Raw genomic sequence first — 60948 nt, 5'->3', positions numbered from 1 at the left:
TAGAGAATGTGTGGCCATTTTCGAATCTAAATTTTGTTTTGGGGCTTTAAAATATTAATTTGAGTGATAAGGCGGAGAATTTGGGTTTTGTAAATAAATCATTGGGTTGATAATTGAATTAATTGTGGGGACTTGTTTAATTAATTTTAGAATATTTCTAAGGCCGAAATAAATATAAATTCTCGGTGGGAAATTATTACGATAAGTTAATCATGGGATTGAATAAATTTTTAGGAGTTATTTAATTAATTTCGAAATAATTTTGAAGTATGAATAATTTATCCCAAGCCCGGAAAACATATAATTTTTCTTAGCAAAGGGGAAATAGTTGCGATAATTCAATTATGCACTTAAATAAATTTTGGGATTTTTGTTCGATATTATGATGGAAAATACGAGGAGCTAACGAAGGAATTATGAGCGTAAGCGGCCGACCGGCATCGCCCCGCGACGCCTCGGGCGGACGCTAAGGAAATGGAAAGAAAGAGGGAAACGACGTTCTCAAGTCACAGAAATAATTAAGTTTAATAAAGAAGTGCTATTAATTAAATTTTCCAATTTAATTAATATGCAAGTTTCTAAAAATTTCTATCGGTGAACAAATGATAAAAGAAATAAAGTAGGGGCATGCATTCATATAAGTATGTGATTTTCTCGAGTCTTATTAGTACGTTGTTTGTTTTTAAAAAGGCTATCTTCGTGAGTTAAGGGTGGAGTCAGGAAAAATTCAAGTTAGAGAAACTAAACGATCAAGGTGAGCTTTCTTATACTAAAATACAAATCGTATTTTATGAAAACACGAACACATGTTCGTGATTTTAATGATGTTGTCTTGCCACAAATGTTTTGTTATGATGCCTATCTGTTGGCTACGGCCAAGTGAATTATGAATGATGAAATATGTGAATCGATTCGATTTTTAGTCCGGGTAGGGTGGTGTCCCTACTTGGAACCTCTGGCCGTGAACGGCAGAGAAGGTGACCGTGGAAGGTGGCCACCTTCCAGGCACAAGGATACCTCTGACGTGTTGGGCAGGGAAGGTGACCGTATGAGAACACCATCTCAGCGGCACAATGTGATCAGATATGGCTAAAGTACAGGAAAAGGGGTTGCAACCCAATGTGATATTTTTAGTAAGCTCGGGCTTTTTCATTAACACCCCGAGTGTTACTGTGATGATGGCTTGACAATATTTTCAAATGTATATGTGTAATTTTCGGCAATGTGTTCACTGAGTACTTTTTGTACTCAGCCCTGCATATATTTCTAAATGTGCAGGTTGAGCAGCGAAGTGGTGGAGGAAGTGCTATTGAGACAAGACACTTACTTCAGTCAGATTTTGACTCTCGGAGGTTCATGTCTTCATACATAGAACCGCGTTCATTTGCTTCCGTTGTGCATCTTAAAAGACTCAAGTCTATTTTGTTCAAAACTCTGATTTATTTCGAGCTATTCCCATTTGTTTCGGGTTGTGGTTGAGTTGTGTTGATTTTCCCCTTTCTTCCCCGCTTCTTTAATCCTCCCCTAGTCGCGATCAACCGTGTTTTCTATCCTTAGAAAATGCGGTCGTGACAACAACTCCATTTCTTTTACTATTAGTATTCCATTTCTTAAAAGTGGTCTCATGATGTGATTATTAATATTGTAGTATTATTTGGGACCGTTTGTTTTTTATGCTGTTAAATGTTAATTAATGACGTGACACCTCCATGACAAATTGTGAACTCTTATAATATTCGTATTAATAAGAGTAAAAGAAAGATCTATTGTATCCTAATTTACTAGTAAGATATACTTTATTCGTAGTATGAAAATAGACCACTTTTATCTATTTATAAAATTAATTCACATTCACTTATTAAAAAATTTCCATAGTTTAACATATTGATTATGTGGATTTTATTATTCTTAATACTATTTTAATTATATTTTCTTCTTCTTTTTTGACTATTTATCAATTGCAAATAAAAATATGTATATGTACCTTTTCCAAAGTCAAGAACCCTACATAGGTCAAAACAGCTATTTTAGATTCTAGTAGAAGTAACCGAGATTTTTGACCAGATGTAAATCCAGATTTAAGAGTTGAGCCTCTAAAATTATAAATAACGTGCTCTTTTAGACTTTTACTAATTTCATATAATTACTTATTTGCTCCAAAAAACTAAAATAAAAAGGAAATCGATGCTAATGCTAAGCTTGTCATAATACATAGACCGACCCATGAGATCTATATATATATCCATGATTTTGTCAAAAAATTTAATTACGTGCTCTTCTTGTAATTATTGCCTCTTTTTTAGTTTGTTTCGACAATTCTTCCCAACAATAATTATAAAAAAATTATTGTACAGCACAAACCATGTGGTTTAACACGTAGCTAGCTAGCTATTGTCAACAGGTACCAACTCCACCCCATTACTTTGTAAAAAGTGGTTCCAGAAGAAAAATCATTAAGTAATCTTATCCACTCAAACGTGTAATTATCCCATTTTTATTTAGTTCATGAAGCAATCAATAGATAGTTTTTTATAACAAAAAAAATAATATCAGTCCAAATTTGGATGGATATTATTTACTTATTAATTTATTCTATAGGAGTAATAAACACTGTCTCCTTTGTTATCATAATATATAAAGATTTATGTATAAATTTTTTTATTATCTCGTTTTTTTAGTGATTTTATTAATTTTATTACATTTTCATATTAATTGTATCAATTATATTTGAATAATTGTTTCAAAATTTTTTAATTAAAGTAAACTAATAATAACTTCGTTTACAATTTATTCTTAAAATAAACTAAATAGTCATCTCATGTCACCATTCGAAAGGAAATATTGATAACTAAATTGATAAATTTGAAAAAAGATGTTACCCCATTGATAGGTTTCTTATATCAAAATTTGGATGAAATAACAAACACAAAAACTTGGGTTACCGTCGGCGCAACCATTAATTAAAATATTAGTGACTTTAATTATGATATTTAAACGTTAAATATAATGATAGTTTGCTTAGTATCTTGTACCGTCGGCGTATAGAGTATTTTTCTATAATATAATCAGTAAAAATCTGAATGTGATCGATCATGCTCTATTATATATCCGGTTGAGATTCGGGACATTTTTGGTCAATCAAATGAATAGTCTAGGATTTATTTTAATAAATGACTAAAAAAGGAACTATTATTATATTTATATACACCGATACAACTACAAGTTCCGTGATTCAATTTGATGTTTGAGTGCGCTTATTTTAATTATTGGGCCACATTAAATTGGGCTTATCGGGTGACTAGTACACAGGATACTTTGGGCTTATAGTAGATGGGCCGAATCTACAAAATATGTTTCAATTAATTAATTGCGTAAAAGTAGATATAATAAATCATATGCTGAAATAAGTCGTAGCTCAAATGTTAGATGCTAAGTCATTTGATTTATAGGGATTTAATTATGAGTGAACTGATCGTCAAAGTCATCAAATGTTTTGAATGCACAATCACAAAGTTAACAACGCAGAACTAATAAATAGAAGGATCGACATTCCAAAACTACACTCAGTGTTGAAATAACCAAGAATGACTGCTCAATGTTTCTAGTACTAGTAGTATATATGGAGTACTTTAGAGCAACTTTTTTTTTGTTTCACCGATTATAATCGAACAATTACTGATTATATTTTTCCTAAACACTAATTTGATCCGAATATAAACAAAATCAAAACCAAAAAGTTTTGATTCTCGGTTAATCAATAACCAACCTCTATTGATTCGATTATTAATTAAACGATAATCGACTAACTGAATACTGTCTTTAGGTATTGGATTCAAATACCATGAAGAGGTTGAAGTTATTTATATACTCATACATTTTTACAGTGGATTTCATATGTATTGAAAATCTGAACACTTGGATATTGAGTAGGGGTGCAAATCTTGTGGGTTGTATCTCGGGTCAGTCTGATAACGACCCAACCCAATAAAGCCTATAAAAACTTGGCATGTTAAGGAATTTTTCAACCCAAACAAAAACCCAACTTGCTACTTTCAAACCCAAACACGTTCTACACACGGCAAATATAATATAGGTTGGCAAGACACGATAACGACCCGAATATGATATTACACAATAAAAACTTAATATTACATGATCAAAACATGATATTACACAATAAAACCTGATTTTTAAATCTGATATACAAAATATAAACCTGATGTACACGATTTAAATCTGATCTCCACACATCTATTTTTCTTAATCCAAATGTCGAAAAGAAACGCCGTTACTAATAAGCAACCGAGGGAGTATATATGAAACCCACCATTTCCAATTTAAATCATCTTTACCTGCTACGTTTAATCACAAGCTCAAATCCTGTCATTCACAACTCAATTTAACGGTTGCAGAAACGGAAGGTGAATTAATGGTTTATTATCGTCGTCGTCGTCTTCTTCTCAAGGTCATCATTATAAGCGACAGCGGGTCTCTCTCTCGACTTAAACACCAACATGAATAATTTGCACAATATATATTTATTTTTACCAAAATGCTGATGGATGGATTAATTGATTGATGCATTTTCAGGGTTGGTAAAACGAGTTTGATGAATCAGTATCCTTTTGTTGGAAATTAATAATAAAAAAAAACTATGTAAAGTTATGATGAGATATTGTCTGGGTTTGACTAGCTAAAACAGATATGCGAAAGGAGAAACCTTAAACACTATAAAGCTACAATCGGGGCTGATTTCCTGACCAAAGAGGTCCAGTTTGAGGATAATCCCGTTTTCACCTTGCACGTCACCATCTTCATCTTTTTTTTACACTCATGCTTGTTTACTTTCTAGTCATTTCTTATTTTAATGAAATTATATTTAATATATGATGTTCATTATACTAACGTGAAAATTAATTGTAATTAAAATTTTAATTAAATTAACATAGTAACAAAATATAAACATTATTCAAATTAAAATTCACATGATAATATAAGTATAAATATAAACATCCTATTAGATAAAGGACTGCAATAAAATAAAATAAAATAAATACTACTACTCCATAAAACTTTTTAAAAAATGTTGGGTTGGATTTTGAACTCAAAGTATCTACGATTTAGAAAAACACATTTACAACTAGATTATGCATTAAATTGGAATTGAAACCCAAGAAATTTATAGAGAAATCAATAAAACTTTCTTAAATGTAAAACTAATTGTCGCACATCGAACTCACAAGCAATGTTGGAGTTGAAACCTATCCGTAAAAGACTTCCTCAAGTAATGTGAAACTCAGTCCTCTAATGTGAATGATTATAATTCACGTATAAGTTGCTATGAATATATGAATGAGTAGTTGTTTCCAGATCTGGGATACTGCTGGTCAAGAGAGATTTCAAAGCCTTGGCAAGGCTTTCTACCGAGGTGCAGATTGTTGTGTGCTTGTTTATGATGTTAATGTGAAGCAATCATTCGATAACCTCAGCAAATGGAGGAAGCAGTTTCTTGATGAGGTTTTACATCCTCTCTTGCTTTCGGTTTTTCCTCCCAATCCACTAATACTAACGCTTTTCATTTCAATATCCAGGCCAGCCTTAAACACCCTGGAAAATTCCCTTTCATTGTATTAGGAAACAAAATTGATGTGGCCGGCGGCAACCTCAGAGCTGTAACTTTATTTAGCTTATCTTCTTTGTGTTGAAGTCTTGTTGCCTTGCTAAATTTTGTTAAATCTTGCATGCTTATTCAATTTTAGGTATCTGAGAAGGATGCAAAAGCATGGTGTGACTCTAATGGCAGTATTCCTTACTTTGAGACTTCTGCAAGAAATGGAATGAATGTGGATGATGCTTTCAAATGCATAGCCAAAAGTGCTTTCAAATATGATCCTGGTCAGGAAAAATTGTAAGCAACTCTCATTTAGTTTAGTCTATACATCTATCTATTAATCTATATACCTACTTGGCTTTTTTCCACTTCATGAGTTTTGAAGTGAATGCAACATAATCTCCATTTAGCTAGATTTTGACCCTTTAGATTCATTAGTAAACTTATTGCACTTGAAATGAATTGTCCTAACTAACTGTTGTATCTTTATTGCACTTTTGAAGAGAACTTCCCGACGCCATTGATATGACAAGTCGAAAACCCTCATTTTGCCAATGTTAGGTTAGGGCACAACTGATCCAGTTCAAGGCGTTGACGGCGAGGACATCAACTTATAAATAGTGAGAATAGTCGTTTTTGAAGTCAGACTTGGTATTAAGGTTTCTTGAAACTAGAGTTTCTTTTAAATATTTGTGTGATTTTTCTATCTTGTGGTCGATTGTCAACAACCACCATATGTAAGGCTTGTTATACATTGTGTCCACACCTATTAATTCCTTTTTAGCTAAGATTATAAATTCCGTTTAATGTAAGTTTTGGAAGGAAATACTTTATAATCGTGTGCATGTCAAAAATATCATTAAACAAGCAGGACAAACTAAAAATAAAAATGAAAATTTATGCTTTTATTTCACTCTCATATTCATATGGAGTATAATAATTGCCTCATACTAAAATGAAATAAAAGGCAAATACAAATTTCCAATGCTGGCCTAGTAAAAATTGTACTGAAATTGGAAGGTAAAGAGGTTGAAAGTGGTGTTGTTACAAGTATTTGCAAGCGCCGTGGGAAAATAAGATCTGTTTGGTGAGGAGCTTAGAAGTGATAAGTGGGGAACATGAACAATGAGTTGTGTGCAAAGTCTTGACCAACTTGCCAAGATGGCGCCCCTTGGACTGAATACTGAACTCGAGCTTAAACCGAATTCCGGCTTCCTTGTTGGAGTCGGCCAGCACCGTGCCCGCCCCGTACAGAGGAACATCTCTCCCCACCAGCTCCACTCGCATCATCCTTGTGCTCTTTCTTGGCTGGTAGTATTTCTTCAGCTGATAATCAATCTCATCTAAATATAATCTCCAGTATTCCACATATTTGTATTTTTCAGACTTTTTTTAATTTCCTAATTTGTTTCTAACTGAGCGGATGTGTTTGTTTTTAGGATATCTTTGATTATTCAATTAGTTTTATTTGTTTTTTGTCAATAATAATAAATACCTGGCCAGTTGCAACGGTGACATCTAAGAATTTGAGACGAGCAGTGTGGGAAGAAGCGACATCAATTCCAAAAAATGTGGCAGGATTGTAAATCACCAAATTAGCTGAACAGTTGATTGTGATCAGCGTTGTTGGAACACCAGTGTGGTCTGACCCTTCTCCAAAATAAAATTTTGTAATCTTTAAGCTCTGTCACCATTACAACAAACATGGAGTATAAAATCAGTTTGCAAATATATATAATACTACCATAAAAATTTAAAAAAAACATATCAGTTCTAACTCAATATTAGTTTGTTGATTTATGAATTTTAGTTATACTTCCTAACTTAATATCACAAACTAATATGATTTGTGATGTCAACTTATAATATTATTTCTAGCTCATTCACACTGAACCGCCCTTATAGTAGAATGTGAGTGTGAGAGTTTAGTGGATTGTAAGATCCGCTACCTAAAATGTAAAAATAGTAAGTGAGACTTTAAATTGTGAATGTACCAAAATAGCAAATTGGGACATTATTTCGTGGACGTGGACGGGGAAGAAAAGAGGGTTACCTTGATGGTGACTTGAGATTTATAATTCCTGGTAACCCCAAAAAAACTCAACCAAATCACTGAAAAGAATAGGAGAAATGAGAAGCCAAGAATGAGGCAATTGCACTGCCTGGCATAGGCCTTCTCCCCATAGTAATCGTCATGAAAGGCGCCCTCCTCCGACACCACGTTGCAATAGTGCTTGTTCCACCTGCGGCGGCTGGCGGCGGTGGTGGAGGAGGAGGAGGTGAGAGAATGCCTTGGAGCGGTGGGCGAGTCCAGCGTGCTACGGTCGTTGGAAGAGGAGCACTTGTCAATGTCGTCGTGGGAGTCTCGCGAGGGGCTCTGCACGTAGTAGCCCCTTGGAGACGCCGACGACGGCCGGACGCTCGTCATGTCTGATTCGGACGTCGCGTGCATCATCTTTTCTTCCAAATATCAAGATCTACCCACGGGAGAAATGGTCACTTGCTTCTATATATGCATACTTTGTGGTGTATTTATTTATTTATTTATGTACTTAGCGACAAAATTGCATGAAATGGTCACGGTGGATGCTACATCGACGGTGGGTTTATTAATTAGCTTTTTTAATTAATGTGCATAAAATTTTATTATGTTTAGAGCATCCACAATTTATCTATTCGTCATCATCCTTTTTTCCCCTTAATTATCATCACTTTTTTACCTCATTTCTTACGGAGATAACACTTTTGACTTACCACTATCCATGATTCCACCATCTTTTCATTTAACTATTCATAAGTCTTACTATTACATTTTTTTTCATATCTTTTTTCCAAACCATTAATATAAATTAAGCATTATATTTGAATCCTAAAGATGAAAATTATTTTAAAAATTGAATATTACATAATTAAAATTCTAAAATTAAAATTTATCATCAGCAATAAAATACTACATAATTCGAAACGAGTCTTTTGAGCGAGATTCTCCCAATCACAATGGAGGTAGCGCCAAGTTCTTCACGCAGGAGGAGGAGCGACGAGGTTGTCGTAATACTCTTTACAATGTTTCTCCATTAACGCAATCCACCAAGCTATTTCTGAATTGACAACCATACTTGAATTGAAAGTGGAACTAAGAGATAAAATCAGTTTGAAAGAAATTTTATAGGGTCTGAAAAAAATTACTGTGATAAATGAAGTATTTATAAGATGGGGGAAAAACGGTACAACAATAATTATAATTGAGAAAGAAGGATAATTTTATACTATTTTTTTAATTTTCAATTTCTTTAAATAAAATAAATTTTCAACGGTCAACAACATAATTTTTTTTGTCTCTGTATTTTTATTTTTCTTCCTTAAATCAAAATCTGAATAGCTTTTTGATATAGTTTTAATATAAATGTAAATGTATAAAAATATGTTGGAGACATTTCTACTAGTAGTCTAGTAGTACGTTCTAACTTCTAAGTCTGGCAATACTGTTAACCTTTATTGATCCCAAACGAGTCAAATCAAGCTCCCAAACTCTTGAGAGCATCCTTAACGCTAAGGGGCCGGGCTGCACTTGGGTCCCGGCCCGCGTCACCAGCGATGGAGGAGAGGAAGTTCCGGCCCAAGCCGGTCCCAGGGCCGCAGTTGCGGCCTGAGGAAGCGGCGAGGGTCCGGCCTGGCCGACGTTGGAGGTGCTCTTTTTCAAGTCCCGGGCCCCAATTTCAGGTTTCTTTAGCATTTGGATGAGGAAGGAGGGTGAGGGGGAGAGGAAGAAGAGGGCGACGATTTCTGGTTTCTTTTGCATTTGCACCCTCAATTTTCTCTTTTTTTTTTGCATTTTGAAGAAGGATGAAGAGGGGCGAGAGGAAGGGGAAGAAGAGTAATTTTTTTTTGCATTTTTTTATGTTCTAATTTAATATTTTAGCTTATAATTTATTATTTTTGAATTAAAAATGAATTTCTCGTGTTATAATTGTTCAACGTGCGTAAAATAGATGGTAAATTATGAATAGTGCAATTTAATAGTTATGGTCCGGGATGAGGCCCGCAGGGTTAGAGCAGTTGTCGTTTTAGGGAAATAATGACGTGGAGGGGACATGAGGCCTGAATTAGGGATAGTATTAAGGTCATCTCCAACTATTTACACCAAATTCAAACCAATTTTTCCAGTTCTGTCACATCAAACAGTAATTTTACTTCAACCATTTACACCAAACTCAAAACTCAAAAGAATATTCCATATTCACTTAGATTTTCAATCTTTACTACATATTTATTTAAATTACACATTCATCCAACAACATTTTGCTAATAATTTTCCAAATATAATTTAATAATTTGATACAATTATTTATAATAACATATTTATTTATATATATATTAAATATATTATGCATTCACTAAAATATACACTAGCTTCAAATTATAATACATCAAACATACTATAATAACATTCAAACATAAATTAAAATACATTCAAAGACATCATGATTATATAAAACATAGGACAACACAGAAAAAGTAGCTAAAATTCAAGACTGCGTATTTGAGAAATTTTCCCACAAACGATCAACTAATACATCTCGAAGTTCTAGATGTGCATTTTTATTTCTTATTAAAGCATATCGAGTCAAGTAAAATATGCTCAATTAAAAGTGTAAAGATATCCATGTGTTGAAGTATGATAGACCATTCAAATGCATATCAATTAGCCCAATACCCCAATTAACTTGAAGCCCAATTAAAAAGGTAATTTTATGACTAAAAAACAGGCGCCCACTTCCATTGTTTTCTTAGATGCGATTTCTTCCTCAATTTTTGCAACTCCGTTGTTCAAACAACTGATGGCCTTTTCTCCATATACAGATAATCATCTTCAAGAATAAATGAATAGGAAGAGTGTAATTGCAATTTAAAAATAAAAAACAAAAAACAGATTTGCATTTTGCTACAGTCTACTCCATCTTTGGGTAGATACTGTTCTAAAACGCAAAAAAAAGTACAATTTGAGATGAGTTTTGGAGTATGATTGAAGTATGATTGGAGCTAATTTCAACTGCAAAGATGAGTCATATGGAATATGGTTGGAGATGCCCAGGATGGTATGATGCTTTATATAGTTACACCATTAAAGTGGCCCAGTCGTGGGGAGTTTAAGTCAATGAACCTGGTTAGTAAATAATTGAGCAAATAATAATTTTTAATAGAAGAGAAATAAAAAAGGAATGCAAAAACAAATTTATTAAAATGATAATAGCTGCCTTAGCGTTTCTCAAAATAGATAAGAAAAGGCCGCACAATTAGTATTGCTTCTAGGGAACGAGTCAACAAGAAATTGAAACAATCATGCCAACCAGATAGCGAAGCCTCAATTCCAAAAATATGTACATATTAACTCAAATAGCCAATCAATTGGAGAAATTATTGATTAAGATTGGGCTCAGAGAGTTGCATAATCTGCTCACAGAAGAGCCTTGCGACTCTTCTCATACAAGAGGTGTCAGAATAATTAGCAGCAATCATCATCGACAGCCAAATAACAAAACATATCAATACTTAAATTCAGCTCAAAATTAACAGGAATTAACATTGTAATCGAATCAGAAACCTAAAGATTTCAGACATATGCTTGTCAAAATTGAAATTTAATCATCGGCCATAAAGAGGAAAATAGGATAGATTTGAAAAATAAAAGGAGGGCTCAGTTTATGGGTGGTGATATAACAGGATGGTCGGCAAGGCACTGTAACATGCCATTACGACGAACGAGACCTATCACAGTTGGTCGTCATTGCCCAAATTCTACACGATGATTTAATTGAAATTGAAATTGAAATTCACTTGCAAAGCAGGACTCTGTGGTGATGCTATTGATAATGCGTTTTGCTATGCTATTTATAGAGAAACGCTGCGGACTCTACTAGGGTTTACGTATGCTATTTGAAGAATCTGATTTATGGTGCGGCCCTATTAGAAATATGACATTTTTGGGCCTACATTTTTCCCCTGATATAAGAGATAATAAAGTACGAAGAAATAAGAAAAAATAAAATAGAATACTATTATTTTTATAAAAGAATAGAAATGATTTAATTATTTTGAGACTTTTTAAAATAGAAAGTGACTTAATTAACAAAAAGAGAGAAAGAAGAAGAAATATTAATTCTAATTCTTTCTTATTGCACAATGATTGATTTAGAAGTATTTATAGGACTAGGCGGTTTGACTCCTAATTTTATTTGGGAAAGAACTTTCAAGAAAACCTGAAAATTTACTTATAGATATGCTCGACTCGAAAGGAAATAAATTCACATAAAATAATAAACCTGACAAAAATAATTAATTGGAAATTATCTAAGTCCAATCTACATATTTCTTGGGCGGACCTCGTGTCCTTTGTGATCGCCGTAAGGTCATTGCCAGATGTGCAAGCCGATGTGGCGACGATGACTTAGGTGGTGGCGGTGCTCGACGGTTGTTCTCCGGTGAGCCCGTATCAGGTGGATTGTGTAATCACGGGGCTATATTCTTTATTTTCAGATTTTTAGTGTCTTTGTCATACTTGATTTTTCTAACATAGTTGTAGGTCACGTGTTATATCTCTCATAGGTAAAAAAAATAGAATTTGTAATGATATGCAGAACAATAAATAAACTTAGTCTAAAATCATGATTATCTCCACAATATTTAATCACTTTGACTTATGAACATTGTTGATTTGTGTACTACTATATAAATTATGTAAGCTTTCCCGGGCTTCTTGCTCATGCTTGAAAAGTTTATCCATTCATTCTCATCTCTTATTCTCTCTCCGTTTTGAAAATCTCCTGCCAATCACATTATCCATTTCCATCTATTGCACCACCTCCAACAAAAACTTACAAAAAAACAAGAAAAACAAGAGGAGATCGATTGATCACATGTATCATTTCTTTTCCTTGCTCTCTGCCACATGGTATGCAAATGATCGGAACACGGTGCAGAATGCTGGCATTGTTGAGATCAAATAGGAGGGACAAAGATGCAAGCATACAACAGTAAACAAGATAATGGAGAAACGTACTATTGAATCTATGGAAGTTGAGCAAGCTGAAAATGTTTCTGAGAATGCGACCGACAAGAGCCCTTCCTCTTCCTCCTGCAATGGTAATGAGGGAGCAGCAGCTCCTTCACCACCAAAGAAGAAGCAAGTTTCAGGTGTTCCTCATATTCTGTTATAAGAGATAACAAATATGTTGAAGATCCTTGTCTGAATTTGACATTGCTTCCATTTTTTGGCCTAGAAATGGACATGATGAAGGAGAGGTTTTCCAAGCTGCTCCTTGGTGAAGACATGTCCGGCAGCGGAAAGGGTGTTTCCTCTGCGCTCGCCTTGTCCAACGCCCTCACCAATCTCGCCGGTACCATTCATTTAGTATTAAATTTCAAATGCCAGTTATTTTTCTAATTTGATCAATATTTATATTTTTTTTGCAGCTTCTGTATTTGGAGAACAATGCAAGCTAGAGCCAATGTCTGAAGAGAGAAAGGCAAGGTGGAAGAGAGAAGTAGATTGGCTCGTGTCTGTCACAAATTACATCGTCGAATTCGTTGCTTCTGAGCAGAAAGGGAAAGATGGAACCAGCATGGAGGTAATTTTAACACCATATACATGATATACAAGTCTTATAAATTCCATTTAACCAAAATAACTTGTTTTTGTTTATTTGCAAGATAATGGTGACACAGCAAAGGAAAGACCTCCTGATGAACATCCCAGCTCTGCGCAAGCTTGACGCCATGCTCCTTGTAAGAACCTGCTCAAACACAAATCATTGATCCATTTGCAATGCCTGGTTAATAGCATTGCATGATTTGATAGGACACACTTGATAACTTCAAGAATGAGCAAGAATACTGGTATGTCTCAAGAGATGCTGAGGAGTCTGAGAAAGGGGTTCAGAGAGGAGACAAGTGGTGGCTTCCTACAATCAAGGTTCCGCCAAACGGCCTCTCACAAGACTCGTGCATCTTCATGCAGAAGCAGAAGGACGCCGTGGTTCAAGTGCTCAAAGCATCCATGGCCATCAATGCTCAGATTTTATCAGACATGGATGTCCCTGAAACCTACCTGGAAACTCTTCCGAAGGTACCTTGAACTAAACAAACAAGGCATTAGGTTGAAATGATAAATAGTCAAAGTTATGCAAGAAGAGTTCAATACCACATATCTTGACTTATTGTGTGTATGCTCATGTAGAATGGGAAATCATGCCTAGGTGATTCAATCTACAAAAGCATAACTGATGAGGTGTTTGATCCTCAGCAGTTTCTATCAACCCTGGACTTGTCATGTGAAAACAAAGTGGTGGATATCAAGAACAGAATTGAGGCATCAGTTGTGATATGGAAGAGAAAAATGAATAACAAGGATAGCAAGCCTTCATGGGGTTTCACCGTGAGCACGGAGAAGAGATGTATTTTCGAGGAGAGATTAGAGACAATCTTGATCCTATTGAAGCATCAGTTTCCTGGACTTCCTCAATCATCACTTGACATAACCAAAATCCAGTACAACAAAGTAGAGTACAGAGTTCCTTTTTGGGTCTATTTATGGGCCGTTCAAACTTGTCTGTGACTCACTAATATGTTTTTTTGGTGTAGGATGCAGGGCTAGCGATCCTCGAGAGCTATTCGAGAGTGCTGGAGACCTTGGCCAACACGGTTATGTCACGTATAGATGACGTTCTGTATGCTAATACCATGGCTCGGGAATCTGGCACGGGGGCTACGATGTTGCCAAGGAAGAGCAACGTCATGAGCGCAGGAGACGAGCCGGTGGAGAAGATGAGTTGTGGTATAAACACACCAATGTCAAGGACAATGACAATCTCAGATTTCATGGGGTGGGGAGTTGAGCCTGAAAAATGTAGTTTTGATGTTTGAGGATGGAAAGCTTTGTTGCTCTTCTTCATGTCCATGAGATGAAGCAAATGATAACAAGATAATGAGATGTTGATTACTTGAAAAAAATGGTTTTTGTATTCAAGATTGTTATAATTGCAAAAATGTCTCATACTACTTAAAGGGTGAAGTGAAATTAGAATTGTCTTGTTGGATAACTAGGATGGTTATGAACTTTTATGGAGGGTTGTTTCATGGCTACAAATAGATACCTCAATTGGCAAAAAGGGTTTAGTCTAAATTTTCATCACATTATAATGGAATGTAGTAAACAACGGTTTCTTTTCGAGGGCTTCCAACATTGTTTTAATGCAACACTTCTTGGTAGAGCTGTCAAAATCAGCCTAGCCAACCTTTTAACCATCTAAGAAATGATATCAAAGTAGATACTTCTCATTTTCCAAATATAGAGTGAACTGTAAAAATGGTCTTTAAATGTATGATACATATTTATGATATTTATGTATATGATACGACGATGCAATCATGATCAGTTATGTTATTCGCATAATATAAAAATTTCTCCTGATTTCGCAAAATTTTCATTTCATCACCATATCGCATTAAAAATATTCGAAAATAGCCTGCGCTAAATGTGCAATCACCAAATACTTTCATTACTTCTGTAAATCGTTAATTAGACGTGTTAGATAAAATAAATTTTGTAAATATTGACAAACGTGCAGCCGCATTATTGCCAAATTCGAAAACGCTGTGATAAATTAAAACTAAGTAGCATTTGAATCACGATTTACTAAAATTATGAATATTTTTCTGTTTTTGAATATAAGATCTTTTTTCCTTATATTTTCATATAAAAAAATGAACTCACCATTTTATTTTTCTTATTGTCTTTTATTCTTAAACGTTGACTAGATAATTTTTCTATAATACACGTTCCTATCATATTTATCCCCATATTTGCAATTGGGATGGATAAGTGCGGATAAATGAAAAAGAAAAAGGTTGGAAATGCCTAAATCTAGAAAAGTGCGTTGAAGATGTTGATACATTGATTAGTTTCACAAACATTCACGTGCAGATATGATCTTCTCAACACATACAGATATGCTAATCCCTTTACTTTAGTCTAAATAGTTAATTGGGTGAGTAATATTGATCTAGGGAAACCACTACTTAAATACATAACTAGAGAACACGAATTTAGTTCACTATAAGAGCGATTTAGTTCACTATAGGAAGGAGTGAACCAAAATGCATTTACAGTGAACTAAATCATTCACAAAGTAAATACTTCACTATAATGGTGTTTTGATTCACTCCTTCATGCAATGAACTAAATCACTCTTATAGTGAACTAAATTGCCCATATAGTAAACTAGACCATTTTGATATAATGACTAAGATTTGTTCTCTAGTTATACACTTGATATTAGTTATACTTTGATCAATTCCCTAGTAAAATAGAGATCCTTAATTTGAATCATGAAACAAAACCAAATTAAAATACTATGTGTATTTGATTTGGATTTGTAAAAATTTGTTCTTCAAAATCCGAAATTTTTTTTGAAAAATTGATGTATACATTAAAATATACTTATACTACAATTTTAGTTAAGCATCATATTTTAAAAAAAATATTTTATTCAATTAATATTCTTTCTAAAAATTCAGAACTAATGCATATATAATAATTACAAATATTATTTCGAAAATTTGGAACTTTTATAGAATATGGCATTTATATCATACACCAAGGTGGGCATTTTATTAACACCATTCATACATTGATGTCTCCAACTCTTTGTTTTAAGTATACTCTTACTATATTTGGTTCATGAGATTGAATCTTACAACGTAATCCTAAATGTATAATTATGTAATAATAAGTTATAGTGATCTCATCAAATTAAAATAATCTCATAACCAATCCTAGATTGACTTAGACATCTCATAATTATTTTATTTAACAAATTGAACAACCATTTAATGATGTACAATACGGTGTAATTAACAACCCGTTAAAATGGAGTGTGCCGTGTGGCGTGACTGTTTGTTCAACAGTTAACTTTTTTAAAGTACTTAGCAGATTTTCACATATCGAATCATGTAAGGATTTACGTGCATCAAGATTAACGTGGTTTGGCTTGGAGAACGAGGGTTGTGATGGAGTTTGACTCAATCCCTCCATCTCTATCAATCTACAACATTTACAGATCTTTTAATTTTTAACTTATTAAAATGATGCCACTTTTGATTTGACCATAACTATTTTTTAAATATCTAATGAAATGTCATTGTCACTTAAATAATTATCGTTGTTTGGCCCACATTCGATAAAGGGGCCCTTCCTATGACCAGACCACAATTATCTAATTATACTTGACTTGAATATCATTCACTACAGTGACCATAATTCAAGGTTTTGATTAAATTCTACTATTATAATGAATAATTTTACTGGGAACTGGAGTAATAAATTTTAATTGAAAAAGTAAATTCTAATTAAAGTAGAAATATACCCTGATTGCACCCAATTAACCCTTTAATTAAAGTTTTGTACCTACAAATAATTAGGATTTTGATTTAATTTTCATTTTAAACTTCAACTTCCTGGTGTTTTCTCTAGCTCAAATGAAGTTATGCTCACGATTTGGTCTTGGAGCTTTAATTTAAGATTATTGGTGTAACGCTGTTTATGATTTGATTTAGTATTATGAAAAATTACTATTGTTATTTATAACTTAATTTGTGGGTTTTGGTTTAATTTGTGAATGTAATATACATTGTTCGTATTGAAGTTGAATCCGTTTAGCTTTGTATCAAATTAAATAGTTATTTAGATGAATGTGAAACATTTAATTTTTTAGTCTGGATTAATATTTTTAGACTTAATTTTTGTGCCTTTTCTTGTATTTTAATTACCTTTGCTCGAAATAATTGATCCATATGAAACTTTGTTATTCCAATGATGTTGCAGGTAAAGAGATCACACCTCTCACGTGTATTCATATAAGTATCAATGATTAGCTTGTGGTAACTAAAGTTGAATATGTCCTACGTCCATTTTGTTTACTCCCTCCGTTATTAAAAAGTATGCACTATTTTTTTTCGTCCATCCCCAAAGAGTATAAACATTTCAATTTGAAAATATTTTCTCTCATTAAGTGGATCCATTCTCTACTAATAATACTTAAAAAACTTTATATCTCTCTCTCACTTTACCAATAATACATTAAAATCCGTGTCTAATCTAAAGTTCGTACTCTTTAGAGACGGATGGAGTATTATTTTATAGAATGTGCATCATATGAGTACGATTTATGTGTCAACTTTGACGTAATGATATGGGTCTTGGAATACTAATTTTCATGAATTCCAAGCTAGTAGCAGTTTGTGGGTTTTGGTCGTCGCCCCTGATGATTGAAAGTTTGAATTTTAAGATCGTGGCATTATTGTTAGAAAATGCCATGTGATTTTCACAAATTAAAATGTTGAGTGAATTCCCAGATATTAAAGGCAGAGAGAAAAGTGGCAAAGGCGTTGTTGAGTGTGATACAAAACCGGTAATTGTAGAAAAATTGCTCCGTAAATAACCAATGTGGGCGGCGTAGTTCCCTTTCAATTCTGCCCAATCTCCTTGCTGTATATTCTACTCCTACTTTGTATACCGCCATCGCCATTCCAAATATAAATACCAGCTCAGATCCCCTTCATTTTCAGTTTCACTGCTCCATCACTTTACCTCTCTGTGTATTTTGCTATTCCCGAAGAAACACGCGCTAAACATAGGGCAGCCTAGAGTTATCATGGAGGTCGGTGACGACGGCGTTGCGGTCATCACCATCTCCAACCCTCCGGTCAATGCTCTCGCACTCACCAGTAAGCTTCGCTCAACTTCTCTCTCTCACAAATGGACCTGTCGCATTATGTTTTGATCGATCTCTCTCTCCTTTTTTTTCAAGTTTTTGATGGACTGAAGGAGAAGTATGCTGAGGCGATGAGAAGAGACGACGTCAAAGCTGTTGTTCTCACCGGTAAATCGCTATTTTATCTTTGTTTGCTTGATCCATGCTGTTAGATGTCAGAATTTTAGTAGTTTTCAGTTCACTGTTAAAAGTTAAAACCGACGGATGATGGTTTCAGTTTAGTTATTTGTTTGTTTGTTTGTATTTTCTGTATTTTGAGGCTTTGTTAGTCATAGAGGATTCAGCAGAATGGTTAGGCTCGCCAACACATTATAAACTAGTGAAAGTTGATTTTCAGATGCGTATTCTGTGTTGATGATGTGAGGTGCGAATGTTTGTAGATAATTGTGGACTGTCTCATGATACTTTTTTATTGGGTATAAGTAATGATCTAGCTCACCATATCAGAGCCATTTATGTGGCATGGTTAACTTGATGGTTGTGATTATATTGAGCTCTGTCGTGGTGTGGAGGATATTTTGCATCTTGCTTTAACTGATAGCTGATTTTATGAGTCTAATCAACTTCTAGGTGATGCTGGAAAATTCTCTGGCGGCTTTGACATAAATGTGTTTGAGAGGGTGCATAGAACAGGTTTTTATGTACTATGATCTTCTCTTCTTTTATTATGCTATAACCCCGTGCCTCATGCTCGAGAATACATTGGATTTCTAACTGCGCAGGGGATGGTTCCATCTTGCCTGAGACGTCTATTAGTGTTGCGGTCAATGTAATAGAAGGTCCTCCTATAATTTGTCATATCTGAATTTTGAAATTTAATTTTTAGCACTTAATTTGTCTGAGGCTTAATGTTGTTTTCATTAGATGGAAAGAAGCCTACTGTTGCTGCCTTGCAGGGACTTGCACTTGGAGGTGGATTGGAACTAGCTTTGGTTCGTGATCTTCTCTGACTTGCTTTGATGTGTCCTATGTTACATCTGTTTATTATATGCCTTGAAGTTTATTTCCAATCAATCACAGTGGCACACATTTTGCAGGCTGCTCATGCACGTATTGCTGCGCCAAACACACTACTTGGTCTGCCTGAACTTACTCTTGGTGTTATTCCTGGATCAGGAGGTATGAACTCCTGCAATATTGTAGTATATTTATTCACTGTCATATCTCAAAGCAGACAATTTTCAGTTTTCACCATCTGATCTCTATCTTGGTCATGGTACTATTCCAGGTACACAGCGTCTCCCTAGGCTTATTGGGCTTCCTAAAGCACTTGAACTTATGCTGGTAGGTCTCCATACATATATCAAGAACCTTTATCACAGTATGAAATTTTTATTCAAACCATTCCATATATATATAGATATACACACACAAACTAGACTCTTTCTTATTGTCAGTACGTTATTCCACTACATTGGGCGTATAAAATTATTGAATCTGCTGTGTAATTTGACTGTTTATATTTCATTTTTTACAGAGCAGCAAATTACACAACAGATTCTGGACTAATGTACTAACAACAAGTGAACTTATTTGATCCCTCTCATATGTTCAAATGAGAATCCTTAGTTATTGTTACAACAAAGAACCGTTTTCAACCCTTTTTTAATCATGAATGCATCACCTTGTTTGATGACCGCATTACCTAGGAAAAATTGAATGCGTTAATTTTATACTTCAGTGCATTGTTCTCGCGCTCTCATGATACTGCATGTCTTCATGCAATGTGTTTGGAAATTTGCATTGTTTTGATGCTCTTTGGTGGTGCTACTGGCTACAGTTTTCTAAACCAATAACATCAGAAGAAGGAAATGATCTAGGGCTTGTTGATGCTGTTGTTCCGTCTGATGAATTAATAAAAGCATCCCGCCAGTGGGCACTAGACATCATAGAGAGGCGCAAACCATGGATACGCTCTCTTCATAGGATAGACAAACTTGGTTCCGTTCCAGAAGTGGTTGATATAATAAAAACAGCAAGGCAGCAGGCCAAACAGAGTTTTAAAAATGTGCCTCAGCACCAGGCATGTCTTGATGTAATTGAGGAAGGAATCATTCACGGTGGTTATCATGGAATTTTGAAGGTAATTTTACTTTTAACTTGGGCTGTCAAAAGTTATCTTACGCAATTTAGATAATACTTCTTGTTCAGCCATATGTCTTACAAGATATATTAATGGATTTCCGGAAATTCCCCTTGCACTTTAGCATCTTACCAGCATGTGTTTTCTGCAGGAGTCAAGCGTATTTAAAGATCTAATCTTTACAGACGCATCAAAGGGTCTAGTGCATGCATTTTTTTCTCAAAGGGCAACAAGTAAGGTACAGTCACCCAGCAAACAACTTTTGTGATAACTACTTATACTGTATGATTTATCAAGAATGGGAATAGAACATATGTAAATGTTGAGGTTTCTTTAGAAAAATTGTCCACACAAGTGTCTGTATGTGCATTGGAACCATTCAAACTTGAAACATCCTGCAAGATGTAAATTATCTTCTCGTGATCACTTTGGTCTAGTGAAAAAGGTCATGGACATCCTACAAGATACACTTCTTCTCTCTGGCTATGACTTATTGGAGATATAAAAGTAATTCATGATTTGGTATTCATTTTTATTAGCTATTATAAAGCTATGACATATTACAGTTATGAATTTTACTTGAATGAATGAATCGTTATCCCTGCTCCAAGTTAAATGGTGTGGCTACCTCCTTGTTCCAGAACAAAAGTTTTGATTACAGCTTACTATTGTACTTGAATATTGATTCCCAAACAAATTGTTACATTTGCATATAATAGACACCTTTCTTCAGTTGTAGATTTACAGGGTGAATAGCCTCTTACAGAGTCTCAGAAATCTGTTGCTGATAACACCTTTTGAAATTTCGACTAAGATGGAAATATTATTTTTCACTCGTCGGGTTATTGGATTAGAATTGTTCCAATTTGTAAAGAAAGTATTTCAGGGCACATTTTATAAAAAAAATAATGGGTTTGCTGGTATAAGAATCAGAGCATTGTTTCGATAAGAAACAAAGCCCGAGTGAAGTATTGTACACTGTAGCGCCATCATCCGTGTCATACTGTCATGTCTACAAAATTTCTGTCACAGTCCATAAAAATCATTATGGAAGGGCTGCCATGCTGCATCTTATTGTTTCTGAACATTAAAGCTATTACTTAAAATTTCTGCATCTTTTGTCTTATTAGAAAGCTAACTTATAATGATATAGGTTCCAAATGTTTCTGACATTGGACTAAAACCAAGGAAAATATTGAAAGTCGCTATTATTGGTGGAGGGCTAATGGGTTCTGGCATAGCTACAGCACTGATTTTGAGCGATATATATGTCATCCTCAAAGAAATAAACTCTGAGTATCTTCTGAAGGGAATAAAAGCAATTGAAGGTTAGTTATAACTTGCTATCAACAAATATTTGAATTTTCCTGTTTTTTCCATCCAACCAACAGAACAAGTGTTGACAATAGATATCTGTCTGATTACAATTACAGATATGACAGTTTACAGTTCAGTCAGGCTGGATGTTTTTTTTTCTGTTTATTGAATTTCTATGACTTATTTCTGTGCTTATCTTGAAGGGAATGTCCGAGGTCTTGTATCAAGAAAAAAATTACCAAAGGGTAAAGCAGAGAAAGCCCTTTTGATGGTTAAAGGCACTTTGGACTACTCTGATTTCAAGGATGTGGATATGGTTATTGAAGTAAGTTCTTGCAAATTTGCAATTTAACCCCATAATCTAAGCAGTTACTTGTCACATTTTCCTTTCTAGATTACGGATATCAGCACCAGTCTTTGGTTCATATTAAAACTATCCTAATATTTACCTATGACCAGGTCTGGTAGTTCCCTGAAAAGTATTCCATGGTCTACTCACTCTCTTGAAGTGTCTTCTATAGATATTAGATAATAGACTGTGAATCTTGATTTGCATCTAATCTCCATTGTTTAATACCAATAAATTTTAGATCTACTCCATTATACATTAACATATCATGGTTGATTCAACTCTATATTGCAGCATTTCTAGGGCGTGATTAATCAATGGTACAATTTCTATCTAGTTCGCAATTTTTCTGACATGTGTTTTATTTCAGGCCGTTGTTGAAAATATTCCTCTGAAGCAGAAAATTTTTGCTGATATTGAGAAGGCATGCCCACCTCACTGTATTTTGGCTTCAAATACTTCTACCATTGACCTCAATGTAATTGGAGAAAAAACCAAATCACAAGATCGGATAATTGGCGCACATTTTTTCAGGTACACGCTGTCACCTTCTGCTGCTATCATAGATTGCTTCACTTGCTAATTGAGATGCAATTGTTTACAGCCCTGCTCACATGATGCCCCTCTTGGAAGTTGTACGGACAGAGGAGACTTCTGCACAAGTAATTCTTGATTTGATGAATGTTGGGAAGATCATAAAGAAAGTTCCTGTTGTAGTTGGGAACTGCACTGGTTTTGCAGTGAATAGAGCCTTCTTCCCCTACAGTCAGAGTGCACATCTTCTGTTACACTTGGGAGTTGATTTATTTAGAATTGATCAGCTTATCAGCAACTTTGGCCTTCCGTTGGGGCCGTTCCAGTAATTTTCTTTCCTTTCATTACATATTCATCTTCAAGTTTCTTTTTGTAGCTGAGGTTGGCATCTTTTCCAGTTATGAAGATGCCTACATTCGAGATTTACTGATAATATTTATGTTTTATACATATGATTCTTGATAGCAAACTATTGATGAATATGAGTTTGGTACTTCTACAGGCTTCAGGATGTTGCAGGTTATGGAGTAGTTGTTGCAACAACAGAAATATTCCGTACATCATTTCCTGATAGGACCTTTCAATCTCCATTGGTTGGGCTTCTTTTAAAGAATGGGAGAAATGGTAGTTATAAATTATCTTCTTGTTTGTTGTAGAAAGATTTCATTTTTCATCTTCAAATCATACTTACAGATATCAATCACAATTTTGCAGGTAAAAATAACGGAAAAGGATATTATATCTTTGAGAAAGGAAGCAAGCCCAAACCTGATCCTTCTGTGCTCCCGATAATAGAGGAATCTAGAAGAACTATAAATATCATGCCTGGTGGCAAGGTACAGCAAAGATTTTATTAATTCATAACCAAGACATGCATAAAACCTGTTATCCTTGTCTCTAATATTTTTACCTTCGCCACATATTCAATTCTGTTCGACATTAACAATATATTCTGGAATTGTCCATGCAGCCTATATCTGTTACCGATGAAGAAATTATTCAGATGATACTGTTTCCAGTAGTGAATGAAGCATGTCGTGTATTAGATGAAGGGGTGGTTGTCCGAGCATCGGATCTTGATACTGCCTCTATTCTTGGCATGAGTTTCCCATCTTATCGGTCTGTTGTTTATCCCAATCTTCAACTTGCAAATTTAAGATTGCTTACCATTTCCATGCTTCACTATTCAGTTTTCTCATGGGCTTATTGGATCAAGTGACATAGAATGCTAGGTAGTCTAGTTTCCTCTCTCAAATGATGCAAAAAGCTTAGAAGGAAAGAATAAACCTTCACGCGAACTATTGAGAAATCGAGAGTAAAATGTACATTCTAATTAAGTACTCTCAATTACTTTTGGATATAGTCATATGATGTGGCCAATTAATAATCATGTGTTACATATACCCAACATATCTTCCAAGAAAATAACCAGTGCTGTTAGTTATATTAGAAAAGTTCAGACATGATCTTCCAAGAAAATATTATTACGACTCCGTATTAGTTATGTTGGAAAAAGTAATACTGAAATGTCTTGTTTACTGTGGCAGCGGCGGTATTATTTTCTGGGCAGACACTATTGGAGCAGACATCATATACAAAAGTCTCCAGAAGTGGTCTGAACTATATGGTAACTTCTTCAGACCATCACGGTATCTGGAAGAAAGAGCAACCAGAGGAATCCCATTGGTAATTATTATTTTAAGCTTAATATATCATGTTACACGTCTTTCACTATAGTTATATACTCCTAGTTATGTATTTTATGTCGAAAAGAAAATGTACTTCTAATATCATGGTAGTCTATAGGTAGTTAATTTTACTTGCTAAGGAGTATTTAATAGCTGGCATTGGCAGAAGGTTTCTCATCTTAATCGCCATCGTCATAGAACTCGTATAGCTGGCATTAGACGGAGATCAAAGATCAACTCGTATCTAACATTTTATAAGTCTTTTTGCATCAATGTTTTCTATTGTTTGATTCCTGAACGATTTTGAATCTAATGGCAATGCATTGTCACAAGATATAACGAAAACTAACGAATATGATAACATATAGACTTGTTATTCCTTTCCTGATTAGTTTCCTCATTAGCGTGTATGCTTTAATCTGATTTAGTGAGTCCTTTATACATACGGATATGATAACATATTTGGTCTTGCATTTGTCTAAAATGCCTACTTCTCAGTTGTATTCAAACAAGGAGAGATAATCAGCAAACAAATTACTGAATTTCCATGGATATTTTTGTCTGTGCTCAAACTTTTGTGGCCTTAGTCACCTATATATATTTACTATAACTTCGAAGTCAATTTATATCCAGAGTGCACCTGCCGCGACATCTCCTGCAGCAAAGGCGCGCCTGTGATTCTTCTGCTGGATATTTTGGGCGAGGAGGAGAAAATAACTTTATTTTGTGCCAATCATGTAATAACATAAGCTTTCTGTGGCTCCTCAATCAGCCCTTCATTCCAATACCCAAGGAGAAAATAAAGAGCAAAAGGTTATCTGTTTCTGTAGTGGTGTAACAGACAATATCGTGTTGATCCAACATTTACCAACTTATTATGAACATCTAGTACAAGATCGTATAATGTGTAGAGTAAGTGTGGAAATGATTGCAATAAATGATGTTGGCTTAGAGTAATATCTCATTCATCATTTGTGGATTCTCTTGACAAAAAAATGAAGTTGGGTGAATGTTACACCACATGCTATATCTATCATCCACTACACATGTAATGTCTGTGTGAATCTGTACTTTACTTACTGATAGTAGACATATCAAGATCAATATATCTCATTAGCTTACAGCCCTTTGGGCATGTCTAAGCTGTGAAGACAAGTACTTGTTCCTCTGTTCGCTGCAGATTGGGTCGGATGATCACATCCGCTGCATAATGGACCAACGAGCTCTGGATTTCCTTAAAGCTCGAATAAGAGAATGTGCTGAACTGTGCTCCCGTGGGAAGGGCCCCTTCAATTTCTCCAAGTTAGTGAGATCAGACAAAGCATCATCAGGATGGTACCAGGGAAGTTGTTGCAACTGAGGTCTGAGGACTGTGATGAACTTCACCTACCAATCTCAACTGAGATAGCTCCGTTTAGGCTGTTATTGCCAAGTGACAAACCTGGTGGCAGGCTTGAAAGCTGATTGTATTGCAAGCCAGAGACGTCTGCTGGCTTAACAAACACTGGTAACTCCAGTCTTGTCTCAACTAGATCAGAGTTTTGCTTGAATGCTAATATGTACAACTGAGAAGTTGGCCGAGAGCAGGTTGCTTGACATATCCAAGTAGAAAAGGTCTTAAAACTCTTCGATCCAGCCGGAAACACTCCTCTTAGATAATTGAAAGACAAGTCAAGAACATCTATATTAGGTAGGTTTGACTGCGAGACAACACCAGGGAATCCACTGCCCCCTAAAGCAAGAACTAGAAGATTCAGAGAGCCCTCGGGTTCAACCAGCATTTCATCACTAGGGTGCTCGTGAATTGGAATGGTGCCATTTAGCTTTTTTATGTGTAGGTGTAGTTGTTCCAGGATGGAGAGCTTCCCAATATTTCAAGTAATCTTACCTGCCAGCTGGTTACCCCACAGAGTATAGTTTCCGGTAAGGAAATTTCTGCCAATGTCAACAGCTTGTAAATAATAAGCGGGATCTCTCATTGAGACCGGCTCTTAGACTCTGCAAGTTTAGACACTGGCCAAAACCTTGACTAATCGGACCTGCAAAGTCATTGTTAAAGTACCAAGATGTTGTATAGAGGAAGTAGAGTGCAGATGGATGAATAAATCCATCTAGATAAGCTATTCTTGCTTACATGAAAAGTTTTCGAGTTGAATGATGGCTAAAGAAACGAGAGAGAGATAGAAAGCAGTTTTCGGTTATGATATTTGATTTAGGGGAGGAAGCAGTTGAGTGTGAGCAGTTTTCTGTAATCTCAATGGAAACTCAAATCTCCAAATTCCACACGCCAAAAAAATACAGAGGATGGTAACCTCCAGACTAAGAAAACATGAAAAAAATATCAAAGAATAAGATGTTTGAATTGAACAAAAGGAACATGAATTATTTTTATGTTAAATTGATAATGTTTAATGAACGGGAAAAAAGAAAATCTGCATAATATTACAAATGATGCAGCAGCATATCTAATCCTACACACTGCACATCACGATTGTGATTCAGGTTTCGTTTTTACATCTCCGTTTTCAGGATGTGTTACTCTTCGATGGGCTACATTATTGACTGCATCAAGTGCCATAGTTACGGCTGGAGAAGCTCTTTGTATAGAAGCAGCAAATACAGCTGCACCATTGCTTATCAGTTGTTGACTCCTACCAATGCTCTCATTCGAATAGCTGGTGCTAGCCACAAGGTCATTTTCTACACCTGATTGTATCCGTGCCAACGAACAATACTTTGTCTCTGCATGGTAAAATATGGCATTATCAATATCCATCATAATTCACTAGTGTGAACCACATTTCTAGTCCCTTACATGCTCTTAGCATCATTCAACTTCATAGTGCCAATTCTATTTGATTATATCAATAACGTTTAACAGCAGAGTTTGTATTCTACCACCAGGAAGTGTTCTAGTGTATGCCTAATCCTATTTATTCAAATTCTACAACCAAAAGTGTTCAATTAACACCAACCAAATCCACCCAACCACACCCAAGCTCAAAATCATGAAGATATTTCATGTAACAAGTACCTAGATACATTTAGGAATTTTAGTTGACTAACAAAAAACATTCATAAAATAAGAAAAAGCTAGTAGACATTCTTAAACAAAGTAAAGATTTAAACAAAAACAATTGAAACTAACGTGAGGGCTCAAATTTCTAATAAGATAAATAATGCAAAGCAAAGATGATAAGACTTGCCTTTTATTTCTCCTAACGTGATGAGCCTGTTAAGACATTCTCGGAACTTTGTTAAGACAATCCTTTCTTGCTCAGCGTAAGCCTTAGCCATTCCTTGCTCAATAGGCAACTGGGATGGCTCATTACATTCCACTAAACCACTAGAGGAAGCAACGGAAGTGAACATTGTATCTCCTTCATCACACATTAGAGCTAAAGTGCTGGGCGACATCGCCCTTCCTCTTGAAACATCTGCTCCATCTGAACCAGACTCCTCCGCTTTGGTCCTCTCTCTCTGGCTTTCAGATGAAGGAGCTTGAGCTCTCTCAACTGAAATATGCTTTTCGCTTTGAGACTGTTCTTGTGTTGAAGAAACTAATGAGCAGTCTCTGGAATCTTCTGCTTGCTTTTCTGTTTCATGATAATTTTATGTTCACTTAACAAGAGATTTTTGTACGCTTTTACCGAGTGCGAACCCTTTTCAAAATAAAGAAAAATGGATGAAAATTCACATGGTCATCTATACCTGCAAGCATTCTTGCAGCCTCTCCTGAATATACAACAAGCACTGAACAAAGCTCCTTCAAATCTTGGGGCTGAATGATGTCAGCTAACAAAGACCTTCAATAAATGCATGAAAATTAATACTTTGAAGTAAAACTGAAAAAAAGAATGAGCTGAAGGAGTGTAACCTGTAAGTAAACTTTGATGGATTTACGACAGACGGGTTACTGGGGCCAGTACCAGGTATTGAAGGCCATAAGGGGGAAGGTACAGAAGCCTTAACTTGATTCACCTGTCATTAATGAATTCGCTCGGTCAGATGTAAATCATGCAAGGCGAAAACCACAGAATGAACTGTTCTCCAAGAAACCAGAGTAAAGAAAATGTTATTGAATCTGGAAGCAAATAAGTCTCACCACTTCACCTGTATTTAGATTTCCAACTGTTCACCTGGTACTTTTTACTAATTACTGTTCATGTTTTTGGCAAACAATATAAGACTATGTTTATCCATGAACAATGCCAACTTGTCATGGAAAATTTCATATTTTTGCAATTACAAGTTTTGACCAAAATTGGATAACCTACCCAAGCCAACCACTTGACCTTTCATGGACTTTGACGCTTTGCACGTTATCATTGGACATATGAAGAAAAAATATTTTTGATTTAGTTGGATCGTTGATAAAGTATACAGATTCGTAGGGGGTCCCACAAAATTAATCTACTTCTACTTTTGGTAAGTTTTTTCTCTCCCACCCCATTCTCCACTAAAATACTCCAATCACTTTTTCTTTCTTTCTCTCTCAGCCTTTACCAATTTCGCATTAAAACATGTGCAGTCCCCAAAGTCCCTAATTTAATGGTTAGGAGGGAGTAATTTATACTGGGTGGATGGGTTTTCGATAAATATAGTCTAACTTATGCTCAAATCCAGAAATTATTTAATGAGAATGAGACTAAAATTTTGTGCCATCAGTAACATACTAAGATCTCTATTAAGTCCATTAAAAACAGCGCCAGGAATTGCAATACTTGTCAACTTCATCCAGCCTAGCATGTCTTCGTAAACTACTGTAAAATGCGCTAACTCCATCGTGATTTTCTGTACTTCTAATTAAATGCAAAATTTTTTCTAGCATTAACATGTGCAAGTCTCCTCAGGACCCCTGAATCTCAAAACTATGTCAATGAAATGATGGCCTTCGCTTCAGATTTACATTATACGTGCCTACAGAACACTTCATTTATCTGAAGTAATATAGCATGCCAAAATGTTGAAGTGTGCAGTTATAACATAAAGTTCTAACAACTTTTTTGTTAAGATCAAGTAAATCAAAACTCATACAAGATTAGTAGTTTTCGAAGAGAGAAACTTCTTTTCATCCATCCCATCACGAGTAAATCTAACGGATACCAGTCAGCTACTATTGAAAAGATAGAACTATGTCATGTGGTATTCATGAATTCATACTAATGATGTATAATTACTTCCCTGTCAACCTGCTGAACGTTTGCCACTTCTGTACATAAGAACAGAGCAGTACCTGTTGTAACTGTCCAAGCCGTTGTGCAGGATCTTTCACTGTTGGCCCAAATAAGAGGTCTTGACCTTTCCTTTTCTTACTTAATGGAGGAGACCCATAACCAGAAGACCCGATAGCACCCGTGATGGCAGCATTTGCTGCCTGTTGGATATATACAATGTTATTGGCATGATCCCCATGAAAGAGAGCCTGTCGCTCTTCACTTCCTTCATAGTTTTTGCAGTCTATGCATTTACAATTTTCAGAACAAAGAATATTTGCTTGAAAGCACTCACAGTACTTTTTAAGACATCCTGATTTCTTACAGTGACATCCTTTGTTATGCTTTCCTGAAACTAACACTTCACCAGCTTCTTCCTGAATATGCATAGAATAATAGAATCAAATAATGCCATCATAAGTGGCAAACAGCCTAATGCGAACTGAAGAGTTTGGTACAAAGATATAAAAAATAGTTTACAAATATGTCATGTCAAAAAATACAGGTATGTTGTTATATAACTCAACAAATAGGAAAGTAGGTGCAACCTTTACGGGACTATTATGAAGGTCATATGCCATATCATTTGAAGAAGACTATGTGCAACTCAGCCACAAACAAAAGCGCATGGAGAATCACCCAGAAATCAAAGAGCAAGTAACATTCACATAACATATTTTGAGGTTTCCCAAAGCATTTGCAATAATGTAAAATGATAGATAGACTAGTTAGACTGTAACTCCAGTAATCTCAGCAAAAACAATTACACAATTATTAAATATCCAGAAAACCAAAGGCCCCGATTGGAGAAAAGTAGTTTAAACTAGCACATTAAATGCCAACTAGGAGTAACATTTTTTTTTATTTCAGTGAATGAATATAAAAAAGATAGCAGATTAGTTACTACCAAAATTAAATGCTAGAAAACATGTAGTACTGTACATATTATATCTAAAACAAAAGGTCTGGTGAGATGGCATTTCGAGTTCAGAGATTACCCTGCTATCCCGAGCTCCATGTGGACTGCTAGCAATTTTGGGTCTGAAAGCAGTTGGGTTCCTTTCCAATGTTGCCTCAACTGCTTCTCTTCTGGCTGCGTCATTTTCGACATTGTTATGACAATTGACACAGTTGCAACCATCACAATACACTCCAGAAGCAAAGCATTCACAATACCTGACCATAATTGTGAAATATGTGTTATACTCCATGCCAGAGATAACTAAAAAACATTGGACTACCAACCTGGCAATGAATGATTACAAAAAACATGAAGTGCAGTAGCAGCTTACAACTTCAAACAACGTGAATGTTTGCAATTACACAGCTTTTGCTTCTTTGGAGTGCCATCCTTAACTTCAGATACATTCTGTCTTGGACGCGTTCTAGGGGATTCAGGTTTCCTGGAAGCAGGAATGTTAAATCATGAGACACAAAGAAGCAAAAGGAATTCATGTACTAAATGAACACCAGGAATTTCTGTTTTACAGGCTAATGCAGGGACGCCTCCACTCTCGTAAAAGAAGTGAACAAACTAAGATAGGTAAGAATGTGTGACCTAACATTAAATATTTGAGTAAATAAGGGCTTGAGAAAGGAACCGTGCTTTATTTACCTATGAAGCACAAGCACAATGTCGAGGCTATCATGGATAGAGAAAAATATAGGCCAGTAAGTAGACAAAACAAAGTAAAAAGCACATCTTGCATAAATGTTGCAAGAAATCACGCAAATTATAAGAAAATTCAGACACCTTATCAGTAATGCTAACAAAATCATCTTCACCTAATCCTAAAAGGCCAATGAAACATCTAATAATGAGAAGAAAGAAGCTTCCATATCTCCATGTAAAGTCTTAGTTAATTTTGAGACACCAAGAACAAGCACAGAGCATTACTCATATTTCAATCCTAGATAAATGTCACAGCCATTTGACTAGACAAACATAGCTACACTAAAACAGTAACACATACTTAATCTTACCTACAAATATTTATGTAAAAGGGTTTTTGGCTTTAAAAACCAAAAACTTTCACCAAATTCCGGTTTTTCCCACGAACTATGAGATTGGTTTTTAAAACCACGAACTTTCACATCGTATGCCATTTCCCAACCCGACCCGAATAACACATTTCCGGTGCAGAAGTTGTCCAACGTGGACAACCGCAGAAATGACATGGATGCCGGAAAACGACGTCGTTTTACCCTCAATCAAGAATTAAAACACTAAAATGATCAAAATCGATCAAAATCTCCTAAACCCTAAACCCTAAACCAAAATCTGACTGAATTCGAACCGAAGACGTAATGAAGATGAACAAAATCTGACGACTTCGTTTAGGGTTTAGGAGATTTTGATTGATTTTGATCGATTTTGATCATTTAAGTGTTTTAATTCTTGATTGAGGGTAAAACGACGTCGTTTTCCGGCATCCATGTCATTTCTGCGGCTGTCCACGTTGGACAACTTCTGCACCGGGAATGTGTTATTCTGGTCGGGTTGGGAAATGGCGTACGATGTGAAAGTTCGTGATTTTAAAAATCAATCTCATAGTTCGTGGGAAAAACCGGAATTTGGTGAAAGTTTTTGGTTTTTAAAGCCAAGAACCCTATGTAAAATCATGAATGAATTTCTAATATTTAACATTCCAGTCTCCCGAATATAAACAACTTCACAGATTTCCATGTAGAACACTCAGTCAAGTCACCTTCCTCAATCACCAAAGTGTAAGAGGAAATGACGCATTACTACTATTCCATGATGTAGTCTAAACCTTTCGACGAATGCTCAAAAAATGCTCCGAGGAAGATCAAAATTTGATCATGGAATACAAAATTTGCATCCCAAAAACCTAAACTCTACCAGAAATCCGATCTCTTCAGCTCAAAAGGTATAGTTTTTCCCCCAAAATTCCAGCATCACGAAAACGAACAATCATGTACAATTCCAGAATTGCAGAAAGGACTCACAAAAGAGGTCGTATCGAATGTTGAGCCGGCGGCAGAGCTGGCTGCGGAGTTTGTTGCATCGTCATAAACAGCATCTGCGGCGGCTGGTTCTTCGCCAACTGCGGCTGCTGTACAGCGGGCTGCACCGGCTTCGTGATTTCAACACTCGATGAGCCGCTAAAGCCAGTAAAATCCAGCTGCCTCACAAGCTTCCTAGCCGGCAAATCCGCTGGCGCCGGAGAAGAAGCTTCTGATTGAGGAGGCAGCTGCTTAATTGGAGGTAAATCGTCTCCCTCTCTCTGCTCCATTAAGAAATTCGAATTGAAATTCACAGAAACCAAAGCTAGACAGCAATCCACCGAACAAAACTTCTCCGGGAAAAATGAAAATCAGGCACAAGAAACCAATTCCACTGATTTTCGCTCCAGAGAATCAGCCATATCCAACTAATTCCGCGCTGGAAGCACCAGAATGAAGAAGACTAAATGCATAAAATTCAAAATTCAAAACTCCGAATAATTTATGCACGAACTCAGATTCAAACGAAAGAAGAAATTCAGAATCGGGGCCGTTATACAGCTTCAATAAGAATAAATAGTAATCAATCTTTACACGTACAGAGATGCATCAACGCCTATCTGCTGAATGCATAAATCGGGAAAAAATGGTGGAATTTTCCGAAAGAGAGAGTGCCTCTCCTCCCTCTCTAGCTTTGCTTTTGAAATTCAATTTTCTAAATATTTATTTCATTTTAACCCCCACTATTATACCCGAACACCATTTCGACCCCTATACTTTATCTATTTGTTGGTTTTTGAGTAACTTTTAATGACACACCATTCTACAATTTTTTAGGAGTTATATTAATCTTTGATAAATTCGTTACTTTGTAGTTTTTGATTAGTAGATTTTCGCGTTTATTGTTGAGTTTTATAGTTTGAAATAGATTTTTGCGTCAATTATAGTATAAAAAAAATTACTCCATTATTTGCCAAATTTTCAAAGATCTATTTGTATTAATGTTACGCGGACTATGTTTGGGCTTTAATTGAGTTATTTATACAGAGACATTGGGCCTATATCATGGATTAGAAGTTTTTCGAAATGGATTAAGATGTTTGATACTGCTATTGGGTAATTAGCAATAGGATTGGACTGCTTATCTTGTTTAATCCAATGTATCATGACCATAAAGTTATAAACAATACCATCCTCCATCCATGAAAAATATACATTGATAAACTTTCCACTTTAGAATGAGATTTTTTTTTAGAGAACCTAAAATAAAAAATTGAGACTATTTTTCATAGACCGAAGTAGTGTTTCACAACTAAAAACAATCTGTCCATAAAAAGTTACTACCTCTATCACACATTAAGAGTCACATTTACTTTTGTACACTCTTCTCTATATTATTCTCTCTCTTACTTTACTATTTATCCACTTTAACTATCTATTACTTCTATTATTTTTATAAAATGGGTGCAGAAAAGTAAATGTGACTCTAATGTGAGACGAAGGTAATAGTATAGTAGGAGTATTATTTTTCAATTTTAAATAAATTATTAAAATTACGCTCTATAACCTCTATTTATTTTTACCTTCTCGCAATTTATTAATCTCATACTGCTATTTCTTAAATCTTATTCCATGTGAGCCATAATTTCAACTATTTGTACATCATTTCTCTCATATTTTCATTTTCCTAACGTATTTTATTAATTACACGTTAAAATCAGCATCTTTCACAATTTTATTTTGGAAAGAGAAAGTAAATTTTATACCACACTTTCATGTTAATTCACTTTTGCAATAGAGAAATCTCTTTCTCGTTTTATTAAATGGTCAATAATGGTTCCCTAAACTAAATTTTGGTTAACAATTTTTTTTCCATTATTGATAATGGTTTTCGTATGTCTGCATTAATTAAAAAAGATAATGTATTTTCTGTATTGGGAGAAGGAATGGCGTGGAGGATTATAAAGTTGACCCTAATTAAGATAAATTTCTATATTTGAATTTGTCCAATGTAACAATTTAAAAATAAAAAATTGTCTACATTCCATCTTAATGCTGTAGAATTCAATGAAAAACTCCATCTATTGGAAATGGCATGCTAGCTGTCTTCGTCAATTGAGTCTCGACGTCTCTAAATAGTCATGATTATTTTTTCTCTATTTCGTTTCACTATTTTCCTCACAATTTAGAGAAAAACGTAAACATTACTCCAGACTTAAAATATGAATTATTTTTATCCACACTTCAAGAAAACTGAACATGCGGTGGAGATAATAAAAACAGCAATTAAGAAATCAATTTAATTAAACAATTAAACTATAGCAGTTAGTTGTTATGCATAGTTAAATATGTAAAGAGACATGTATAAAAGCCAAAATTAAACCAGACAAGGGTTGCTGAAAACAAAAGGAAAATATTGAAAATTTTATGTCACAATTACTTTAATAAATCTATCTTTCCTTTTCTTTTTTTGAATAAAACTGGTTAAAGTGTCAATCCAAACAGATATTTTTCTAATAATAGACCGGGAGTGTTTAGCTTAAAGCATTTCAACTAAAAAAAGTTTCAATTCGATTTAACGGAACTAATTCAACCTATCCTTGAAGAGGTCCAACTCGAAACCGAGCCCATTGTTCCCAATTTTTTTAAGGGCAAATTGCCTAAAAAGTCACAAATTTTGGAGAAAGTTTGGTTTTTCCCACAAATTATAAAAGTTACGTCTAAAGTCACGAACTTTATCGGATCATGCAAATTTTCCAAACTACCTGACCTGACGAAATATTTCCGTTAAAAACTTATCCCACGTGGCATGCCGGAGGCGTGACTTGGCAAAATTTCTGACTGGGCACAAAACGACGTCGTTTTATGCTTTTTTTATTAAATCTTCTTTACACGTCGCCGATTTCATCCCTAAACCGTTTGTCGACGATTTCACTCTTGTCGATTACATTTTCCGTCGATTGAATTGGGTTGCGCTTTCGAAATCAGCCAAAAAGAGGTTATATTACACGAGTTCAAAAATTTTGCCAAGTCACGCTTCCGGCATGCCATGTGGGATAAGTTTTTAACGAAAATATGTCGTCAGGTTTGGTAGTTTGAGAAATTTGCACGATCCGATAAAGTTTGTGACTTTAGGCGCAACTTTTATAGTTTGTGGAAAAAACCAAACTTTCCCCCTTGTGACTTTTTAGACAATTTATCTTTTTTTAAGAACTAAACAAATGCGTATTTTCGTAATTTACGTTTATTTATGAATAAAAAATTTAATATCTACTTTATAATCATGCTGGTGTTATGCGAACACTTTCATTTTCTTTTGGTATATGTGAATATCAATTTTTTTCCTTTCCCCACGTAGTATAATGTCACAACTCTCTCTTCAAGGTCTAGTTTTATATATTTCGCCTCAAAATACACTCTATTTGGGTTGTATTTTTCGTTTACTTTTGTGGGTGCTAAGAATGAATTATTTTTTAAGCTCATCTAAATTTGAACTAAGACTTTATATACTAGAATTTGAGTTATGTATATCATTGAGAAAATATACGGGGTTTAAGATTTTGAGCTGTATGTAATGGTTATAAAAAATAATTTTTTTGGAAATATCAGAATCACTTTCATGATTCCGATTTCATATAGAACACCTTAATCATTTTGGATTGTTCACCTATGAAAAATTTTAAATATTAAAATACTAGTACTAATAATGTGGATCCTACAATCCACAAATGCTACTTCTCTCTTACTTTTCCTCCTATACTTTACCAATAATATATTAAAACTCGTGTCATACACAACTATGTCTATTTTTGGTGAATGGATATAGTATATAACACGATCTAAGAAGTCACTTGCTAACTGTTGAGATTCTTAGGGACTGGGATAGTGCTTCCTAAACTGGTTGAATACTATTCATAAAATTTAATAAAAAGCATGAGTTTCTATGTTCTAAGTGATAGCATGACATATTTGGAAGATTTGTAACACGGCAATATCTGAATAGCTATAACCCGGTTGTGAAATATGGAAGAGTGCTTTTTTAATGAAAATCAAATATTCAAGTAAAAAAATGGTAAGCTACAAAAAGACACGCCAATAGGCAAGACCACCAAGATGTTCGAACCCCCTATCTCCAAGAGTTGGGGCAAGAGAAAGCAAAAAAAAAGCAACTCAACACCAAGCAGCCCCAAAACGAAAGCAAACCAACGGAAAACCCATCGTCTCACCAAGACTAAACACACTGCACCACCATATGAGAAAATTAAAACCAATAAGTGTGAGGAGTTCAACCGATAATCAGCACAATACACCTCTTCGTGAAACTCTTGATCCTAGCCAACCTCTAACAATTCAAATCATCCACTAACAACCTTGGTGCAAAGGATAAGTACGGGCACCACCCTCTCCGCCAAGCTCCAAGACGCCACAAAAGTCGCGCCTTCTCCAACTCTCTATTGTTTTTGACATTTTGGTATGTCATTTTGTTTCTAATATCCCAAATCATCCACACAGTGATGTAGTAAAACATTAAACTATACAGCACTTATCAAATGATAATCTTTTGAATGGAGTAGTAATCTAAGAAGCATGCTTTATCTTTGGATCTTTGGGAAAATAACACTTGTAGGAAATCACTCTTTGGAATTTCCAAAAGTCTAGGCTTTTGGCCTTTCACTTACTTTTGGTTTATGGTGTCCCTTAATGCAAGACCTTTGAGGTGGCCTCCCCTATCCTATAAATAGGTGGAGCTTAGGAGAGTAGAAGATACCAACAACAACAAGCATTCTCTATCTCTAGCTCTCTACATCCTAGTTCACATATAGGAGCATTGCATAGCTCGATTCTCGGAACTCCATCAAGTTCGCCGGTGCCTAGCGGGTTTGAGGTGCTTCTACACGTTAGGAGGAAGTCGTTTTATCTTTGGGGGCAATACGCCATTCCGTGAGCACTAGCCGGGGCGTAATTTGTCTTGCGGAAAGAGGGCTTTCCTCGACTCGACTTATAAATTTGGTTTGCTTTATTTTCGTTGTAATTTTCATTCCTCCTTTTGCTGCAAGTTTCCTTTCGATTGTAATAGTTAGAGTACCGTCTGTACACGGCTTGGGAATTTCTTCCCATTATTTCTAACAATCGCAAGATAAATTAGTGTACTCTTCTAAAGACAGGATTATACCAATTGAAGTTGGAGGAAACATGAGCTCCAAAGCTGGAATGAAGAAACGAACAGTCGCAATGTTCATGGGCTACGAAATGGTTAATTCCATGAGATCAATTCTCTTGAGAATTGTGTTTATCGTTTGTCAGTTGACAAGCAAGACCAATTTAGACTTGGTAGTAATAATTGGGATGCTTGTGGTGTTGAATATACCAATGCACATATGGTTCGATATAATTGTGTATTTATTGTTGGAGACAATATTGTGCAAATTATTTGAACGTGTTGTTATAAACAACAAAGATCATGAGGTGGTTGCAATGGTCTCCGACGTGGACCATGATAATAATCCAAATGAATGGTTTGTTGATACAGGTGCCACATGTCATGTGTGCTCCGAAAGAAGCATTTTTTCTACCTACAAATCTGTTGAAGGTAGAAAAGTACACATGGGAAACCAAGCCTCTTCTAAGGTGGTTGGTGTGGGTAATGTGTTCCTAAAATTAGGATCAGGAAAGGTTCTTACCCTTAAGGATGTGCTGCATGTCCCAGACATCCGAAATAATTTGGTGTCAGGCTCACTTCTAGTAAATCATGGATTTTCACTAGAATTTGAGTATGAAAAGGTTATACTGACCAAGTATGAAAAGTTCATAGGTGAAGGTCACCTAGTGAATGGGCTTTTTGAGCTGAATGTTACAATCATTCACCGTGGAAAAGGAATAAGCAATAAGGAAGATGACACATCCTCTTATTTGCTTGAAAACTCTGATTTATGGCATAATAGATTGGGACATGTAAATCTAAATGCTATAAAAAGATTAGTAAATCTTAATTTACTAAAAGTAGATAAGTTTAACTCACAAGAAAAATGTGAAGTCTGTGTTGAAGCAAAAATGACCAAGCTACCGTTTCGCTCGGTAGAACGGAGCACAAAACCTCTAGAGTTAATCCATACAGACGTATGTGATTTAAAATTTGTGCAAACTAGAGGTGGTAAAAAGTACTTCATCACATTTATAGATGACTGCACAAGGTATTGTTACATTTACTTATTAAGAAGTAAAGATGAGGCAATTGAAGCGTTTAAAGACTTCAAAAATGAAGCCGAAAATCAACTTAATTGTCGAATTAAGTGTGTTCGAAGTGATAGAGGTGGTGAGTACGTAGCCCCGTTTGCAGAATTATGTCATGCAAGTGGTATAATTCACCAAACAACGGCTCCATATTCTCCCCAGTCAAATGGAGTTGCTGAACGAAAAAATCGAACACTTAAAGAGATGATGAATGCTCTGTTGATTAATTCTGGTTTATCCCAGAACATGTGGGGGGAGGCTGTGTTAACAGCGAATCATATCCTGAACAAAATTCCACTAAAAAATAGGGATGTGACTCCTTATGAGTTATGGAAAGGGAAGAAACCTTCGTATTCATACCTCAAAGTGTGGGGGTGTTTAGCGAAAGTAGAAGTGCCACCTCCAAAACAAGTTGCAATAGGCCCTAAAACAGTCGATTGCATCTTTATTGGTCATGCACTTAATAGTAGTGCCTATCGTTTCCTAGTCCATAGGTCAGCTGTGCCTGGCGTGGCTGAAGGAACAACGATTGAGTCAAGGAATGCTATATTCTTTGAGAATGTTTACCCTTGTAAGAGGCAAGAGGATCGTTCTAGTGAAAGAATGGTAGATGAATCCACTAGTTCTAATCCTCCAAAAAGGACGAGGTCAAGTCCTGAGGATGTTGAACCAAGACGTGGTAAAAGAGTTAAAGTTGCTAAGACATTTGGTCCCGACTTCATAACTTTTATGTTGGATGACGAACCAAAGTCAGTGGCGGAAGCTTTGTCTGGCCCAGACGCAGCGTGGCGGCAAGAAGCTATCAACAGTGAGATTGAATCCATCATGAGAAATAACACCTGGGTGTTAGTAGACTTGCCTGAAGGCTGTAAGGCTTTAGGGTGCAAGTGGATTCTAAAAAGGAAATATAAGCACGATGGTACTATAGATAAGTACAAAGCTCGCCTAGTTGTCCAAGGCTTTAAGCAGAAAGAAGGGCATGACTTTTTTGATACCTATTCACCTGTTACAAGAATCACTTCCATTCGGGTGCTTCTTGCGATTGCTACTATGCACAATCTTGAGATTCACCAAATGGATGTGAAAACTGCGTTTCTGAATGGTGATCTGGAAGAAGAAATATATATGGAACAACCCGAAGGGTTTGTTGTGCCTGGGCAGAGCGTAAAGTATGCAAACTGGTAAAATCATTATATGGGTTGAAGCAAGCGCCGTTACAATGGCACTTGAAGTTTGACAATGTGATGTTGTCAAACGGGTTCACTATCAATGAGTGTGATAAGTGTGTTTACATTAAGAACACAGATAACGGTTTTGTTATTGTGTGTCTTTATGTAGATGATATGTTGATTATGGGCAGCAATAGTGCCATTATCAATGAAACCAAAAACATGTTGAAGAGAAATTTCGACATGAAAGATATGGGTTTAGCTGATGTGATTCTCGGAATCAAAATTAAAAGGAATAATGAGGGAATTGCTTTGACACAATCTCATTATATTGAGAAAGTGCTAAAGAAATTTCACTCGTTCGATTGTGAGCCAGCTAAGACTCCATTGGAACCCAACGTGCATTTGAGTAAGCACACGGGTGAGCCTGTAGCTCAAGAAGAATATGCAAGGATCATAGGGAGTTTGATGTTTATCACAAACTGCACCCGACCAGATCTTGCGTGTACGGTGAATAAGCTGAGCCGATTTACGAGCAACCCAAGCAAGGAACATTGGAAAGCTCTGCGTAGGGTTTTGAGATACTTGAAGTATACTCTTAACTTTGAGCTGCAGTACACAAGATATCCCCAAGTACTTGAAGGGTACTGTGATGCAAATTGGATCTCTGATTCAAAAGACTCGTTCTCGACGAGTGGTTATGTGTTCACTGTGGGGGGTGGTGCCGTTTCGTGGAAATCAACGAAACAGACGTGTATTGCTCGTTCCACCATGGAATCTGAGTTTATCGCATTGGATAAAGCAGGGGAAGAAGCCGAGTGGCTCAGAAATTTCCTAGAATGTATTCCATGTTGGAAGAAGCCAGTGCCGACAGTAGTGATATACTGTGATAGCCAAGCAGCTATAGGGAGAGCACATAGTGGCTTATACAATGGTAAGTCTCGACATATTCGTCGGCGACATAATACCGTCAGGCAATTGATCACAAGTGGTGTTATCACAGTTGACTATGTAAGGTCAGTGGATAACTTAGCGGATCCGTTAACAAAAGGTTTAAACCGTGATCAAATGCATAAATTGCTAAAAGGAATGGGACTGAACACCACATCTTAAAAGATGATTATAGTGGTAACCCAACCATACGATTGGAGATCCCATGGGCTTGGTTCAATGGGAAAACGATGCTATATGAATCTAGTTGTAACACTCGGAAGATTTTTAATCTTCGCCCATTCTTTAGAAAGCATTGAGTGTTGTTACCTGCATGTGGTAAGAGGCTAAGTTTTGACTTTTAATGATTCTGAGAAACCTCGAGGAGGTGGGTATTGCAGGATACCTGGAAAAGAATCACCTATGTAAGTGAAGAAGTGTGGGCCGCTTCAACATGTGAATCACTTATGAATCCAAAGTGGTGTTCCATGGCCAGTAAAGGACACAAACGTGAGAACTGATGAGTTTGTAAATAATATTGTGTCAATATTATTGTCTCGGTATACACTAAGGAGGAATGGTTCAAGGCATCACGTCCACCTGGCCGCCGGTATGCCCGATAGTGTTGACTATGGAAAGTTCAAAGCCCCAAGCTACTATTCCAAATGCAATATTGTTTCTCGAGAATTGAGCAAAGGGTCTGCATACATGTATTCATGTCTTGTGTTGGTTTGAGCTGGCAGAGCTCTAACCAATGTGGGGGATTGTAGGAAAACATGTGAAACATGTGGAATTTCCAAAAGTCTAGGCTTTTGGCCTTTCACTTACTTTTGGTTTATGGTGTCCCTTAATGCAAGACCTTTGAGGTGGCCTCCCCTATCCTATAAATAGGTGGAGCTTAGGAGAGTAGAAGATACCAACAACAACAAGCATTCTCTATCTCTAGCTCTCTACATCCTAGTTCACATATAGGAGCATTGCATAGCTCGATTCTCGGAACTCCATCAAGTTCGCCGGTGCCTAGCGGGTTTGAGGTGCTTCTACACGTTAGGAGGAAGTCGTTTTATCTTTGGGGGCAATACGTCATTCCGTGAGCACTAGCCGGGGCGTAATTTGTCTTGCGGAAAGAGGGCTTTCCTCGACTCGACTTATAAATTTGGTTTGCTTTATTTTCGTTGTAATTTTCATTCCTCCTTTTGCTGCAAGTTTCCTTTCGATTGTAATAGTTAGAGTACCGTCTGTACACGGCTTGGGAATTTCTTCCCATTATTTCTAACACATCATTTAAAATAATGTAACCATTTTAGTTATTAAAAAAACTCTAACTCAACGTAATTAAAGTGGGACGGTGAAAATGAAAAATATCGCCATGATGTCGGTGAGATTTGAAGTGTGGTGCAACACATTGGGTCCATTTCTCCAATAGTTTCTAACCACCGAATCTAAATTAGTTCGATTACAGTTGTAAGATTCACAAAAATAAAAAGATCCCATTTCTCCTCTTGGAAAATTATTGCGTTTAGTAAATGCAAACAACTGCAAAACTCACGATTGAATAACGTCAATAAATACCAATTTTCTTCTTTAAGCTTCCTATAGCTTGGGTACGAAATTATTTGTAGTAACATTAATAGTAGATGATAAAAAAAAAGCGATTTGGTTGTTCCATTGCATGTCACAATATTAGTACAAATAATAATAACCATAAATATTTGAGAGCATTTTCTGAACTCAAACTTTGATAATTAGCTATTAGTTTTTTACCCTTTATATTGTCGGTCATGACTCCTAATTTACGAAAATTATTTGCCTTTCAAATAATTATAGAATGCAAGATAGTGATGCGATGACTATTTTATAATAAGGTTTACGTTGTTTGAGTCAAACTAAACTAGCTTTATTCATTAAGGAAGATCCTAAATTGATTTCTCTATTTGTTGTCCACAGAATAATTTGAACATAAGCAATATTAAAACAAGATATTCGTTTTGTAGGTCCGATCGATCACTTAAAATGTTAACCGAACAAACAAAGATCACACATTCCCACTCCATTATCATATATGAAAAATAAATAAAAGCCCCAAGTTGTATGACAGTCGACCAAACAATAAATGACTAGAAAATCTTGTGTCTATATATATATTTTTTTCAAAAAAAATGTGTCTTATAATGTTTACATATGACACTGATCAAAAGACTTATGAAAAATGTAAGACATTAATAATAAAAATATTGAATATACAACAAAAGTCACTCTTGAAAGGAAAAGAACAATGAAAAACAGCAAAAAAATGCATAAAAATAAGAATAAATTAAAAATTGTTTTGAAAAACAATTGCACTTTTAAAACTAGAAGTATAAACACAATGTGAAAAATTGTGTGAATTAAAGCATCTATAAGTATCTTCAAAGAGAAAAGGTAAATTGAGAATGTATATTTATCATTTACCTCTACAAAACTAAAATATACCTTAGTCAACAAGTAGTGAATTCACCTTCTTAATTCACATTTGTATTTGTATATGCAATGTTGAGATATTAGAGACGATATACATATAAAAAAGGTCAGCACAAATTTAATAGTAAAATATTTAATTATTTTTAAATAAAAGTAATAAATAATGTATAATCCACGATTAAATATTACTTTTTAAACTTACACACGTCACATTAATAAACAAAAGTAGCAATGGCGACTTTAGTCTCTATTGAGGCATGTGACTAGGTCAAGTCCAATTTCCAAATTTATTCGTATTAAATCAATATTTTGTCTTTTCGGTAGTGACACAATGCAGGTCATTTGATGGGTGTAGTTTAAGCAAAAAGGCGTTTAAACTAAAAAGGGAAGAGAAAAGTTTGTTAATTAATTATACTTTTATACTTAATTAATTTTATACATAAGGAAGTAAGTTAGTATATAGTATAATTTTTTTTAAAAAAATTAGTAGAATGTGAAATGTGATATTAATAATGGACATTTGAAAAAAAAATACGAGATATTTAACGGCGAACGATGGAAATATTAAGGTTGTGTTAAGTTGTCCTTAGTGCCTAACTACAATCTTTCATCCTTTTCTATCTCTTTTTTCGGTTCGTGCGACGGTTCTTCTTCCTAGCCCGTGTCCCAATCGTAGCCCACCTTCACAGTGTATTTTTGGGTCTTCACAAAGAAAAGGGAATTTGATCGATTCTTGGCTAGGCAAACCCAGTGGCACCATCGATGCAACCGGGTTTGCAGCCATGTCGGTCATTCCATTTTTACTTCGATCTATGCCAATATTTGTTTGCATTTATTTTTTTGCTTGGAATTGTGGACTTCGAATTTTGTGGGTTACGTTTTGGTATTTTTTTTATGCATTGTGTATTGTGTCGTTGTATGCAAATGTGGGATTTGCAATTTGTCTGCATCTGTGAATTTGATTTTTAAGTTCAATATGTGGTAGCTTGACTTTTTATTGCAATTTTATTAGATTGTTGGGAGTTTTTTAGGAGGTATGTAATTCATGTGTGTTTTGTATAGCTTACTTTCATCTATATTAACAACATATTTTTTTATACCCAATAATATCATTTTCAATGTGAACGAGCTAGTGTTTAATTACCGTTTAGGGTCTAAGGTTTATTAAAAAAATTCCAACTCTACATATATATAAAAAATAAAAATAGATGCAAGTATGTACTCCATCCATCCCACAAAGATTGTCCCATTTTTCTATTTTTGTCTGTCCCATAAAATTTGTCTCATTTCATTTTTTATCATTTTTTGTAGTGGACCTCATATTCCACTAACTCATTCATACTCACATTTTATTATAAAGCTAATATATAAGAGTAGAACCCACTTTTCATTACATTTTTTAAAACCTGTGCCCGGTCAAAGTAAAACAATCTTTATAGAACGTAAGGAGTATATTCGTTGTATATAACGCTCACATATTAAAAGGTACATCTAAATAAAGTCATGCCTGGCCTTTGAGACCTCATGAATAATGTGATGTCCATTATAAACTTCATCTACCATCATGCAAGATTTTAAAAGAAGTAAACTTGATTGGTTGCATTTGTTAGCATTGATCACATGTAGTTACATGACCAAGTGATGCAATATATATACTATATAAAATAATAAATTCATGGCCCAAAAGAAATCATTGACGCAAAAGACCAATTTATAAAGTCAATAAAGTTTACATTTAAAAAAATAAAAATAAAAGGTTAATAATTGTTAAATTAAGAGGTGTATTTATTATACGGTGGATATATGGGGTGGAAAATTGAATTGTAGTGATATGATGATAGTTGCTTGATGCCGAAGAATGATCATATATATAGACTTAATACTAGTATATATTTCACCATTACTAAAATCATTATATAACAACTCCGTGAATGTAAATTTATTTAAATTTCAATTTCAATTTCATGTTAAAGGCATATCAATAAGAGTTGCATACAAAATACATTTATTTTAAACTCAATAGATCGTTGAGACATAATCAATGGTTGTTGCCTTGTTGGTAGAAAAAAATGCATGCACAATGCATGCTTGAGCGCGTATGAGATCATTTTTAAATCAATTATTTTAGTAGTAGCCGTTAACATAAAAAAAACCCACAGTATTAGAAATTATAATTAATTATTATTTAAGATCCGAATGAAGAAAAATGTTTAGTGATTATCAAGAAATGATCAATCATTAAGTATAAAAATCAAATACCATAAACTATTAATAAACAATAAACTATATAATATAGTTCGTTATAATCAACCCTAGGTAACGATTATAGATTAAAATACACAAAATTGTGTATATAAAAAGGTTGAAGAAAAACTTAATGACAATTTTTATGCTTTATTAGAGGACTACTATCTAGCTAACTTTTATTTCGAGTCATTTTATACAAGCAATTATGTATAGTATAAACTTGACCGAATCTTTATTCATGCTAGATAAATATATTTGTCAATGCCTAAAAACAGAAGGAAAATATAAAACAATACCACACTAATTACAAATGGTTAATACTTGATTGATCATCAATCTAGTAAAGTAGGCGTGTGACATTTTTCCATTCTCTTGGACTAAAAAATAATAGTGGCCGGTGCATGATGAAAATCAATCATTTTCTTTTCATATTTAATTGATGATCACATGAACATCACTTGCAGAACTATTGCAGAGTAACTGGTATTGATAATGTCATTAACAATCTTAGACATCAAATTAAAATTCAAACCATAACATAATTATGCTATGCCATCATTCTACTTAAATCTCAAATCATATCAAAACATACCCCAAGATCAAATCGCAACTTCATTTTTTATAAATTTTATTTTTGAAATGAATATCCAATTCTAATTTTATTTTATTTTTTTGCCATTTTTAAATGTTACTTCATCCGTCCCACAATAATATACATTATTTCCATTTTAGTCCGTTCCACAAGAATATGCACTTTCTAATTTGAGAAAATCTTTTCTCTCTAATGAGGTTAAACTCATTATCCACTAACAATACTTAATTAATTTTTCTCTCTACATCTCTTTTACTTTATCAATCTTAAATTAAAACTCGTGCCGACCCTAAAGTGCATATTATCTGGGGACGGGAGGAGTAATAAATAACTCAAAATTACATTAATTAAATATAAAAGTCGCTAGTATATAATTGAGAGAGAGAAATGTGATTGTTTGGCAAAATCTAGACATGTATATGAATTGTGATTGTTTGGCAAAGTCCAACTCTTATAAGAAAGTAAATTAAAAGTAAAATTAAAAAATATACATAGATGTAAAATTTAGAACTATAGTATAACATGTAAGATGGTGCTACATTCAATTTTGTAATTAGACGACTAAAAACTATAGTTGCATAATGTTCGTAGTGCCATTAGTGTGTGTGCTTTCACCCATCTATAGATAGTGTTTTGCTGGACATGACTCACAAACTAACTATATTTAAATAAATACACCTACGTTTCTAACAAACTACCATAATAGAGCCTACTTAATTAAGAGATTACTTTTGTTAATCAACGCTTTTTTGCAATTTAAATATTGTTATTTTTTACTATAAAAAGTTTTAGTTTTGTTTACACGTCAATCTGACTTATTTAAATAATCAATTGTACCGGTACATAATTTTTGCTAGAATGTAATAGCATGTGCCAAATATTTTTTTTGTTATTATTAGAGAAAAATGTCTGAACACAAACTTGTAACTGAGATAAAACGTTTCTTATGTGAGTACCATCGTGACTTGTGAGCATCATGCTCGTTTAATACGCATTTAACATTTTTTGTTTTATCGTTACATTTAGCTTGATTATAATAGAGGAGTATTAAAATTTTAATTTTACAACTTTTATAAAAATCAAAGATCGTTTTGTTATTTTAAACAATTATTTTAAATTGTACAGAAAACGAACAAAATAAACCTTGACACGATAAAAATTGTGAAATTAAAAATGTGAATAAATTTTTTTATTGTATTGAATCAAAATAAATATAGTATAAAATAAAATAAATAACATTAAACTTGCATTCATCGAGCATGATGCTCGCGGATGATGCTTAATTACCTAAGATATGTTGCATATATTGCTAAAGAAAGTAAAGTATTGTATGAAATAATCCCTAATTTATTTTGTAGGATACATCATACTACATGTTGTTTTCCCTCAAAATTTTGAAATGTCTCATATACACTCCCAATTAAAAACAAAATTTAACATTAGTAATAAACACGTGGTAGTATTTTTCAATGTAATAAATAATGCTCATAATGTGTCATGATTAAAAGGTTCAATAATAATAAAAATAAATACACTTGACAACATACAACATAAAAAATTACAAAGACATGAGTACTAAGAACTGTCGAGACACGAACAAAAGAAAATTTGAAAATACGCACTGCACAATTTCACTAAAACAAGATTGAGGAATATTATTTATTTAGTTGGCTAAAATGACATCAATTCCTATTAATTACGCTAAATGATATGGAGAAAATAAAAGAGATTAATGAGAGTTTGTAATTTAGAATTAACTGGTCCAAGTCCATGCGTCTCTATTTTTCTTTGTTTTCCCTATTCTTATCCGCACATTCATTAATTGGAAACCCATCCACATTTCCAACAAACAAACAAATCCTACTTAACTTGCCCCAAATCGTCTATTTCATTATTACTAGTATTTTTGTAATATTATTTATATTAATCTTAAAACTAAACTGCATGTCCCATTCTCCACAAAACGCGTTTACATATAATTGTACAGTTGGCCGTCACGCCTAATATTTGCATATTCCATTCAACCGCTCTTCCACATATTTTTATATCTCTAACTTTATATTAAAAATAATCTGCCTCCATTTTATATTGTAGTCGTTAAAGTTTAGTTAAATTGCCACGTACCCCTCAATCTGAATAAAAAGGGCTCAAAATAATGTCACTGTGAGCCTGTGATTCTACTTATATAGTACGACAATTCATAATTCTCGTTTATTTTATTCATGCTCATTTTGGCCGTTTTTCAATAAATTAATATGTGCGGTTGTTTTAATTGAAAACTTTGCGAGGGCATTATTGGAAACTTAATATGTGGAGGAGCGCGTTGAGCATAAATGTGTTAGTTCGAATAAATAAAGTCTCCTCTTTTAGAATTTAGAGAGAGAGAGAGACGCCGTGTGAAGTGAGAGAATGTAGTGGGCTTTGAGCTGTGACTTAGCTGTATCTTCATTTTTCCCCCTTAATTAGCTAAAGCAATACTAATTCAAAACAAGGGACCCACCACTTATCCCTCCCATACAAAATATGGTTTCAATTTTTTGTCATTAGTTTTAGTAGTACTAAAAAGCAATTTGCATTAATGATATTTTTAGGAATTGATAAAAATATATATATTATGGTAGTGTATAAAAATAATTACTAAGATATTAATAAAATAATATTACGAATAATTGTCATTTAAATCATAAGTTTTTGTTGATTTTTGGCCATTTTAATAATAACTGAAAAATGGACAAAATCTAATATGAAAAACATAATAAAATAGTACTATAATAAAATGATGTTTATATTTTGAGTATTAATTAAAAGAGGGATATATCTGAAATGATGATGTTTTATTGTCATATCACAATTCATTTAAATTTTAATTAACAATTAAGAAAAACAAAAAATTAGTATATAATTCAAATAACAACTATCCCTATATATATTTATGATAAAATTAAATATTACTGTAATACTCCTTCCGTCCCTGAAAATTTGTCACATTTCATTTTCTGTACTCGTTTTAGAAAAATGATAATAAATAGCTAAAGTGGAAAGAGAGTAAACTAAGAGAGAGAATAACGTAGACGAGAGTCTTCTCTACATTATTTTCTCTCTTACTTTATCATCTCTCCATTTTAACTATTTATTATCATTTCTCCAAAATGAATGCAGATAACGAAATGTGACAAATTTTCTGAGACGGAGGAAGTAGTACATTTGTAATAAATTTTACTCTTATATAAATGTAATACGTATAAAATTGTTACTAATGATATTTATAGGAATAGATGTAATTGTTACTATTGATATTTATAGGAATAGATATAACTGCAAGAAAAGTAATCTCTCCCGCTTTAAGAGTCCCGGTTGATCAATTTCGGGCGTCCCGCTTTAGGAGTCCCGGTTGGGATAAACTAATAAAAAATGCATACAAAGTAAGTAAAAAAATGTTAAAAGTGGGTCAACATCCACAACAACATTTATTTATTACACACTCAATTAAAAGAGGGTCCCAACATCCACTACAATATTTATTTATTACACACTGAAACATTTTCTTAAAACATGTGCCCGACTCAACCGGGACTCCTAAAGCGGGACGGAGGGAGTACGAAATAATACTGTAATACTATATTATTCTACTCCCTCAGTCCCAAGAAAGTTGAGACAAAACTTTTGGATATGGAGATTAAGAATTTATATTAAATAAATAGGAGAGATTAAAAATGTAGGAAAGATAAGAGAGAATAAAGTAAATGATGGAATAAAGCAAGAGTGATTAGATGCTTTTGTCTTTTATTAAAAAATGAAATGACTCAACTTTGTTGGAACAGACTAAAAATAAATATTGACTCAACTTTTTGGGAACGGGGAGTAATACATTACGGTAATATTATTCCATGAAAATCAATAATTAATTTATTTTTTGAAATGATAAGGCCATCCACAACGCTGTCTCTATACCGTCTCTTAAACCGTCTCTTAACTACTATTTGAGCACTATTTGAGGGCCCCACTGTCCTTTTTTCCTCCATCTCTTAACTAAGAGACGGAGGCTGCAACGCTCCGTCTCTTAACCGTCTCTATACCGTCTCTTAATTACTATTCATTCAATTTAATTTATAATTTTTTTTAAAACCCAATTCAATTTAAACAAACACACTTTATTAAAATTAAAACAATATTACAACTTAACATTAAAAAAGCGAAGACATAATTAAAATTCTAAAAAAATAAAAATGACATAATTTAATATTCTCCGCCAAAGTTTTCCCAAATGTGCTCAATTAGATCCTCTTGGAGTTGGGTGTGGGCGCTAGAGTCGCGTGTCCTTGCCCGAATAGCCAACCGTTCTTGATTGAAGATGGAAATTGGAGTGATAGAGAGGATTTGAGAGGAATAGATGTGTGTTTGTGTTTGAAATGAGTATGGAATAGAATTATTTATAGAGTAAAAAAATTAAAAATTTAAAAAATGAAAATAAATATTTAACGGTAATATTACCGTTTGAAAAAAAAAAAAAAAAAAATTTTTATTAAAATCGATTTTTTTTAAAAAAAATGAATTATTGCGTCATCAGTGACGACGCCCACTCGCGGGCCAGCGAGTGGGCGTCACGCACGCATGGGGACGTGCCACGTGTCTCGGGCGCGTGGCGAGACAGCTCGTCTCGTGTCTCTCCGAGACGAGCTACGCGACGAGCCGGTCGCGAGCTGGAGACGAGATGGCCGCTGCAATGCGTCTCGCGGGGGTCTCGTCTCTCCGAGACGAGACGCGAGCCCGGCGCGAGACGCGTTGTGGATGGTCTAATGCTCATTTATATCCCTTCCCCACTTCTTCTCTCATACACACACCGCACATCACAATTCTTCTCTCTCTGACTCCTCTCTTCAAAGCCACCCAAATCTCTAAACCTCAGATCTCAATTTCTCCGCTTCCTCTCCCCATTCTCCGCCCAGATCTCCGCCGCATTTCGCAGGTGTAGGCGGAAATAGGGCGTATACAATCCCCATTCATTCTCAGCTGCTGCAGATAGATGTCTGGTGTGAGATGAAGCAAAAGAATCGCTGCATTTTGTGGAGCGGTGTCGCGCTGCTGCTGCTGCTAGCTCTCTTCCTCTCCTCCGTTGATGCTTCCGAAGTTCACATCGGCAGCAATGGCGGTCCTCTCAACGACGCACAAGTCCGCTACATCGCGAAGCGCCAGCTGCTCTACTACTTAGACGAGTTCGGCGACAGAGGCGAGAACGTCACCGTCGATCCGTCGCTCGTCTTCGAAAACCCTCGCCTCCGCGACGCCTACATCGCGCTGCAGGCCTGGAAGAAGGCCATTCTCTCAGATCCCTACAATCTCACCGCCGATTGGGTTGGATCTGACGTTTGCAGCTACTCCTACGTCTTCTGCGCCCCGGCGCTCGACAATTCCTCAATCCGCACCGTCGCTGGAATCGATCTCAACCACGGAGACATCGCCGGCTATTTGCCGGAGGAACTCGGCCTCCTCAGAGATCTCGGCATTTTCCATATCAATTCCAACCGTTTTTGCGGAACGGTGCCGAAGAAGTTTAAGAACTTGAAGGTGCTGTTCGAGCTCGACCTGAGCAACAACAGGTTCGCCGGAAAGTTTCCGTATGTTGTTCTAAGCTTGCCTAAGCTCATATATTTGGATATTCGGTACAATGAGTTTGAAGGAACGGTGCCGCCGCAGCTCTTCGACAAGCCATTGGATGCTATCTTCATCAATCACAACAGGTTCGCTTTCGAATTGCCGGATAACTTTGGCAATTCGCCGGTTTCCGTGATTGTACTAGCCAACAACAAATTCCACGGCTGTGTGCCGGCGAGCCTCGGCAACATGACCAGGTTGAATGAGATTATTTTGATGAACAACGGGCTGAGGTCGTGCCTGCCGCCGGAGATTGGGATGCTGAAGAACTTGACGGTGCTTGACGTGAGCTACAACGGAATCGTGGGGCTGTTGCCGGAAAGCATTGGAGATATGTTGAGTTTGGAGCAGCTGAATGTGGCTAACAATATTTTCACCGGCACTATTCCGCAGAGCATTTGCAAGCTGCCGAAGCTGGAGAATTTCACCATCACCAATAACTTCTTCACCGGTGAGCCGCCTGTGTGCTTGGCCCTTCCCGAGTTTAATGATCGGCAGAATTGTTTGGCTAACAGGCCCGCTCAGAGATCAGCCGCTCATTGTTCAGCTGTTTTGGCTAAGAAATTTCACTGTGGTGCATTCCGGTGTCATCGGTTTATCCCCACTCTTCCAGCTCCACCGCCTCCTTCACCTCCACCGCCGCCTCCTGTGTATTCTCCCCCACCTCCAGTTTACTCTCCACCACCCCCTGTTTATTCACCTCCACCACCATCTCCCCCGCCGCCATCACCTCCCCCACCTGTATACTCGCCTCCACCACCACCACCTTCTCCACCTCCGCCATCACCACCGCCTTCTCCACCTCCCCCTCCCCCTCCTGTATACTCACCCCCACCTCCACCTCCATCCCCTCCACCACCATCGCCTCCCCCACCACCACCTCCATCTCCTCCCCCTCCGTCGCCTCCACCACCTCCTCCACCTCCATCGCCTTCACCACCTCCTCCATCTCCTCCGCCTCCATCGCCTTCACCACCTCCCCCATCTCCTCCCCCTCCTTCACCAGAGCCTTATCCTCCATGTATTCGATCACCACCACCACCACCACCGCCTCCTCCAGGCCATCCACCACCTCCTCCACCAGCCCACTCACCTCCTCCACCTACTCCCTATTATTACTACTCACCTCCCCCACCATCTCACTCGCCCCCTCCACCATCTCACTCACCTCCTCCACCGCCTCATTCCCCCCCTCCACCGCATTCTCCCCCTCCACCGCATTCTCCCCCTCCACCCCCACACTCACCACCTCCGCCCTCTCACTCACCACCTCCCCCAACCTTCTCTCCACCACCTCCCCAGCCTTGTATAGAACCACCACCCCCGCCCCCGCCCCCATGTCAAGAACCCCCACCACCTCCACCCTCACCCTCACCCCCTCCGCCTTACGTCCACAAGCCACCACCATCACCATCACCCCCACCAGCCCCATACATCTACAGTTCACCTCCTCCGCCTCCAACACCAGTCTATGAAGGGCCGTTGCCTCCGATCACCGGAGTCTCATACGCCTCCCCTCCTCCACCCCCCTTCTATTGATTTTTTTTTGCCCTAAACCATTTCCAGAGAAAGAAAAAGAAACAGGTATCTACATGTTTTAATTAGTTGTCTTTACGTCTCAGCGCTTACCATTGTCCCTTGGCATACATGATTCTCTCATCACTGGATGAGCGGAAAAAAAGAATTCCGAAACAGAAAGAGGGATAGAGAGAGTGATCCAATTAGGTATTGGATGAGAGCATTTGTGCCTGGTATAATGTATTGATTTATTTTAGTTGCCCTTGTGGAAGAAGCAAGATGAGTGGGTGACCAAGAAGAGAGACATGAATTAAGAGCTCAAATTTTTATATATATATATCTTTCGAATTTATTGTGATGGATCATGAATTTTAAGTTGTGAAATAAAGTAGGAATATTGCAGGGAGGTGTATGTATATCATAATCAGGAACTAGAACTGTTGTTGTTCTAGCCCTAGTTTGCTGCCTTTCATTTTTATTTATCATACATTTTTTTCTTCCTTTTTCCCCAGTTTATAGAATAATAAATCTTCATTTAACATTGGTATTCAATACATCAGTTTTTCCCAGAAATAATCCAGGCCTTCTTCTCTGTTCTGTTTTTCTTGTCTCCAGTTTTTCACAATTGCTGAGTTACTTTCTCTGCTCTTATTCCTCCTATATAATTTAATCATAGTATTGGTTTTGATTTGATATGATTTGGGATAAAATTTAATTGGATTATAGCATTAGTTAGTGGAAATATTAATGGGCGAGAATGATGAACAAAATTTGATTTTGTGTTTGGCGCTTAACGTGAAGGAGACCAAGCACATGGTGATGATAATAATGATGAAGAGGTTGAAGGCGACATCAAATTATGAAATCTATTTCCGATTATCCATTCATGTGTTCCGAATTTAACATTTCTAAACGAATAAGTTTCTTCTGACCAAGCAAATGAGTCGATGTGACATTTTTGTTGAAATTATTTGTTTGTTAGTAGTAGTAGTAGTAGTGTTAAATTAGAATAAGAAGTTTAACCAAAATTACTAAATTAAATTTTTTAACATTAATTAGTTTCATATAATTTTGTATTACAATATCCATGATCTCTATTAATAAAGATTTTGATTATTTATAATAGTGATTTGAATTGTTGATAGGAGTATATTAAAACGAGAAAAACGTCTAATCAAATAAGGGGATCGCCCATAATTAACGACACATCCAAATCAGTTGACGGTCCCCGAATACTAGTTAACGATACATCCAAATCAGTTGACGGTCGCAATCTCTATTTTCAAATTATATTGAATTATGAAATGACAACTTTGTCCTCCTCTTCTCTTTCCACTCTCATACTTTTGCCTTTTACTTTTCTCCTATTTTTTATGTCTCGGAAAAATAATATTTTTAGAATGTTGCCGACAAAATTTTCAAATTATTCCATTACCATATGCCATCATCCGTCATTACCGTCGAGGTTAGGCGTGGAACAATATATTATTAATCTACTTGAAAATAATTCTATTTCAAATTCAAACTCAAACCCAAACCTTTTTTGTCTTGACAATTGTCAGATTATATATGTCCAAATTTGATTTGTGGCGTTTAATTTGGGTATGTTGCCAACTCAAACTTTTAGATGCTTTTAAGCCACAAACTAACAAATTAGAGAAAACATTAATGTTGTGGTATGAGCATCTCAGGGCTCTTGCCAAAGAGTATGGATATGGGCCCGAATTTCGCCTTTATCCATACTCTTCCGCAAGGACATGCTCAAAGATCTCACCATTCTATTATTCAATTTAAATAAAAATATTTCCACAATATTAAAATGCATTAAAAATACCCGGAATACTATTACAAATTACAAAAAAAATAAAAATTACATAATTAAAATCCTAAAAAAAATTACATAATTAAAATCCTATAAATTAAAAATTACATAATTAAATTCATAAAATTAAAAAAAACCCCACTACGCATGGTCGAATTTCGCCCAAATGTGCTTGATTAGATCTTCTTGTAGCTCAGTGCGGGTTCGAGTATCGCGCATTGTGTTTCTTGTTTCGATCCTCTCGCTCACCGTCGTATGCACACCTCGGCGTGGGGGAGACCTCGCGGTTGAGCTTCTGGCTTCATCCTCGTCGTAAGAGTTAGCCGTCCTCGGTCCTTCGTCAGCTATAATCATAATACACGTGTACATGATGTCGGTGATATTCTAAACGTACCACAGCCGAGACGGGGCCTTCACAATGTTGAATCGGTCTTGAAGGACCCCAAAAGCTCTTTCGACGTCTTTCCGAGCAGACTCTTGACGCTGCGCAAAAAGAACCCGTCTCGGGTCTTGCGGATTGCTGAACGTCTTCACGAAAGTAGAGCACCTTGGGTAGATACCATCGTCGAGATAGTAACCCATGTGGTATGCATTTCCGTTGACGGTGAAGTCAATCGCCGGTGCTACACCATTCAAAACATCATTGAAGAGTGGTGAAGAATAGAGCACATTCTAGTCGTTGTTGGATCCGGCAATACCGAAATATGCATGCCAAATCCATATGCGGTAGTCGGCGAACGCTTCAAGGATAAGTGTTGGGCCGCCACCTTTGTGGCCGCTTAAGTGTTGCCCCCTCCAAGCATTCGGGCAATTCTTCCACTTCCAATGCATACAGTCAATGCTGCCAAGCATACCGGAAAAAACGTGGACTGTTTCGTGAAGACGAAGCAACCGTTGACAATCATCGGTGGTGGGTGCCCGAAGGAATTCCTCACCGAAACCAGAACGAACGTCATCGCAAAAATTTTTAAGGCATAGGATTTCAGTTGACTCACCGACATGCAAATACTCGTCGAAGAGGTCAGCTGTTTGCCCAGTAGCAAGTTGTCGGATGGCACAAGTACACTTCAGCAACGCCGAGAGACTTTGCAGACCGATTGCGTCTCTACTTGATTGAAAGTATTCAACACGGGTGGACAATGTGTTGACAATGCGTATAAACAACCGTTTTGACATGCGAAAACGGCGCCGAAAGTAATCTTTCGGAAACCGCGGCTGGTCGAAAAAATAGTTGGAAACTAGCCTTTCGTTGGCTCCCTCCCGGTCACAAGGGATGAAGCGGCGAATTGTTCTAGTTAGTCGAGGAGGAGGGGCGGGGGTAGTGGCGGCGATATAGGCTTCATAGGCGGCACGATATTGTTCATAGTATTCTTGTTCTTCGCGCTCCGCTTCCCCCATGATATTGGTGAAATCCATTTGAGAGGGTTTGAGTGAGAGAGAAAGATGTAGATGAGTTGTATGAAAAAGTATGAATGAGAGATGATTTGATGTGAAAAATGGATGATGAATGTGTGTATTTATAAATGATTTTGGGAATAAAAAAATTATAAAAAAATAAAAAAAAAATCAGAAAAACGGTAATAAAACGACCATATTTTTGGGAATCTGAAAATATATATATTTTAATTTTTGGTATTATTTTCGATTTAAAAAAATATGAATTTCCAACGGATAATCCGTTGGCCAATAGAAACGTCTGCTCAGCGGCACGGACGCCGTCAGTCCCAGCGAACACCGCTGCGGATGCTCTAAAAAAGCACAGGCTGGAGGATTATTTAGAGTAGGGAACAGGTTGCTGCAGTTGGATTTTGTGGGAAAAAAACCTAGTCAACCTATAATTGTTTCTTAATGATTTTAAAGTTATATACTTGATTATCGTCGTAGCTATGTTAGAGTAATTTAAGAGCGTTATTAAATGATATTATAAAATTAATAATGTGTTTGATACACATATAAAGTCTTAGTAAATAACACGTGTTATTGAACTGGAGAAATTCGCTTTGAAGCTTATGTTTCACATTAGAAAATTTATCCAATCATTTTGTCAAATTACAATAGCAACTTTAGGAATTGGACCTAGATAATGAGATCAAATTACTAAATTGTCCTCCATCTTTTTCACTCTCTATTTGAGTAGACATATTATTAAGGGTATTTAAGTCCATACAAAACTAACATGGTATTCTATCGTTTCCAACAAACAAGTACTACTAGTATTAAAGATAGGGTAAATTTTTATCAAATTATCAAACACATCCACTAGATATAATAATTAGCACAAATCTTAATATTATCATGGACAATGGCCATTATCCTACCTAGCCGAAACATAGATATATCGAATCGCACCTATTTTATTTTCTAAATGTGATTTATCTTTCTCATGTAATTTGAATCCTATTCCACAAAATCAAACTTGACTTAGTATACATCTCAAACAACGACTGCACCTAAAAATCTTCATTCTTAAATTCCAACTTCAAAACATGGAAAGTATATGGGAAATAATAGTGAATTTCTGTTGAAATATATGAGTATTATTCATTCAACTTGTTCAGAGAATTACAATAGGTACGCCTCCTTTAAATAGGCTAAGGGTTACATAAAATTGGCAAGATTTGCCATAATACTCATTCCCTAATTAATTTTTTTTCCTTGCTTACCTATTTTCCTTACTTACATATTTTCCTTTCTAACACTCCCCCTCAAGTTAAGTAATGGGATTACCGATACTTAACTTGCCCAATACCTCATGGAAGCTTCTTGCATCGACAGCTTTCGTGAGTATATCCGCCAACTGATCTTCAGATCTCACAAAAGGAAGTTCTACCGTCTCGGCCTCTATATTGTCCTTGATGAAATGTCGATCCACCTCGACATGTTTTGTCCGATCATGCTGAACTGGATTTTCAGATATACTGATTGCCGCCTTATTATCACAGAACAACTTACATGACTTCTGTGAGTTTAAGTTCAACTCAGTCATCAATTTCCTCAGCCACAGAATCTCAGTCAACCCACTCTTAATCCCTCAAAATTCAGCTTCTGCACTTGACAAGGCTACCACTTTCTGTTTTTTGCTTCTCCACGTGACAAGATTTCCTCCCACAAAGGTAAAATATCCTGCAGTTGATTTTCTGTCATTTGGGTTCCCTGCCCAATCAGCATCCGTGAATCCATGAATCTCTAAATGTCCATGATTCTCGAATAGAATCCCATGGTTCGCTGTCCCTTTCAGATATCGAACAATCCTCAATGTTGCTTCCCAGTGAGCTACTTGAGGTGCATGCATAAACTGACTAACTACTCCAACTGCATAAGCTATGTCGGGTCTAGTGTGGGACAGGTATATCAATTTCCCAACTAAACGTTGATATCTCGTGATGTGAGTGGCTTCAGCTCCTTCAACTATCCGCAGACCATGATTCTGAACCATAGGAGTATCTGCTGGCTTACAGTCCAGTAGTCCTGTCTCGGTTAACAAGTCAAGTACATATTTCCTCTGACTGATGAAGATCCCCTTCTTTTACCTTAGCACTTCTATACCCAGAAAGTACTTTAGTAATCCCAAGTCCTTCATTTCAAACTCTGCAAACAAATTCTTCCTTAGCTTGCTTATTTCCTCTTCATCATCTCCCGTGAGAATCATGTCATCTACATAGATGATGAGGCATGTAATCTTTCCTTCTCTTTTCTTCAAGAATAATGTATGATCAGAGTTGCTTTGTTCATACCCATACTTCTTCATTGCCTCAGAGAATCTCCCAAACCAAGCTCTAGGTGACTGCTTTAGCCCATATAGTGTTCGTTTTAGTTTGCAAATCTTTCCTCCTTCGAAATCTCCAACAAATCCAGGTGGTGGCTCCATGTAAATGGGCTTCTTCAGTTCCCCATGTAAGAATGCGTTTGTCACGTCGAACTGATTTAGTGGCCATTCCCTGACTGCCGCTATTGAGAAGAGCACTCGAATAGTACTCATTTTTGCTACCGGTGAGAATGTTTCAGCATAATCAACTCCATAAGTCTGAGTGTATCCTTTGGCCACAAGTCTCGCCTTATACCTTTCAATTGACCCATCTGGCCTCCGTTTGATAGTGAAGACCCATCTGCATCCCACAGTTCGAAATCCATCAGGTTTAAGACATACTTCCCATGTATTGTTCTTCATCAGAGCCCGCATTTCTACTAGCATTGCTTCTCGCCAGTGCTGCTTCAAACGCCCTAGCCATCTCTGTTAGATTTGCTTTAGCCAGATTCGCCATAGAATATCGGCTTCTACTAATCCTCTCAGGACTGTATCTCTTAGCCGGGACCCCACGAGTAGTTCTGTTGGGGAGTATATAGCGGCCGGTATCACCATCAATTGCTGCATTCTCATTCTCGTCTACACCAAAAGTGTCAGGAGTAATAACTGTATTATCTGAGCTAGTTTCAGGAATTACCTCGGATATCAGTGGAGGAGGACTCGATTCAGGCGTAGGCGGTTGAGGAGGCTCTACAGCAGATGTGACTGACTCGTCAGTGACACTAGCTTGTTCTGTTGGTTCCACGTTCGAGATACTTGGATGTGGCATCGGAAAACTGAGGGGTCCAATTTTATCACACTCCCCTTGAACAACACTCCCCCCTGACCCCGAGGTTGGGTGTGATAGAAGTATTCACTTTCTAGAAAATTACAATTCATGGTTGTTATAACCTTCCTAGACCCCGGGTGATAGCATCGATAGCCCTTCTGATTTACTCCATACCCAAAAAAAACACATTTTATTGCACATGCAGAAAATTTTCCTCTTTCGTGTTTCGGTACATGCACATAAACGGAACAACCAAAGATTTTGAGCGGAAGTATGAGAGGTGGGGGAATATCAGTAAGGGATGCGAGAGTCTGCAAAGGAGTTTTCATACCCAAAATTTTTGTAGGCAAACGATTAATCAGGTAGACAGCAGTGGCAACAGCTTCGGGCCATAAAAATTTAGGAACATTTAAGTCAAAAAACAGGGCTCTCGTGACCTCTAGGATTATCCTATTCTTTCGTTCAGCTACGCCATTTTGTTCATGAGTGTAAGGACAAGTAGTTTGATGAACTAACCCCTTTTCTTTAAAAAATTCAGTCATGTCTTTGTTAACAAATTCCCTACCATTATCGGATCTAAGAATTTTGATCGTGGTTTGGAATTGTGTCTGGATCATTGTAAAGAAACGGGTAAATTTTTCAAAAACGTCAGATTTATGCTTCAAAAAATATACCCAAGTCAATCTAGTGCAGTCATCCACAAAAATGAGAAAATATTTAAAACCATGATCACCAACAATAGGAGTTGGACCCCAAACATCGGCATGCACTAGAGAAAAAATAGTCTTAACACGAGTATCACTTGATCTAAAGGATTGTCTGTGGTTTTTTGCCAAAACACAAGATTCGCAAGTAATATCCTTAAAATGGGAAAACTTTGGAAAAATCAATTTTAAATACCCCGAGGATGGATGCCCCAATCTGCGGTGCCACAACCAAGCTTCCCGATTTGCAGATCCGTGAGCAAGCATCACGGTGCCACCTTGTTGAGTAATCTCATCCACATAATAAAGACCTTGACGCTCAGTGCCACGCCCAATTATCCTCCTCGTCCTGATATCCTGTAATACACAGAAATTTGGATGCATTAGTAACATACAGTTTAATTCTTTCGTCACGTGGCTGATAGACATAAGTTTATGAGATAATTTGGGCACATAG

General features: G+C 36.0%; 6 protein-coding genes and 2 non-coding genes across 9 annotated transcripts; 4 read left to right on the top strand and 4 right to left on the bottom strand.

Moving 5' to 3' along the window:
- Positions 1 to 4429: 4429 nt before the first annotated feature.
- LOC121750823 (ras-related protein Rab7-like) lies at positions 4430 to 6172 on the top strand. The gene is made up of 7 exons (XM_042145439.1): positions 4430 to 4488; positions 4591 to 4627; positions 4703 to 4804; positions 5371 to 5517; positions 5592 to 5672; positions 5760 to 5908; positions 6115 to 6172. Exons 1-7 carry the CDS (start codon positions 4430 to 4432, stop codon positions 6170 to 6172), a joined length of 633 nt encoding a protein of 210 aa, XP_042001373.1.
- Positions 6173 to 6650: 478 nt separating this feature from the next.
- Positions 6651 to 8066, bottom strand: LOC121752713. Its single transcript, XM_042147813.1, has 3 exons — positions 7665 to 8066; positions 7107 to 7295; positions 6651 to 6937 (listed from the first exon to the last, which is right to left on the bottom strand). Exons 1-3 carry the CDS (start codon positions 8064 to 8066, stop codon positions 6656 to 6658), a joined length of 873 nt encoding a protein of 290 aa, XP_042003747.1. The 3' UTR covers positions 6651 to 6655.
- A 2976-nt stretch (positions 8067 to 11042) lies between these two features.
- Positions 11043 to 11139, bottom strand: LOC121753417. The gene has a single exon (XR_006040397.1). It is a non-coding gene; the product is annotated as a small nucleolar RNA snoR1 (small nucleolar RNA).
- A 163-nt stretch (positions 11140 to 11302) lies between these two features.
- LOC121753416 lies at positions 11303 to 11402 on the bottom strand. The gene has a single exon (XR_006040396.1). It is a non-coding gene; the product is annotated as a small nucleolar RNA Z43 (small nucleolar RNA).
- Positions 11403 to 12888: 1486 nt separating this feature from the next.
- LOC121752712 (rop guanine nucleotide exchange factor 9-like) lies at positions 12889 to 14530 on the top strand. The gene is made up of 6 exons (XM_042147812.1): positions 12889 to 13005; positions 13082 to 13236; positions 13319 to 13393; positions 13467 to 13733; positions 13845 to 14165; positions 14249 to 14530. Exons 1-6 carry the CDS (start codon positions 12891 to 12893, stop codon positions 14528 to 14530), a joined length of 1215 nt encoding a protein of 404 aa, XP_042003746.1. The 5' UTR covers positions 12889 to 12890.
- Positions 14531 to 17920: 3390 nt separating this feature from the next.
- Positions 17921 to 25429, top strand: LOC121751668 (peroxisomal fatty acid beta-oxidation multifunctional protein AIM1-like). Its single transcript, XM_042146468.1, has 18 exons — positions 17921 to 18391; positions 18475 to 18546; positions 19009 to 19071; positions 19161 to 19217; positions 19303 to 19370; positions 19476 to 19557; positions 19667 to 19722; positions 20219 to 20521; positions 20673 to 20759; positions 21675 to 21849; positions 22042 to 22163; positions 22558 to 22721; positions 22792 to 23046; positions 23224 to 23345; positions 23436 to 23557; positions 23692 to 23840; positions 24269 to 24407; positions 25043 to 25429. Exons 1-18 carry the CDS (start codon positions 18319 to 18321, stop codon positions 25085 to 25087), a joined length of 2154 nt encoding a protein of 717 aa, XP_042002402.1. The 5' UTR covers positions 17921 to 18318; the 3' UTR covers positions 25088 to 25429.
- A 1319-nt stretch (positions 25430 to 26748) lies between these two features.
- On the bottom strand, positions 26749 to 33265 carry LOC121751669 (protein tesmin/TSO1-like CXC 5). Of its 2 annotated transcripts, XM_042146470.1 has the most exons (9): positions 32596 to 33265; positions 30918 to 31028; positions 30624 to 30801; positions 29951 to 30002; positions 29646 to 29869; positions 28287 to 28390; positions 28121 to 28215; positions 27616 to 28005; positions 26749 to 27151 (listed from the first exon to the last, which is right to left on the bottom strand). In XM_042146470.1, the coding sequence occupies exons 1-9, from the start codon at positions 32880 to 32882 to the stop codon at positions 26895 to 26897; spliced, it is 1698 nt and encodes a 565-aa protein (XP_042002404.1). In that variant the 5' UTR covers positions 32883 to 33265; the 3' UTR covers positions 26749 to 26894. The 2 variants fall into 2 exon arrangements, with proteins under 2 accessions (XP_042002404.1, XP_042002403.1); XM_042146469.1 differs by having other exon boundaries at positions 29646 to 30002.
- A 17723-nt stretch (positions 33266 to 50988) lies between these two features.
- Positions 50989 to 53964, top strand: LOC121752167 (leucine-rich repeat extensin-like protein 4). Its single transcript, XM_042147093.1, has one exon. It carries the CDS (start codon positions 51259 to 51261, stop codon positions 53410 to 53412), a length of 2154 nt encoding a protein of 717 aa, XP_042003027.1. The 5' UTR covers positions 50989 to 51258; the 3' UTR covers positions 53413 to 53964.
- Positions 53965 to 60948: the final 6984 nt, after the last annotated feature.

This window comes from Salvia splendens, chromosome 10 (genome assembly GCF_004379255.2).
Source record: "Salvia splendens isolate huo1 chromosome 10, SspV2, whole genome shotgun sequence".
Lineage (NCBI taxonomy): Eukaryota > Viridiplantae > Streptophyta > Magnoliopsida > Lamiales > Lamiaceae > Salvia > Salvia splendens.
The sequence above is the reverse complement of the archived record's forward strand: the minus strand, read 5'-3'. Positions and strand labels throughout refer to the sequence as shown.

Bases quoted from the DNA above. Each gene is read 5' to 3' on its own strand.
- LOC121750823 (XM_042145439.1), top strand. From the start codon at position 4,430: ATGGTTTATTATCGTCGTCGTCGTCTTCTTCTCAAGGTCATCATTATA. The intron at 4,628-4,702 runs GTTGGAAATTAA...TAGCTAAAACAG, and splicing joins TGATGAATCAGTATCCTTTT to ATATGCGAAAGGAGAAACCT. The intron at 5,673-5,759 runs GTAACTTTATTT...ATTCAATTTTAG, and splicing joins CCGGCGGCAACCTCAGAGCT to GTATCTGAGAAGGATGCAAA.
- LOC121752713 (XM_042147813.1), bottom strand. From the start codon at position 8,066: ATGATGCACGCGACGTCCGAATCAGACATGACGAGCGTCCGGCCGTCG. The intron at 7,296-7,664 runs GTAACCCTCTTT...TAATGGTGACAG, and splicing joins AATCTCAAGTCACCATCAAG to AGCTTAAAGATTACAAAATT. The intron at 6,938-7,106 runs GTATTTATTATT...ATTGATTATCAG, and splicing joins TCACCGTTGCAACTGGCCAG to CTGAAGAAATACTACCAGCC.
- LOC121752712 (XM_042147812.1), top strand. From the start codon at position 12,891: ATGGACATGATGAAGGAGAGGTTTTCCAAGCTGCTCCTTGGTGAAGAC. The intron at 13,006-13,081 runs GTACCATTCATT...TTTTTTTTGCAG, and splicing joins CGCCCTCACCAATCTCGCCG to CTTCTGTATTTGGAGAACAA. The intron at 13,394-13,466 runs GTAAGAACCTGC...ATGATTTGATAG, and splicing joins AGCTTGACGCCATGCTCCTT to GACACACTTGATAACTTCAA.
- LOC121751668 (XM_042146468.1), top strand. From the start codon at position 18,319: ATGGAGGTCGGTGACGACGGCGTTGCGGTCATCACCATCTCCAACCCT. The intron at 23,558-23,691 runs GTACAGCAAAGA...TTGTCCATGCAG, and splicing joins ATATCATGCCTGGTGGCAAG to CCTATATCTGTTACCGATGA. The intron at 23,841-24,268 runs GTCTGTTGTTTA...TTACTGTGGCAG, and splicing joins ATGAGTTTCCCATCTTATCG to CGGCGGTATTATTTTCTGGG.
- LOC121751669 (XM_042146469.1), bottom strand. From the start codon at position 32,882: ATGGAGCAGAGAGAGGGAGACGATTTACCTCCAATTAAGCAGCTGCCT. The intron at 30,003-30,623 runs GTAATCTCTGAA...ATGCATATTCAG, and splicing joins ATGGAGCTCGGGATAGCAGG to GAAGAAGCTGGTGAAGTGTT. The intron at 28,216-28,286 runs GTTACACTCCTT...CATTTATTGAAG, and splicing joins CCATCAAAGTTTACTTACAG to GTCTTTGTTAGCTGACATCA.
- LOC121752167 (XM_042147093.1), top strand. From the start codon at position 51,259: ATGAAGCAAAAGAATCGCTGCATTTTGTGGAGCGGTGTCGCGCTGCTG.